At 39.7% G+C, this 72,089-nt stretch overlaps 1 non-coding gene across 1 annotated transcript; it reads right to left on the reverse strand.

Annotated features, from left to right (window-relative positions):
- Positions 1-49,392: 49,392 nt before the first annotated feature.
- On the reverse strand, positions 49,393-49,499 carry LOC136332634 (U6 spliceosomal RNA). The gene has a single exon (XR_010730801.1). It is a non-coding gene; the product is annotated as a U6 spliceosomal RNA (small nuclear RNA).
- Positions 49,500-72,089: the final 22,590 nt, after the last annotated feature.

A 72,089-nucleotide genomic window follows, 5' to 3' on the forward strand; every position in this document is an offset into this window, starting at 1 on the left:
GGATTGCTTTTAATTTTTGACCATTGAGTATGTTGTTGGCCATTGGTTTTTCATAGATAGCCTTCATCATGTTCAGGTATGTTCCCTGTATTCCCACTTGCTGAGAGTTTTGATCATAAATGGGTGCTGGATTTTATCAAATGCTTTTTCTGCATCTACTGATATTATCATGTGATTTTTCTCTTTCCTTTTATTTATGTGATCAATCACATTGATTGTTTTGTAAATATTGTACCAGCCTTGCCTCCCCAGAATAAATTTCATGTGATCATGATGTATGATTTTTTTTATGTATTGCTGGATCCGGTTTGCTAATATTTTGTTCATAATTTTAGCATCTATGTTTATCAGGGATATTGGCGTATAGGTTTCTTTCTTTGTAGTGTCTTTGCCTGGTTTTGGAATGAGTATTATGCTCATCACATAAAAGGAGTTTGGAAGTCATTCCTCCTCTTTAATTTTTTCAAATAGCTTGAGAAAGATAGGAGTTAGTTCTTCTTTGAATATTTGGTAAGAATCACCTGTGAAGCCTTCAGGCCCAGGACTTTTGTGTTTTGGGAGTGTTTTGATAACTCTTTCAATCTTTTTTGGTGTAATTGGTCTGTTCAGGTTTTCTGATTCTTCCAGATTGCTTTTTGAATAATTATATTTTTCAAGGAATTTATCCATTTCATCTAGGTTGTTTCATTTTGGGGCATATAGTTCTTCATAGTATTTTCTTACAACCCATTGTATTTCTGCAGTGTCAATTGTTACTTCTCCACTCTCATTTCTAATTTTATTTATTTGAACCCTCTCTCTCTCTTTTTGGTGAGTCTGTTTAAAGGTTCTTCAATTTTGTTTACCTTTTCAAAGAACCAGCTCTTGGTTTCATTGATCTTCTGTGTTTTTTTTTCCCCTCTATGTCATTTATTTCCATTCTGATCTTTATCATTTCCTTCCTTCTACTTCCTCTGGGCTTTATTTGATGTTCATTTCCTAGTTCTCTTATGTGCAGGGTTAAGTCATTAATTTGAGCTTTTTCTTGCTTCTTAAGGTATGCCTATAATGCTATGAACTTCCCTCTCAGGACTGATTTTGCTGTGTCCCATAAATTTTTAGTTGTTGTATGTTCATTTTCATTTGTTTCCAGGAAGTTTCTGATTTTTTCTTTGTTCTCATTGTTAACCCATTCATTATTTAATAGCATGCTATTTAATCTCCAAGAGTTTGAATGTTTTTTTAGTTTTCCTATTGTAGTTAATTTCTAGTTTCATGCCATTGTGATCAGAGAAAGTGCTTGATATGATTTCAATCTTCTTAAATTTATTAAGACTTGTTTTTTGTCCTAACATGTAGTCTATCCTAGAGAATGTACTGTGAGCACTTGAAAAAATGAATATTCTGTTGCTTTTGGGTGACAGGTTGTGAAGATATCTATTAAATCCAGTTGATCTATTGTGTCATTTAAGGCTGCTGTTTCTTTGTTAATTTTTTTCTTGAGGATCTATCCATTGTTGTTAGTGAGGTATCAAAATCCCCTACTATTATAATATTGCTATTGATCTTGCCCTTTTTGTCCATCAAAATCTGTTTTCTATATTTAGGTGCTCCTATATTAGGGGCATATATATTTATAATAGTTATATCTTCCTGTTGTAATGCTCCTTTTATTATGAAGAGACCTTCTTTATTTCTTATTATAGCCTTTGTTTTAAAGTTTATTTTGTCAGATATTAGTATTGCTACCCCAGCTTTTTTTTTCTTTTTGTCTGTGTAAAATATTTATTTCCATCCTTTTACTCTCAATCTATGTGTATCTTTTATTTTGAGATAAGTCTCTGAAAACAGCATATGTATGGGTCCTGTTTTCTTATCCATGTAACTACCCTATGTCTTTTGAGTGGAGCATTTAATCCATTTACATTTGAGATTATTATTGATATGTAGTTTATGTCCATTTTTTCTTTAAATCTATAGTCCTGTTTTTCTTAATTTTTTTCTTTTGCTCTTTTTAAGCAAGCCCCTTAACATTTCCTGTAGTACTGGTTTGGTTGTAATAAATTCCTTGTATTTTTTTTGGGGGGGGGTCTGGGAAGCTTTTGATTTCTCCTTCCATTTTAAATGATAATCTTGCTGGATAAAAAGTCTTGCTTGTAGGCTCTTGTTTTGCATTACTTGAATATTTCTTGCCATTCTCTTCTTGCCTCTAGTGTTTCTTTTGAGAAGTTAGATGTCATCCTTATGGAAGCTCCTCTATAGGTAATTGACTGCTTTTCTCTTCCAGCTTTTTTTTTTATTTATTCATTTTATAGAGGAGAGGGGGGAACAGAGAGAGAGAGACAGAGAGGAGAGACAGAGAGAGAGAAGTCGGGGAGAAGCTGGAAGCATCAACTCCCATATGTGCCTTGACCAGGCAAGCCCAGGGTTTCGAACCGGCGACCTCAGCATTTCCAGGTCGATGCTTCATCCACTGTGCCACCACAGGTCAGGCCTCTCTTCCAGCTTTTAGTATTCTTTCTTTATCCTTTAATTTTGGAATTTTAATTATAATGTGTCTTGGTGTAGGCCTTTGGGTTCTTCTTTAATGGAACTGTCTGTGCTTCTTGAACTTGTGTGACTTTTTCTTTCATCAATTTAGGAAAGTTTTCAGCTATGATTTCTTCAATCAGGTTCTCTATCCCTTGTTCTTTCTGTTCTCCTTCAGGAACCGCTATGATGCAGATGTTGTTTCTCTTCATGTTGTCACAGAGCTCTCTCAGAATTTCCTCAGACTTTTTGAGCCTCTTTTCTTTTTTCCTGCTCTGCTTCCATGCTTTTGTTTATGTTGTCCTCTAAATCCATGATTTGATTCTATGCTTTATTCAGCCTACTTTTAATTCCTTCTATTGTAGTCTCTATTTCTCATATTGTATTTGTCATTTCTGACTGGTTCTTTTTTTATTATTTCAATGTCTTTTTTGATGCTTGCTATCTCTTTATTTAGGTGCTCATTACATCTTTCCATTGTTGCTCTAAGATCTTTGAGCATTTTAAAAATAATTATTTTAAACTCTGCATTCGGTAATTTGGTTTATGTCCATCTCATTCAATTCTTTTTCTGGGGGTTTCTTTTTTTTATTCATTTGGATTGCATTTCTCTGTCTTCCCATTTTGTCTGTATAGACTCCTTCTTTGGGTGTGTTTTTTGTGTAGCTAGCTGAGTGTAGTGTTGGTATTGTCTGCTTCCAGTTTCCACTTGTGTTGTTTCTAGATGTTCTTGGGTTGGCATAAGCTGTTGTTTTGTAATCCACTGTGGGCTAATTGTCTGCTGTCACTGTTCTTTTTGCTATTTGTGTTGGTGTTTTCTATGTCTTAGCTGGGTCAGGTGTGAGGAGCCCTTCCTTAAGATACCATTCTAAAAAGTGCTATTAGGTCCTGAACTGATGCTCTCCCTATCTGGCCTCTGGATGTACCTTCCCTGGACCTCCATGGCTGAAGCCTGGTGCAGACCATTGGAGGTCACTGCCTATGACTGACTTTTATTAACCTTTTTGGAGCTACAGGCGATCCAGTTCTTGTAGCTACCTCTGCTGGGCCCAGGTGCCATTGTAAATATCAGCTGCACTCCTAGGCTAGCTTTTTATCTACTCTTGACCTGGGGGAAGTTATTTTAAAAGTTCAAGTTCCCCTGAGATCCACTTTCTGCTTCCTCTTATTGCTGGCTACTTGTTGGGCTCAGTACTGTAATTCAGGGATTTGTTGTGGTATTGGATGTGGCTTACCTCTTAGCCTCAGGTGTCATTTTTTTTTATAGTGACAGAGAGAGAGTCAGAGAGAGGGATAGACAGGGACAGACAGACAGGAATGGAGAGAGATGAGAAGCATCAATCATCAGTTTTTCGTTGCGACACCTTAGTTGTTCATTGATTGCTCTCTCACATGTGCCTTGACTGTGGGCCTTCAGCAGACCGAGCAACCCCCTGCTTGAGCCAGAGACCTTGGGTCCAAGCTCATGAGCTTTTTTGCTCAAGCCAGATGAGCCCACGCTCAAGCTGGTGACCTTGGGGTCTTGAACCTGGGTCCTCCACATCCCAATCCAATGCTCTATTCACTGCACCACCACCTGGTCAGGCCAGGTGTCATTTTATACAAACTTTTTTTCCTTCTTTTTCAGCTCTCAGAAGTATGGGGCCACAGGAGCCCAGTGGGTGTGGCCTCTGTGTTCCTGAGATGTAGCCTGACCATCAGCCTGCCGCCACCACTGCTGCCACCTTGGACATTTGGGTTTGCATATGCTCGCCCAGGCTGCCACTGTGCCCTGCTGTTGCTGGCCCACCCACCCTCTGGTGAGTATTCAGCAGTGTGGGGGTCGATGTAGTTCAGACTTCAGCACTCAACACCTGTGCTCCTGATGTGCTGCCTGCTTCTAAGTGCCTCTTTGCTCTGACTGGAGCAGGAGAGCCTCTGGTGGGCTGAGTAATTTCTTACCTTTGCTGGTGTTGCTGCTCCCAGGAAAAACGGTCACTTTAGATTTAGGGAGTGACTCAGCCCAAAGGTTAGGGTGGCTGTCCCTCAAAGTGTCTCTCCCTGTGCCTCTGATATTACACTCTCTTCTGGCAACTCCAGTCCTCTCAGCACTTCCTGCTCCCAGAGTCCTGGGTAAGTGGCTGTGAAGGAGGTTTTCTGCATGGTCGCTTTAAGATGGAGCCTGGGTCTGAGAGTTCTGTCTCTTTCTCACAAATAGTAATCTGGCTTTTTACACAGCTAAATGCTGTCTGGGTGCCTCTTCTAGGCTCTAGGACTCTAGGATGGGGCGCCAGTCCTGGGGCTGAGGACCCACAACTCTCTGGACAACCCACCTCACCAGGAGAGTCTCTCTGGGCCTCTGCTCGCTCCTGGGAGTGGGGAAGCCCTTTCTGCATCTCCACATTTTCTACCAGTCTCAATGTGTTTTCTTTGAGGGTCCTTGGTTATAGAATCCTCTTATTTTAGTCCAAAGTTGGTTTTTCAAGATGATTGTTCTTAAAATTAAGTTCTAATCCACTTTGTTTCTGGGAGGTGGGAGTTGGAATGCCCACCTACTCCATCGCCATCTTGTTGCCCCTTCTGGTTACCTTTCTGATCTTGAAGTCAGCCTTGTCAGATATGGCTACACCTGCTTTTCTTTGGATATTATTTGGTTGGAGAATCATTTTCCAATCTTTCACTTTGAGTCTACCTTTGTCCTTGCAGCTTAGATCTGTTTCTTGAGCATATGGTTGGGTGTTGCTTTTTGATCCAATCTGCTACTCTGTGCCTCTTTATTGGTGAGTTTAGTCCATTTACATTTAGGGTAATTATTGACACTGGAGGATTTTTTATAGCATTTTTATATTTTGTTTCCTGGTAACTCTGTGTCCTGTTTGGTTCTTCTCTTTTGTGTTTCTGTGAGTTTTTGTGTGGTGGTATTCTATACTTCTTTGTCCTATTTCTTCTTTTATTAAGCTGTGTGTTTCACTAGTGGCTTTTTAGTGTGTGGTTACTATATGTTATTAAGAAAAAAATGTTCATATGTATAAGAATTTTTGGTCTTATGAGTGCTGCTGCACTCCATCCTCCTTTGCTACTGAAGATCTTTATCCTCTCCCCTTTTATGTTATTGTTTTTACAGATTATTACTGATTTTATTGTGACCTTGTTGAAGCTTTTACTTGTAGTTTTATTTGCTTTGTGTTTTGTATTTGGTTGAATAATCTCCTTGAGTATTTCCTGCAGTGGGGGTTTTCTGGTGATAAATTCCCTCAGCTTCTGTATGTATGTAAATTTTTTATTCATATTTGAAGGATATCTTTGATGAATATAGTATTCTTAGCTGGTAATTCCTCTCTTCCAGTACTTTAAATTTTGGGTCTACTCTCTTCTGGCTTGTAGAGTTTCTGTTGAGAAATCAAATGATAACCTAATGGGTTTTCCTTTATATGTTATGTTCTTCTTTTCCCTAGTTGCCTGAGGATTCTTTCTTTGACATTGATTTTTGACAATTTCATTACAATATGCCTTGGAATAGGTCTTTTTGGGTTGGGGCAACTTGGCATTCCATTTGCTTTTTTTTTTTTTCCTTAAGCTGGAAACGGGGAGAGACAGTCAGACAGACTCCCGCATGCGCCCGACCAGGATCCATCTGGCACGCCCACCACGGGCGATGCTCTGCCCACCAAGGGGTGATGCTCTGCCCCTCTGGGGCGTTGCTCTGCCGTGACCAGAGCCACTCTAGCGCCTGGGGCAGAGGCCAAGGAGCCATCCCCAGTGCCCGGGCCATCTTTGCTCCAATGGAGCCTTGGCTGCGGGAGGGGAAGAGAGAGACATAGAGGAAGGAGGGGGTGGGGGTGGAGAAGCAAATGGGCGCTTCTCCTGTGTGCCCTGGCCGGGAATCGAACCCGGGTCCCCCTCACGCCAGGCCGACGCTCTACCGCTGAGCCAACCGGCCAGGGCCCCTCCGTTTGCTTTTTGAATTTGAGGTGCTAACTCTTTTCATAAGCTTGGAAATCCTCATCTGTTATTTTTTTGAACAGGCTCTCCATTCCCTTCTTTCCCTCTGTTTCTTGTGATATACCCGTTGTTCTTATATTGTTCTTTCTGATGGAGTCAGACAATTCTTATAGAACTTTCTCAGTTTTTTGTGTATTTTGTGAGTCTTTCACCTATTCTTTCTGTAGCATCTCTTATTGTTTGTCTTCAATGTCACTGATGTTTCCTCTATCTGGCTTGTTCTGTTAGCTAAACTTGCTACCTCAGTCTTCAATCCATGTATTGAGTTCTTCATCTCTGTTTTTAAAGTTTCAATCTCTTTGGTGTAGTGTTTGTTTTGTTCATTAATTTGTTTTCTGAGCTCATTAAGTTACCTATTTGTGTCCTCTCACATCTCATTGAGTATTTTCAGAACTTCAATTTTGAGTTCTCTGTCATTGAACTCCAAGACCTCTGTATGATTGAGATTTTTCTCTAGAGATTTTTCATTTTCTTTCTGAACTACATCTCTGTCTTGTGTAACCATGATATTCGATTTCCTCTTTCTTGATGGCGTTTGAGAGTGGCATTGTTAATATTCCTAAGGAAAGAAAGAAAAAAAATTAAAAATTAAAATAAACAAATACTATAAAAATATAAAAATTAAAAAATTGATAAGTAAAGAAGAGAAACCACAAGAAAAAATCAAAAATAAATAAAATATCAAAAACAAAACACCCACAGAAAATGAAGTTAAAAATATAAAAATTAAATAAAATGAAATTCAAAAGAGGAAAAGAAAAAAAATGAATAAGAAGAAAAAAAGAAAAAATGGGGGAAAAAGCAAAAATAAATATTGGTTTTGAGAGGTTTCTTCCATTAGGTGTTGCTGTATTACTACTTTTAGCTCTGTGAAGTTCCTGGGCTGTCTTATACTCAGATGTTGCTGTAGCAATGATGTAGGTAGGGCCACAGTAGCGTTGGTGGGTGAGGCATGTTGTGAGTGCTTAACAGCTTTGGCCTTATGGCTTCAGCTTTATTTCTTCAGCTTCCTGGCCTTATGGCTCTAGCAATGGCAATCTCAGGCTTCAGGGCACTACTTCCCAGGTCTCACCCTACCTGGGGACTAGACATGGAGCACTTCTGTTCTTCAGGGGAGAGAGTGACTTTGGAGAGCTAGTTGCAGGATTTGTCTCTGCCATACTCAGTACTGTGAGGTGAGGGAGGCAGGATCTTGGAGTCTGAGAGGCTGCACTTTAGTTTTCTGTCTCTGCTGAGGGTGAGCTGCAGGCAGACCACGAGAACACTGGCTGTGACCTTGTGCTATGGCTGCTTTGGTTTATTTCCCCCTCTGCCCCTCTATCTCACTGAAGAAAGAGACCCAGTCACTCTGAGTTTCGATTTCTGCACTGCTCAGACAAAATTCAGAGAGCCTGACCTTCCCTCAACCCCATAGTCCAGCGGAGAAACAAAGCCCAGTCTCTCCAGGTTTGTTCCCTCTCCTCTCCAAAGCCGACTGCAAATGCATTTTATCTTCTGCCCCTTTTTTCATCCCATCGCATCCTTAGTCCATTCAGTACATGGATCTTTCAGACATGCCTGCAAGTCCAGCTGGGGTTTCTTCACTACATTTTAATTGTTTAATTTGTTGAAATTTCAAGAGGAGAGATCAGGAGTATCTCTCACGCTGCTATTACTATGACATCATCCCTTTAGTTCTTTTTAAATTATAAAAAGTTTTACTTTTAATACTTGTAGAATTCATTTATGTGTAAGGTATGATATAGTGATCTAACTTTTTGCTCCCAAATTACACTGTTACACTAATTCTGTTTATTCACTGATCAGGTTTCCCCAAAACTGAAATGCCACTTTTCATATGCTAAATTTCTCTCTGTATTTGGGTTTATTGCATAATTTTACATTGTTGTTTTTTATAAGTGTGCTACTCTAACTCTAAATTATTTAGCTTTATAATGTTTTTTATCTGGAAGTCTCATAAGTAGGGTTATGTCAATGTGGACATACTATTTTCCTTCTAATAATGGCAGCTGCCCCCCCCCCAAATTAATTATAATATTTAAAAAGATACTACTATATTCACATTTTTAATTTGGGAAGAAGACTAAAATGTAGCAATGAAAGGGATTTTAGATTAATATTCCAGTGGACATTACTTTCATTCCCCAACCCCAGCATACACACATAATTGCAAATTCCTTGTCTGGGGGAGACAGGACAGTTTGCCCAGAGGAGTGTAGATGGTACAGGTTAGGGGTTGATGGTAGAATATCTCCCTTTACCTTCAGTCTTCTTCTAAAAGTAATGATGTAAAGAACAGATTTTATAACTCTCCTTTTTAATGATTTAGTACTTTGTTTTATCTCAATTTATACTACACACCTTTTAGAGTGGCCAAAATCTAAAACACTGAGAACACCAAATGCTAGAGAGGATATGGAGCAACAGGATTTGCCATATATTGCTGATGGGAATGCAAAGTGGCACAGCCACTTTGGAAGACACTTTGACAGTTTCTTACCAAAATCTTACCATATGATTCAGCATCATGTTCCTTGGTGCTTACTCAAAGGAGTTGAAACCTTAGGTCTACTCAAAAACCTGCACACAGATATTTATAGCAGCTTTACTCATAATTGCCAAGACTTGGAAGCAACCAAGATGTTCTTCAGTAGGTAATATATCCAGTTAATGGAATAATATTCAACACTAAAAAGAAATGAGTTATCAGGTCATGAAAACACAGGGAGGAAACTTAAATGCATACTAAAAAAAATGCATACTAACAAGTAAAAGAAGGCAATATGAGAAGGTTACACGCTGTATGATTCCAACTATTCAACATTCTAGAAAAGAGAAAACTGTTAAGACAGTAACAAAATCAGTGGTTGTGGGAGAGAGGGATGAATAGGCAGAACACAGAGGATTTTCAGGACAATGAAACTCTTGTGTGTAATGCTGTAATGGTGGGTACATGTTATCATACACTTGTGAAAACCTATAAAATGTACAACATCAAGAGATAACCTTAATGTAAACTACAGATTTTGAGTCATATTGATGTATCAACACAGGTTCATCAGGTGTGACAATGTTTCACTCTGGTGCAGGATGTTGATAGTGAAGGACATTGTATATGATGGAGAAGAAGGGATATGTGAACTCTCTGTTCCTTCTTCTCAATTTTTCTTTGATACTGTGGACCTTAAGCTACGCTAAAAAAATAAAATCCATTAAAGAACTTTTAGAAATGTATTGAGTATTCATTATATATATATTTCAGGTATTTCAGAGATAATTAGGATAAAATGATAGTCCCTATCTTCATGGATCTTGGGAGCATCAACCTAAAAAGATTCCATGATGTCTGACAAAAGAGTCCTAAAAAATTCTCAGAGGAGAAGCAGTAAGAGTTGAAAGGGCTTGAGTGATAATTAGTTATAGATTCAAATTCTGGTTATGCAACTTATAAGCACAATTTGGGGCATATTTTTGAGACTCATTTGCAAGAAGGAAATAAAAATACTTCTCTTGCAATATTATTCTGAGGATTAAATGATAAATGTAAAGAACCTGGGTAAGTGCTTATTAGATAGTGGGTCCTTTCTGCTGCTGTCCTGTGCCATTACACTGGGAGAAGCCAAAGGACCTCCTAGTTCAGAGAGTACCTGCCCATGCTTTATAAATATGTAGCATTCAGACCTCTGCAGAGAGCTTTCCTGGCCTCAGCTGTTCCCGTAGAATCTTCCCAGGTTGCACATGTTCTTTGCAGACTGCTAGACACAGACTAAACATTCATCCTTCGCTTCCATGTATATACCTTTCCTTGGCCTTCTCCTGTTTACTTTTTCTTTTTCCCCTTGGCTGAAACCTTGGCTTTGTAAGAAATTCCCCACATAAAATGCCCTTGTTTTTAAGTAATAAAGGAGATGATTTTGTCAACTGAACATCGTTATGATATTTATACCACAAATAATATTCCTAGCATCTGCTTCTCTGTCCGTTTCTGAAAGCAGAACTGATTAAAAATATGACAGGCTGATACAAACTTGACGCTGTTGGTTAGTTGATGCACAGTTTTGCTTTTGGGGAAAGACACTGGAGATCAGGGCTGGGTGTTCACTTTAGTAGTAGCATGAACAGAGTGAATTATGGAACGCAGACAGGAATTGTGTGCCATACTCTAACACCAGGCTAGACTAGATTCCCCTTCTTTTGCTCCCCCAGTTCCTTATGTGTTTGCTCCTGGACAGAGAGTGTCGGACAGTGACTAGGTCCTGTGGGCTCTGAAATCTGTCATGTTCACAGCCAAGTACCAACATGAAGGTGTTCTAAATCTGTGTAAAATTGCTTATGTGCTCTGTGCATTAGTTAACTCATCTATAAGATGAGCTTAATAATAGCACTCACATCATATAGCTGATGTGAGGTTTGAATGAATGAGTGTATAAAAAGCAGTTTTGCTTGGTACCATTCTAAGTGCTTCTTAAACATTCATTCATTCAGTCCTCACACTAACCATGTGAGGTAAGTGCTATTATGAAAAGTGCTCAAAAATGCTTAATATGTTTTTCTATGTCAAAACAATTATTACATTGCATTGTTAATGTATGTTTACTTGTCTCTTTGCTCCACTAAGCTATGAGGTTTTGTTGGCAAAAAATGTGTTTTGTGCATCATTGATATCACTAGAACCTAGCATTGGGTGTGCACATAGTATGTGTACAATATTTGTTTACAAAATAACAACATGACTAACAAATCAAGTACAACAACATATTAAAAAAATAATACATCATGATCAAGTGGGATTCATCCCAGAATCTCAAGGATGGTTCAACATACGTAAAACGGTTAATGTAATACACCATATCAACAAAACAAAGAACAAAAACCACATGATCTTATCAATAGATGCAGAAAAGGCTTTCGTTAAAATACAACACAATTTTATGTTTAAGACTCTCAACAAAATGGGTATAGAAGGAAAATATCTCAACATGATAAAGGCCATATATGATAAACCATCAGCTAACATCATATTAAATGGCACTAAACTGAAGGCTTTACCCCTTAAATCAGGAACAAGACAGGGTTGTCCACTCTCTCCACTCTTATTTAATGTGGTACTAGAGGTTCTAGCCAGAGCAATCAGACAAGACAAAGAAATAAAAGGCATCCATATCGGAAAAGAAGAAGTAAAGGTATCACTTTTTGCAGATGATATGATCCTATACATCGAAAACCCCAAAGAATCCACAAAAAGACTACTAGAAACAATAAGCCAATACAGTAAGGTTGCAGGATACAAAATTAACATACAGAAGTCCATAGCCTTTCTATATGCCAACAATGAAACAATTGAGAACGAACTCAAAAGAATAATCCCCTTCACGATTGCAACAAAAAAAATAAAATACTTAGGAATAAACATAACAAAGAATGTAAAGGACTTATATAATGAAAACTATAAACCATTGTTAAGGGAAATCGAAAAAGATATAATGAGATGGAAGAATATACCTTGTTCTTGGCTAGGAAGAATAAATATAATCAAGATGGCTATATTACCCAAAGCAATATACAAATTTAATGCAATTCCCATCAAACTTCCAATGACGTTTTTTAAAGAAATAGAGCAAAAAATCATCAGATTTATATGGAACTATAAAAAACCCCGAATAGCCAAAGCAATCCTAAAGAAAAAGAATGAAGCTGGGGACATTACAATACCTGACTTCAAACTCTATTATAGGGCCACGACAATCAAAACAGCATGGTATTGGCAGAAAAATAGACACTCAGACCAATGGAATAGAGTAGAAAGTCCAGAAATAAAACCACATATATATAGTCAAATAATTTTTGATAAAGGGGCCAACAACACACAATGGAGAAAAGAAAGCCTCTTCAATAAATGGTGCTGGGAAAACTGGAAAGCCACATGCAAAAGAATGAAACTGGACTACAGTCTTTCCCCCTGTACAAAAATTAACTCAAAATGGATCAAAGATCTAAACATAAGACCTGAAACAATTAAGTACATAGAAGAAGACATAGGTACTCAACTCATGGACCTGGGTTTTAAAGAGCATTTTATGAATTTGACTCCAATGGCAAGAGAAGTGAAGGCAAAAATTAATGAATGGGACTACATCAGACTAAGAAGTTTTTGCTCAGCAAGAGAAACTGATAGCAAAATAAACAGAAAGCCAACTAAATGGGAAATGATATTTTCAAACAACAGCTCAGATAAGGGCCTAATATCCAAAATATACAAAGAACTCATAAAACTCAACAACAAACAAACAAACAAACAATCCAATAAAAAAATGGGAAGAGGATATGAACAGACACTTCTCCCAGGAAGAAATACAAATGGCCAACAAATATATGAAAAGATGCTCATCTTCTTTAGCTATTAGAGAAATGCAAATCAAAACGGCAATGAGATACCACCTCACACCTGTTCGATTAGCTATTATTAGCAAGACAGGTAATAGCAAATGTTGGAGAGGCTGTGGAGAAAAAGGAACCCTCATCCACTGTTGGTGGGAATGTAAAGTAGTACAACCATTATGGAAGAAAGTATGGTGGTTCCTCAAAAAACTGAAAATAGAACTACCTTATGACCCAGCAATCCCTCTACTGGGTATATACCCCCAAAAACTCAGAAACATTGATACGTAAAGACACATGCAGCCCCATGTTTATTGCAGCATTGTTCACAGTGGCCAGGACATGGAAACAACCAAAAAGCCCGTCAATAGATGACTGGATAAAGAAGATGTGGCACATATACACTATGGAATACTACTCAGCCATAAGAAATGATGACATCGGATCATTTACAGCAAAATGGTGGGATCTTGATAACATGATACGAAGCGAAATAAGTAAAGCAGAAAAAACCAGGAACTGCATTATTCCATACGTAGGTGGGACATAAAAGTGAAACTAAGAGACATTGATAAGAGTGTGGTGGTTACGGGGGGGAGGGGGGAATGGGAGAGGGAAAGGGGGAGGGGGAGGGGCACAAAGAAAACAAGATAGAAGGTGACAGAGGACAATCTGACTTTGGGTGATGGGTATGCAACATAATTGAACGACAAGATAACCTGGACTTGTTATCTTTGAATATATGTATCCTGATTTATTGATGTCACCCCATTAAAAAAATAAAATTAAAATATAAAAAAAAAATAACAACATGGATAGAACTTGAAGGCCTTATGCTAAGTAATATGTCAGACAGCAGAAGACAGATACTGTATGGGATCACTTATGTATAGAATGTAAAAAACAAACAAACTGGTAAAAATAAAGAGTAGAATGGTGGTTACCAGGGACTGAGGTGGGGCAATTCAGATGTTGTTTAAGGGTACAAAGTTGCAATAGTGGATTAATGAGTTCTGGAGACCTAATGTGCAGTATAGTGATTGTTGTCAACAATTCTGCATTATAAACTTCAAAGTTGCTGAGACACTAGATCTTAATTGTTCTCACTATAAAATGAGATAATTATGTGATATGACAGAGGTGTTAGCTAACGCTATGGTGATAAACATATTATAATATATAAATGCATAAATAACTATATTGGATAACTTAACTTTATACAATATTACATATTAACTATACTTTAATTTAAAAACTAAAAAAAGAATGAAAGGATAATGTCACTCTGGTTCACTGATTCATTAATTGTGTGGGGACTGATGTGGTGCGATATAAAGAGGCAGAAGAATGTTTCTATACAGATCGTGCAAAGCGTGCGCGGAGCATACCGAGGGCTACCACTCATAGACGGTATGAAACAGTGGCTCTGAAAAAGACATTCTTAAAAACTATGAAAAAATAATATTTTTTCACAGAGACAATTGCTTATTCTTTTCTTTGTTTTTTTTTAAATTTTTTTCTTTTTTTTTTTTACAGAGACAGAGAGAGTCAGAGAGAGGGATAGATAGGAACAGACAGACAGGAACGCAGAGAGATGAGAAGCATCAATCATCAGTTTTTCCTTGCAACACCTTAGTTGTTCATTGATTGCTTTCTCATATGTGCCTTGACCGTGGGCCTTCAGCATACCGAGTAACCCCTTGTTTGAGCCAGTGACCTTGGGTCCAAGCTGGTGAGCTTTGCTCAAACCAGATGAGCCCGCGCTCAAGCTGGCAACCTTGGGGTCTCAAACCTGGGTCCTCTGCATCCCAGTCTGACACTCTATCTACTGCGCCACTACCTGGTCAGGCCAATTGCTTATTCTCGAGTAATTTTAATGATTAAAATCATTGGAATACTTTAAAATTGGTTTTTTAAAAAAATAAGTTATAGTTTGGATAAGACTAAGAAATGTGCTACTGTGAGTAATTTTTCTTTTCTTCTTATTAAACATTTAAAATTTGAACTAAGACTTAGGGGAAATGCTGGAATCAGGATATATCTAAATGGTCTAACCAAACTCTAATAATGGTACTCTTCCCTGTCTGATTTATTCACTCCCTGTATTCAATGGTGAGATAAGAATTGTTCTTGTGACTTCAGAAGAATGAGAGTAAAATTAGGGAGGATAAATGTCTAATTTACTGTCTGATTTTAAGAAAGACACTTAATCTCTTTGTGCATTGGTTTTGTCCTCAAGGGGCTATGGTGAAGTTCAAATAAAATAATAAATGTTAAAATGTTTAGGGACCTGCAGAAGCTGTTCGAATGTATGGTTTTATCCTCACTGTGTGTGTATGTGTGGAGGGTAATGCCTTGCCTCCTCTTCCATGTTTCTGCTCTTGCCGACAGGGGGAGTCATATCTCAGACCATCTCCCTCCTCTCTGTGTAACTGTGGAAGATTTTCTGATCTGATGGATCTGAAGGCTCGGTCTCTACTTGTGGCTCTGCATTTTCTGCTGCTGTGCAGTCATCACACCCTTGCCTAGTCCAAACCGGCAGGCTGGCTGTTTTCTCTCTCAGCCTCTTGTGAGTATGTCGGGCTGGTTCTGCTTTTCAGCACCTTAGGTATGGTCCATAGTAGGAACCCTTTTTACACTGACCAGCGCCAGCCATGTGCTTCACCCCAGCTTATTGGAAAAACCCTGAATTGGGTAGTCCCTTATCTTGTTTCTTTTCTACAACTTTTCTTTGTTTGCAAGGTTCTTTAGTTGGGAATCATGACAGGGAGGAGGAGTGTTAACATTTAAGAAACAAAGCCTCTACCTTCAGACCACTGAATGTCATTATCCTGGAAGTGTTCTGAGAAACTAAATGCTGTGGAAGTTAAAGACTCAGGTTCTAGAATCAGAAAGACCTGCAATGAATCTGGGCTTAATTACCCTGTTGCCTGGAAATATATCTTAATCTTTCTGGCCAGAGTTTCTTCATGGTGAAAAGGGAAGCACATTTGTACCTACCACATAAGCTTATTGTGCAGATTCTGTGTGATAAGGCCTGCAAAGCACAGACTACAGTGCGTGCCTGCAGGAAGCGGGCAACAAATGCTAAGTTAAGTCTTTACTTAGTTTCCAGTTCTGAGGAATATGAAGCATATGTACAATCATGCAGCATATTTTTACTCAAGAAGATAATTAAATTCAATTAAAGATAGTTTTTTCCCTGAAGCAGGGCATTAAACTAGATGTGAATTTTAATATTAAATTTTTCTTTCCAAAGGGTGGGCCATTGCTATATGTTTAACTATTTTCAATGCGTATGTGTCTGCCATTTCTACTACTTGGGATTTCCTTCCCTTTTCCAACACTCTGACTTCCCAAAAACTTCCAGGAAACCTGCATTCTATTTCCTCTTAATTTCTTCAGCATTGATTTCCAGTATTACACACTTGATTATATACTATCTGACACTGACAATGACAAACATGTTCAGTTGTGAACTTAGTGAGTATATGACTCATGATGCTTATTTCTCTTTTATTATCTGTAGGAAGACAGTTTAGTATATTGAAAAAGCCTGGGATTTAGAAGTAGAAGGTGAGGCTTCTTATACTGAGTTATCAGAAAGAACTAGAATATAGCTACCTGTTCTTGAAAGTATATTAGGGCTTAGTGTCTCTGTACTGCTATGTGTTGCTTTAGACATTAACTTATCTAATTATATAGTCTCTAGTTGGAAAATATGCTTGCTAAGACTTATTGCTAAAATGCAAGAGTTTTATTCTTAAAGTAATCTGTTCTTATTCTATAACTAGAATTTATTTAGTAGAATTCTCATAAAATAAGGAAGCCTAGTTGGGAGTAAAGGGCAAAACTGAAGAAAGCAAGTGGCAATGGATGATCTTTTTATAATTCGTATTCCAAAGCATTTGGAAAGGTCTTTTTGGCTAAAGAATTGTGTTAGAAACAAAAATATGGACATTTATGATTTGGTCCAGTGGTAAAATCTGTGCATATAGACAGAAGACTCAGTAGCAAATAGAGTGAGGGGCTTCCTTAAGTGAAGAACTGCTCTAGAACACTTACAAAAGCAAGTGTTCATTGTTACTGAGATTAAAATCAATTTAGCATTTGCCTTGTTAATAGCCTTCTTTAAAAGTGTATAGCATTTCATGTCTTTTCACACTGGTTGATCGCCTATTGTTTTGTGAAGTTGTGAAGGGTTCCTGAAGTTCTTTGTGTCTGAACTCAACTGGTTCAAAATCAAGACCATGCTTTATTTTCCAAAGTGTTATCTCTGTTTGAGAGTTACAGTACTGAGGTGTGGGAAGGTGGAGATCAGACATGGACGACATTGTTGTGCTGAATTATCCCTTATTCGAAGGTGTTAGGTACTGAGTACAAAGGTTAAACAATAGGAAAACAATGTGATCCCTGCCTCCATAGAATCACCACTTCCAGGTCATTGGTGCACACCGAGGAGGAACAACTAAATTAGAATTTCAGGGTCAGGAAATATTACCAGAATAAATGGCATTTAAGCTGAGCTGCAAAGGGCAAATGAGAGTTAGTCAAGTATAATTTGGGGGTAGAGGGTCCTGGTCAGCATGTACATTATCCAAAGGAGATAGACAGTTATAATACAGGGGTGTATGGAAGTTATTTGTTATGATTAATATCAACTGATAACAAGTGAGAGAAAGGAGCCACACTAGATGAGTATCATCTAGTCATTAGCAGCAGTTAGGGTCTAGAGCAGGGGTCTCAAACTCAACTCAGCATGTGGGCCGCAGAGCAAGATCACAGCCGTTCGGCGGGCCGCACTAGGTCTACAAAAGGCAAATGTTACGCAACACTTTTCTTGAACTTCGTGGATTAGTCTGAGGACCGCACAAAATTGTTCGGCGGGCCACATGCGGCCCGTGGGCCGCAAGTTTGAGACCCCTGGACTCTAGAGGGTCTTGCTAGCAATTATGAGTGTGGGCTTTCTAATGAGGGCAATGGGGAATTACTGAGGGGTGTTTAATAAGGATGGTGACATGAGAAAATGTTTTCTTTAGGATAAACATTTTGACTTCAGTGTGAAGAATGAGAGAAAAATGAAAGACAAGAGGCCATGTAAAAAAAAATAGAGAACTGGATAGAGAAGATGTGGCACATATACACCATGGTATACTATTCAGCCATAGGAAATGATGACATTGGATCACTTGCAGCAAAATGGTGGGATCGTGATAGCATTGTACGGAGTGAAATAGGTGAATCAGAAAAAACCAGGAACTGCAGGATTCCATACCTTGGTGGGACATAAGTACGAGACTAAGAGACATGGACAAGAGTGTGGTGGTTACGGGGGGCAGGGGGAGGGAAGGAGGGAGAGGGTGAAGGGGTGAGGGAGAGGCACAAAGAAAACTAGATTAAGGGTGACAGAGGACAATCTGACTTTGGGTGATGGGTATGCAACAGAATTGAATGACAAGATAACCTAGACATGTTTTCTTTGAATATATGTACCCTGATTTATTGATGTCACCCCATCAAAACAAAAATTTATTTATATAAAAAAAGAGGCCATGAGACCACTTCATTGCAATAAAGTTGTCAAGAGATGGTGATGGCTCAAACAGATATTGTGTTCTTGGGATGGAGAGAGTAGAGGGATTCTACAGATGCTTGAGAGGTTTGATGTTTGTAGCTCTATGGTTTTTGGACATACAGAGTAAGAGAGAAGTGAGACATTCAGGTTTAAGCAATTGAGTGATGTGGGTAAGAAGAAAGGAGCATGTTTTGTGGGAAAGAAAATAAATTCAGTTTTGGACATGGTCTATCAGAGCAAAATGCAAAACAGAAAATAATAACACAGAAGCCCAGGGAAGATGGCTTTTCTAGAAGAAAGGAACGTTCAACAGTGTACATGCTGCCAACACTTCAAATAAAAAAGAAATAGTCACAAAAAGTCTACCAGAGGGATTCACATTTCCATTATGAAAAAAAGAAAGTAGTATTATTAAACTGATTCACTGTGTAAAAGGGTGAGGTTTCCATGGAGAAGTGTTTCTAGTGTGGAGGTTTGGGAGAGAGATGAGCAGCAGAAAATGGATCTGAGAAAAGTAAAACAGCAACAGCAATACTACTTATGGAGTGTGTACTATGCATCTTGTAAAATGCTTTACAGGTATTACTGAATTTCACATGTGCATGGAATTGGCACTTTTATAAGGCCCCTTTAACAGATGAGAAAACTGAGGTTCTGAGAGGTTTACCTGATTTACCCAAGTTACACAGCTAGTAAGTGACAGTTAGGAATGAACACAGGCATATATGCCTAATAATCTTGCCCACAACCACCAGTTATGCTGCTTCCTAGGTATCCTGTGTAAAACACTAAAACACTATGAAGGGTAGAATATAGAAAATAACACACGTCCATGAAGACTTGGGTGTTTGAGAGTTTGGCCATGTGAATTTAATTATTTGAGATCTCTTGATGATTGCCTTCTGCGAGAGGGGTGAGCAAAAGGAGTGAGACATCTCCCCTGTTTTGTCCTACCTCTAGCCTATTAGCTGTCTCCCTCTGGATATCTCATCCTGCTGTAGGGCTCTGGTCCTCACTGAGCTCTGATGGAAGCCTTTATACTCTCTTTGTCCCTTTAGCTATTGCAGGGGGAACTGTTTCTAACTATTGCTGGCCTCTAGGTATCCCACCATTCCTTGTTTATTCCCTTCACTTTGCCCATATCTTTCTAAGTAGTTTCACTAGTCCCCGCATTTGAATAATCTGGAAACAAATGATATCTTTTGGAGTGACCCTGAATGATAAACACAGTAGCCAAGGGAAAATGGGGACATGAAGGACTGAAAGCTTTAACTGTCAGCAGAGTCTCTTTACTCCACCATCATAAATAACACTGATGAGAGTTATAACACTCACTCACAATCGGTACTTTCACACAAGAAGTATCATTTGAATCAAGAAATAATCCAAAATGGCAGGTCCTATTATTTACATTTTAGATGAGCAAACCGAGGTTCAGAAAAGTTAATTTGCCCAAAGTCTCCCAGTTGACAGAGCTGAGCCTTAGAACCAAAGCCTCCTGAGATTAAGACCAGAATTCTGTCTACTGCACCTTGTCTGCTTCCCATTAGTGAGATGACAGGAAGTCTTTTCTATATAAAGCCTCCTGCAGTGGGCAAGCAAAGAACATCTAAATCATGTCAGGAATCCCCAAGGACCCAGTGAGTTTCACACATAGCTAGAGTCACATGAAACAAAACTTCCCTCTACCTCCTGGGAGCTGTCTTACTGTGTGTAGGTTGAAGAATAAAGCATGCCAACTTCATGAACAATATCAGCATAGAATAGGAACTATTAAAAGGTCTCTGGGGGCCTAAAATAACTAAACAGAGGACTGAAAACACCCCACAATGCCAAGAGATCATGCTGATGATTTCATTGAGTGTATTCCATGAATCTGCAGCCCTTTTCCAACATATTGAACATTTTCCATATGAATGTTGCTTATTTCTCATGATCCAGATTAATGAACTAAAGACTGAGATTCAATAAGCATCTTTTGAAATCCTACCCTGTGCCAGATATTCTCACATGCATGATCTCATTTTAATTCCCATAGCAGACTAAAGGTGACACATTTTTGCTCAAGGCCATAAGGCTGGTAAGTGAAAGGATGGAGTAAAACCCAGGCCTCCTGGTGCTTTTCAGAGTACAAGTCCCTCAATTCTACTGCTCTAAGTTAGGAAGCTGTTCCTGAAATTTCTTCCCCTTTCTTTGTCTTTTTTGATATGCCCAGTGGCGGCCCTGGCCTGTTGACTCAGTGGCAAAGCATTGGCCTGACTTGTGGAAGTTTCGGTTTTGATTCCCGGTCAGGGCACACAGCAGAAGCAACCATCTGCTTCTCCAACCATTCCTCTCTCCCTTCTCTCTCTCTATCTGTCTCTTCCCCTCCCACATCCATGGCTTACTTGGAGCAAGTTGGCCCCCCAGCGCTGAGGATGGCTCCATGGCCTTGGCCTCAGGAGCTAAAAATAGCCCAGTTGCCTAGCAACAAAGCAACAGCCTTGGATGGGCAGAGCATCTCCCCATAAGGTGCTTGCTGGGTGGATCTAGGTCGGGGCACATGTAGGAGTCTGTCTCTCTACCTCCTTGCTTCTCACTTAAGGAAAAATAAAATAATAAATATGTCCAGTGGAGATTTCAAGAGAAATCAAGTCTATAGAGCTGAATCTGCTGATTCAGTCTGTGGGTATGTGGAAGGAGCTTGGCAGAGTAAATAGAAATAGGGCTGGTGCCATGGAGTTAATTTTTACCCAAAACTCAAGTCTTCCTTAATCTTCCTCTAGATGATTAGATAAAAAGGAAGAGAACTGAATTTATTTTTGGATTATGAGGAAATAAGAAAGCCTCCCCACTAAAAGTCACCCCTGAGGGGTTGTGATCTGGTTCAGTGCTCCAGCCTGAGCCAAATAACTCCTCCCCGGGAGTCACTCTGACCATGGTGATCAATATGTATATATTAGTCATTATTCCTCTTATTAGTGCTTGTTACCTAAATTATCAGAACAGTGTGCCAGTGAGTTATTGTGACTTACAAGAAATATATATTTGGTCATTTAGGACAGTGGTCCCCAACCTTTTTTGGGCCATGGATTGGTTTAATGTTAGAAAATATTTTCATGGACCAGCCTTTAGGGTGGGACAGATAAATGTATTATGTGACTGAGACAAGCGTCAAGAGTGAGTCTTAGATGGATGTAACGGAGGGAGTCTGGTCATTTTTTAAAAATAAAACATTGTTCAGACTTAAATATAAATAAAACGGAAATAATGTAAGTTATTTATTCTTTCTCTGTGGATCAGTACCAAATGGCTCACACACCAGTACTGGTCCGTGGCCCGGGGGTTGGGGACCACTGATTTAGGAGATCAGTGTATATTTTTTATATATCTTTGGTCTTTGTCCATAGTTCCTGGCTCACAGCTCCCAAAACCTTTGGAGTTTCTTATGATATGAGTAATAAAGATGTCTCTTTTTATGTTAATGAGATGCCTTTCGGACAACTTTTACAGGTGGGGCATGGTTCTCAGGAGAATCAACCAGGTAATTAGAGGATTGGAAGTTTTACCCTCAGACCTCTTGGGAGAGAAGAGGGGCTGGAGCTTGAATCAATAGCCAATGACCAATGATTTTTTAAATTATGCCTATGTATCAAAGCCTCCATTAAAACCCAGATGGAGGGGGTTTGGAGAACTTCCACAATGGTGAACACATGGTGATGTGGGGGAGAGTGGCAGGCTCCATAGGGCATGGAAGCTCTGCATCTTTCTCCACACCTGGCCCTGTGCATCTCTTCCATCTGGCTGCTCCTGGGTTATATTCTTTTCTAATAATAAACTGGTGATCTAGTAGGAAAAAATGCTTCTCTGACTTCTGTAAGCTGCTCTAGCAAATTAATTGAATCCAAGGAAGGGGTTATGGAAACCCCTGATATATAGCCTGTCAGAAGCACAGGTAACAACCTGGGCTTGCAGTTGGCATCTGAAGTGGAGGGCCATCTTGTGCCACTGAGCCCTTTACATGTGGAATCTTATTCTCTCTCCAGGTAGACAGTCAGAATTGAGAAGGAGTGAGTTAAATTCTTGAACACTTTGCTAGTGTCTGAGAATTGCTGGTTGATGTGGGGAAAGCTCCACACACGTGTTGGAATTGGGCCCCGGAACCCAAAATAACCTGTCTCTGAGTTTACATCCTTCTTAATAACTAATGGTCCACCCAGGTAGTTATTCTTGATGGGAGTCTTCCAGCTCTAAGAGTGAAGGTAATATAGCTTGAACTAGGCAGTGGCAGTGTAGATGCAGAGATGGGAACTGCTGAATAAACTCCTAGATGTTTAGTGCAGATCCGAACATGCTTTATCACCTGCTTATAATTATCCTCCAGGCACAGTGAGTTACAGTTGCACCAAATTGCTCAAGCTCCTTGAACACACCACACCTTCATGCATCTGTGAGTTTTTCATGCAATGAACTTTCTTTTTTTAAATTTTTTTATATCATTTGGGGAATACCTGTGTTCATTTTAGGTCCCAATTCAAAATTTTTTTTTTTGTAGTAGCCTTCCCCAATCCCTTCTCCTCATCCCTATCGTTCTAGAACTGAGCACTCCTTATTCTGTGCTCCGTAAGTGATGGCTTCTCACCTTTTTAGTGCAGGGCTTACCATTTTATAGCAAGCCAGCTACGTGCAATCCTGACACTGATAAACTCTCCTCAGGAGAGATGGCCATTCTAAAATAAGCACTCAGTGGAAGTTAATGCCTGACTAAGAAATTGAATTCTCGTTCTGTATATTGGAGATTTTAGGATTTGATCATTTTCGAATCTTCACAAAGCATTCCAGATTGTGGTTACAACACGGTGATTTATATCTTTGCTCTCAGATAGGACCAAATGTTGGCTGGATGCCTAACAATATAGTGGACATAAATTAACAGTGGAGCAATTTACAGTCTGTCATGTCTTATTGCTTAATGAATTTGTCAAAAATCATATTACTCTGAAAATTATGGCAAGCAGGGTCCATGGGGCTTCTGTCTTTAAGAGTGTGATTGTTCCAGCCTCACTCACGCAAGACTGCCTCAATACTTTCTTTTTTAAAAATGTAACCACTAGAATCTCTGAGTACTTCTATTTGTTTATCAAATCTCTGTTGACTTTCACTTTGTTATAGCACTACCAGAGATCACCTTGGCCAGTTTGCAAATCCCCAGCCTCAATCTACCTGCTATCAGAGCCAAATAGGATTTAGGAGTCTCTCCTAAATTCCTGATTCTATGCTAACATGATGTCATCTATTTCTGGCTAATATTCACCCTAGACTTTATTTTTCAGATAAAGCCAAAACTTTGTCCTTTATTATGAGGGCACCAAGCAGAACCTCCTTTTAGCTTTGCTCTAATTTCTCCCCATGTTTCATTCTCTTATTCCCTCTTTTCCCATCCACTTGCTCCCCATACCTCTCCCAACCATTGTCTCCCTCCGTTTCTCAGGATATGAAGTCCCCTTTGAGTGATACTATTCCATAGTGTAAGGAGTCAGATAGACTTGGGGTTCTCTGGCATAACTTTTCTTATTTGTAAAATGGGAATAATAACAGCCAACTCATTGGGCTAATGTAAGAATTAGAATGTTTGACACCCCTTCATCCATCAATCTATCCATTCATCCATTTGTCCATCTGTCTGACTATCCATCTATTCATCCATCCTCCATTCAAAACTTATTAATTTATTTTTTAAAATAAATACCTAAAATGAGTGAGGCCCAATGTTTGGTATTTAGGTTAACATGGTTGAATTCTATGTAGTCAAGGTCCTTGGAGTCTACTGTGAGGATGGACAAATTATAGAATAAGTAAAAATGAATATGGGAAGTTTAGTGATTGAGACATGCTCAAAGAAGATGGCAGCTTTACAGTGACCCTCATAGGGCTCCTGAAGGTGTGTGGAGGGTTGCCAGAGCTCCGGTCTGGTGGGGAGGGCTGCCCTGAGGTTTGAAGCCATAGTTAAAACTCAAAAATGATGATGGCTCTGCTGGTGGGAGCAACAACCCTGGCAATAGTAGTTCTGGTTACGTTATCATCTTTATCTGTTCCTCTTTCTCTCTCTCTGCTTCTCTTTTAGTTCCCTTCTGCTCGTTTCTCTCTGTTTTTTACTTTCTATCCCTGCATTTCTCCTTTTACACCCTGTGTATTTTACAATTCTTTTGGGAGCATGTAACTGTGGATTAACTGATGGATGATTAAAACACAATTGGATCTTTTTATTACATGTTTTTCCTAAGGAAAAATTGCTCCAATGGCACCTGAACATATGGAAGAGCCATGGCTGGGTTGCCAACCAGTAGGGGCTGCCCCATGGAGGTGGCAGATGCCCCCCAGGCAACTCCCTGGCTCATCCTGTGATCTGTCTGGTTGGCCAAATGGATGCAAGCCAGCAACCTAACAGTTAACTGTGATTTTTTTCCCCCCATTTTATTTCAATCTCTTTGTTTCAAGCAACCAAAGAGCTAATGGCTGGCGAATTTATTATGACCCATTGTTTGGCTTGTGGAATAAACCAATTCTTCTCCTTTCTGTGTCCTGACTCCCCCCCTTTGTCTGCAATTTTATTTTATACTTCTTTTTGTACACATTCAACACATGCTGAGGTTATTGAAAAGCACAAATTACACAGAATTCAATTTGCATATCTATTGAGGGTCCAATTCCAGAGTCCTTAGTCAGGCAAAATGCCCATTGACTCTTACCTTCCTCACTGTGCTCCTTCCTGGCACCGAAACCTGCAGGCCGCCCTTCTGCTGCTTTTAGCAGATCTGGCAAATGGCTTCTCTAAAGGTTTAAACAGAGTCACACCATAGAGGACAACAAATTGTGCTTTTGTTAAAATTCTAACAAAGTCACTCTGAGTATTTAAATGGGCAATGTGGAGAAAGAAAGGCCAGATGACAGTAAAGTAGGGTCTATTTGATACTGATATGACTGAAAAAATATAAGTGTTGGAATTACAGAGTTATATATGTATTTCTTTAAAAATGTTAAACATTTTATTTTGAGATATTTAGGTTCACATGCATTTTTAAGAAATAATACAGAGATCTCATATACTCTACATCCAGTTTCTCCCGTCACTGGCTTATGACGCTAAGCAAGTTTTTAAATCAAGCTAAGTTTATTTTCCTCCTCTGTAAAATGGGAGTAATAATAGTACATACCACATTAGAGTGCTTTGAGGACATCTGAAATAACATCTATGAGATATCCTAGCACAGTACTTGTACCCAACCTGACCTGAGAACTAAGTAATGTTAGCCAAATAAATTCTGATTAATGGAGGAATATTAACCTGAAGAAAGTCTCTAGCGATATAGTCAAAGTTCATAAAAAATAGTAGTTTTTTAAAAGTTTGATATAAAAATGTTTTTGTAGAAAAAGTTTTAAAGTAGAATATAAAATAAAACAACTTAATTCTAACAACCAATTAATATTGCTAACATTTTGCTCTATATCCCTCAGAGTTACATTTTCAACAACAAAAAATGAGATCGTACCTCTCATACTCTTTTGCGACCATTATAAAAATGAAGCAGCTATTTTAGGGCTGCACTATATCGTGCAGTAAGAAGTACCACATTTTATTTAGTTGGGGTGCCCAATGTCTTGTTGCTGGGTGTGGGGAAAATAGCTGTTAGACTTGCTTGCTGGTTTCCTGGCTGTAAGTACTTTGTACGATGAGTGCATGAGCATGTGGCAGAAAGCCACGTGTGTGTCTGTATGAAAAGCAATGGGTGCTTTCCCTCCGTGGTGATTCTCCCAGATCACTCTCCCACCACCACAAGGTGTGGTTCCCTGACTTCCTCAGCCGCCACCATGAGCTGCGGTGTTTCTGATCCCTTGCTCCTCACTGTGAAAAGTGGTTTTCCTTTGTTTATTCACTTACCCGTCTCTGCGAGCCTCCGAGACTCCCATAAACGGGTATGGCCTGATGCTTTCCTACTCCACAGTTACTGTCTACTCAAATTTGATGTGAACCTGCCTGGTCTCAACCACCAGCATTACACTGGGCAATCAGTTTATTCTCCTTCACTTCCTCCTTCAATTCTTCTCCCTTTTTATCTCTTCCCGCTTTTTCTATTTATAAAGAGATCTGTATTAAAAACCCCTGTAAACAAATCTCTGCATCCATCTATGATTATTTTCTCAAAGCTCATTTCTAAGAGTCAATACTTATGGCTCAAAGGGTCGGAACATTTTATGGGTTTTGACGCATAGTAAACCACATTGTTATCAATTATTTAGATAAATGACTCTTTAATCAACGTGCCTATCAATGTCATCTGGAGAGCTTTTTAAACCTGTGTGTCCCCAGGCTTGACCTCTGGAGATTTTTATATTTGAAGGATGTGGCACTTTTAAGATGCTCTGAGGGGATTCCCATACGCACCTCTAGTTGGGTACTACTGGATAAGAAGAAGACAGTGGTAAAAAATAAAATAATTTTCCAGTGACATGGGCCTGGAAAGAAGTATGTATTAGTGAATTGAGTGATAATATCAGTCTATTTGCTGGAATAATGGAGGAATGCATTGAGGAAACTTAAGAAACTATATAGAGTACCTTCTGTGAGCCCCACTGTACTGCCACAGCACATAGACTACCTTAATGGTCAAAACAAACTAGTCAGGGATGTGTTCTCCTAGTTTACAGATAAGGAACTTGAAACTCAGGGATTTAACATATTTACCCCAAGGCCATCATTTGCAGAGACAGGTTTTGAATACTAGTTTCTTATCTCCAAAGCTTGTGTTTTTATTTTTTTTAAAGGTATTTCCATAGTGCTTCTTTTTTTTATATAAATAAATTTTTATTAATGTTAATGGGGTGACATCAATAAATCAGGGTACATATATTCAAAGAAAACATGTCCAGGTTATCTTCTCATTCAATTATGTGGCATACCCATCACCCAAAGTCAGATTGTCCTCCATCACCCTCTATCTAGTTTTCTTTGTGCCCCTCCCCATCCCCCTTCCCCTCTCCCTCCTTTCCTCCCTTGCCCCCCACCCCACCCCCAGTAACTACCACACTCTTGTCCATGTCTCTTAGTCTCGTTTTTATGTCCCACCAATATATGGAATCATGTAGTTCTTGGTTTTTTCTCATTTACTTATTTCACTCCATATAATGTTATCAAGATCCCACCATTTTGTTGTAAATGATCCGATGTCATCATTTCTTATGGCTGAGTAGTATTCCATAGTATATATGTGCCACATCTTCTTTATCCAGTCTTCTATTGAAGGACTTTTTGGTTGTTTCCATGTCTTGGCCACTGTGAACAATGCTGCAATGAACATGGGGCTGCATGTGCCTTTACGTATCAATGTTTCTGAGGTTTGGGGGTATATACCCGGTAGAGGGATTGCTGGGTCATAAGGTAGTTCTATTTTCAGTTTTTTGAGGAACCACTATACTTTCTTCCATAATGGTTGTACTACTTTACATTCCCATCAACAGTGAATGAGGGTTCCTTTTTCTCCACAGCCTCTCCAACATTTGCTATTACCTGTCTTATTGATAATAGCTAATCTAACAGGTGTGAGGTGGTATCTCATTGCAGTTTTGATTTGCATTTCTCTAATAACTAATGAAGATGAGCATCTTTTCATATATCTGTTGGCCATTTGTATTTCTTCCTGGGAGAAATGTCTGTTCATGTCCTCTTCCCATTTTTTTTTTTTTTTTGTATTTTTCTGAAGCTGGAAACAGAGAGAGACAGTCAGACAGACTCCCGCATGCGCCTGACCGGGATCCACCCCACTCTGCCCACCAGGGGGCGATGCTCTGCCCCTCTGGGGCATCGCTCTGTTGCAACCAGAGCCACTCTAGCGCCTGGGGCAGAGGCCAAGGAGCCATCCCCAGCGCCCAGGCCATCTTTGCTCCAATGGAGCCTTGGCTGTGGGAGGGGAAGAGAGAGACAGAGAGGAAGGAGAGGGGGAGGGGTGGAGAAGCAGATGGGTGCTTCTCCTGTGTGCCCTGGCCGGGAATTGAACCCAGGACTTCTGCACACCAGGGCCATCCTCTTCCCATTTTTTTTATTGGATTGTTTGTTTGTTTGTTGTTGAGTTTTATGAGTTCTATGTAAATTTTGATGGGAATTGCATCAAATTGATAAATTGCTTTGGGTAATATGGCCATTTTGATTATATTTATTTTTCCTATCCAAGAACAAGGAATATTTTTTCATCTCATTGTATCCTTTTCGATTTCCCTTAACAATGCTTTGTAGTTTTTGTTATATAGGTACTTTACATTCTTTGTTATGTTTATTCCTAGGTATTTTATTTTTTTGTTGCAATCGTGAAGAGGATTTTTTTTTGAGTTTGTTTTCTAATATTTCATTGTTGGCATATAAAAAGGCTATGGACTTTTGTATGTTAATTTTGTATCCTGCAACCTTACTGTATTGGTTTATTGTTTCTAGTAATCTTTTTGTGGAGTCTTTGGGGTTTTCGATGTATAGGATCATATCATCTGCAAAAAGTGATAACTTTACTTCTTTTTTTTCCAATATGAATGCCTTTTATTTCTTCTCTTGTCTGATTGCTCTGGCCAGAACTTCTAGCACCACGTTAAATAAGAGTGGAGAGAGTGGACAACCCTGTCTTGTTCCTGATTTAAGGTGGAAAGTCCTCAGTTTTATGCCATTTAATATGATGTTGGCTGATGGTTTATCATATATGGCCTTTATCATGTTAAGATATTTCCTTCTATACCCATTTTGTTGAGTGTCTTAAACATAAAGTTGTGTTGTATTTTATCGAATGCCTTTTCTGCATCTATTGATAATATCATGTGGTTTTTGTTCTTTGTCTTGTTGAAATGGTGTATTATGTTAACTGTTTTATGTATGTTGAACCATCCTTGAGATTCTGGGATGAATCCCACTTGATCATGATGTATTATTTTTTTAATATGTTGTATTTGATTCGCTAGTATTTTGTTTAGTATTTTAGCATCTGTATTCATTAGAGATATTGGTCTGTAGTTTTCTTATTTTGTGCCATCCTTGCCAGGTTTCGGTATGAGGGTTATGTTAGCCTCATAAAATGTGCTTGGAAGTATTGCTTCTTCAATTTTTTGGAAGACTTTGAGTAGAATAGGAATCAAGTATTCTTTGAATGTTTGATAGAACTCACTAGTATTGTATAATCGTCTGGGCCTGGACTTTTATTTTTGGGGAGGTTTTTAAATAGTTTTTTCTATTTCCTCCCTGCTAATTGGTCTGTTTAGGCTTTCTGCTTCTTCATGACTCAGTCTAGGAAGGTTGTATTGTTCTAGGAATTTATCCATTTCTTCTAGATTGTTGAATTTGGTGGCATATAGTTTTTCATAGTATTCTACAATAATTCTTTGTATATCTATGTGCTGTGGTGATTTCTCCTCTTTCATTTTGGATTTTGTTTATATGAGTCCTTTCTCTTTTTTCCTTGGTGAGTCTTGCCAAGGGTTTGTCAATTTTGTTGATCTTTTCAAAGAACCAGCTCCTTGTTTTATTAATTTTTTCTATAGTTTTTCTGTTCTCTATTTCATTTATTTCTGCTCTGATTTTTTATTTTTTTGTATTTTTCTGAAGCTGGAAACGGGGAGAGACAGTCAGACAGACTCCCGCATGCGCCCAACCAGGATCCACCCGGCACGCCCACTAGGGGCGACGCTCTGCCCACCAGGGGGCAATGCTTTGCCCCTCTGGGGGGTTGCTCTGCCGTGACCAGAGCCATTCTAGCGCCTGGGGCAGAGGCCAAGGAGCCATCCCCAGCGCCCAGGCCATCTTTGCTCCAATGGAGCCTTGGCTGCGGGAGGGGAAGAGAGAGACAGAGAGGAAGGAGGGGGGGGGTGGAGAAGCAAATGGGCGCTTCTCCTATGTGCCCTGGCCGGGAATCGAACCCAGGTCCCCCACACGCCAGGCCGACACTCTACCGCTGAGCCAACCAGCCAGGGCTCTGCTCTGATTTTTATTATCTCCTTTCTTCGGCTGGTTTTGGGTTGTCTTTGTTCTTCTTTTTCTAGTTCCTTAAGGTGGGAAGTTAAGTGGTTCACTTGGGCTCTCTCTTGTTTGTTCATATAGGCCTGAAGCGATATGAACTTTCCTCTTATTACTGCTTTTGCTGCATCCCAGAGATTCTGATATGTCGTATTGTCATTTTTATTTGTCGGTATATATCTTTTGATCTCTGTGCTTATTTCTTCTTTGACCCATTCATTTTTTAAAAGTATGTTGTTTAGTTTCCACGTTTTTCTGTTTTTTTCCCCTCTTTTTTGCAGTTGAATTCTAGTTTCAAGGTTTTATGATCAGAAAATATGCTTGGTACAATTTCAATTTTTCTGAATTTGCTGATGTTATTTTTGTGGCCCAACATATGGTCAATTCTTGAGAATGTTCCATGTACACTAGAGAAAAATATATACTCTGTCGCTTTGGGATGAAGTGACTTGTAGATGTCTATTATATCCAGGTGCTCTAGTGTTTCATTTAAGGCCAATATATCTTTATTGATTCTTTGTTTGGATGACCGATCTAGAGCCGTCAGCAGTATATTGAGGTCTCCAAGTATGATTGTATTTTTGTCAGTTTTTGTTTTTAGGTCAATAAGTAGCTGTCTTATATATTTTGGTGCTCCTTGGTTTGGTGCATATATATTAAAGATTGTTATGTCTTCTTGATTCAGTATCCCCTTAATCATTATGAAATGACCATTTTTGTCTCTGAGTACTTTTTCTGTCTTGTAGTCTGCATTATTAGATATGAGTATTGCTACACCTGCTTTTTTTTGGATGTTATTTGCTTGGAGTATTGTTTTCCAGCCTTTCACTTTTAATTTGTTTTTATCCTTGTTGCTTAGATGTGTTTCTTGTAGACAGCATACAGTTGGATTTTCTTTTTTAATCCATTCTGCTACTCTGTGTCTTTTTATTGGTGAGTTTAGTCCATTTACATTTAGTGTAATTATTCACACTTGTGAGTTCCCTGTTGCCATTTTATAAATTGCTTTCCATTGGTTTTGTATCTTGTTTGATTCTTCTCTTTCATTTTTCTATCATTTGTTTTTATTTGTTTGTATTCCATACTTCTTTCCTCTGTTGCTACCTTTTTTTTTCTTTTCTGAAGTTGGAAATGGGGAGGCAGTCAGACAGACTCCCACATGCGCCCAACCGTGATCCACCCAGCAGATCCCACCAGGGGGCGACACTCTTCCCATCTTGGGGTGTTGCTCTGCCACAATCAGAGCCATTCTAGTGCCTGAGGCAGAGGCCACAGAGCCTTCCTCAATGCCTGGGCAAACTGCTCCAATGGAGCCTTGGCTGTGGGAGGGGAAGAGAGAGGAAGGAGAGGGGGAGGGGTGAAGAAGCAGATGGGTGCTTCTCCTGTGTGCCCTGGCCAGGAATTGAACCCGGGACTTTCGCACGCCAGGCCGATGCTCTACCACTGAGCTAACCGGCCAGGGCTGTTGCTACCTTTCTTAAGTCATGTGCTTCTGTGGTGGTTTTTTCAAGTGTGGTTACCATTAAGTAATCAAAAGGGTATCTACCATATTCATTGTAGTACCCTGTCTTATGAGTGTTTCTGCAATTCCTTGTCCTTTGCTACTGTTAATCTCCATCCTTCCCCTCCCTCCTTTTTTTTTTGCTTTTGTTGTCACAGTTTAAATTTATTTTTATTGTGTTCTTGGTGAAGCTTTTGCTTGTGGTTTTGTTTTGTTTTGTTCTTTGAATCTGGTTGGAAAATCCCCTTTATTATTTCCCTGAGTGGGGGTTTTCTGATGATAAATTTCCTCATCTTTTCTGTATTTGTGAATGTTTTTATTTCTCCTTTGTACTTGAAGGATAGCTTTGATGGGTATAGTATTCTTGGCTGAAAGTTCCTCTCTTTCAGGGCTTTAAATATTGGGGTCCACTCTCTTCTAGCTTGTAGAGTTTCTGCTGAGAAATCTGATGATAATCTAATAGGCCTTCCTTTATATGTTGTATTCTTCTTTTCCCTGGCTGCCTTGAGAATTTTTCTTTGTCGTTGGTTTGTGCCATTTTCATTATGATGTGCCTTGGAGTAGGTTTGTTGTGGTTAAGAAAACTCGGTTTTCTGTTTGCTTCTTGAATTTGAGGCTTTAGTTCTTTCCATAGGCTTGGGAAGTTCTCGTCTATTATTTGTTTAAATATATTCTCCATTCCGTTTTTTCTCTCTTCTCCCTCTGATATATCTATTATTCTTATGTTATTCTTTTTGATGGAGTAAGACAATTCCTGTAGGTCTTTCTCATTTTTTTTAAATTTTTGAGTCTCTTTCTTCTTCTCTCTGTTGTGCCTGAAGTTGCTTATCTTCTATGTCACTACTCCTACCTTCTATCTGGCCTGTTCTATTAGCTAAGCTTGTTACCTCATTTTTCAGTTCATGAATTGTGTTTTTCATCTCTGTTTGATTTGTTTTTATAGTTTCAATTTCCTTGGTAATATATTCTTTCTGTTTGTTGAGTTGTTTTCTGAGCTCCCTAAATTGCCTTTCTGTGTTTTCTTTTATATCTCTGAGTATTTTTAGGATTTCTATCAAAATTCTCTGTCATTTAGCTTCAAGGTTTCCAATATATTAAATTTTTTCTCCATAGATTTTTTCACATCTATCTGTGTTACTTCTCTATCTTTTGTATCCATGATATTTTATTTCATTTTCCTTAATGGCATCTGAGAGTAGTCTTGTTGATAGCAGTAATGAGAATTAATAAAGAATAAAAAGTAAAAAAAAGGAAAAAAATGGAAAAAAAATTGGAAAAACCCCAATAATAATTTATTATCCCCCCCCCTTTTTCTTTCTTTTCTTCCCCTCCTCTCCCCTCCTCCTTAGGAAAATATCGTGATGAACTGTGAATTATATTATGCTAAATGGAACAAAAACTGCCTATAATGGAGGGTCTGAGTTCGGGGGAAGTGTTCAAGGGGAAAAAAGGAAGTAGTGACCCACAAAATGCAAAAAAGGAAAAAATTTGGGTCAACTATAAAATGACTTGCTTGGAAGTGATGGTCGACTAAGAGATATAATGAGAGGGATAAGAGTGAAACAGGAAAAAGGAAAAAAATAACTATTGTATTAAGTGGAGAAAAGACTAAATAGAATGGAGATCCTGGGTTGGGAGGAATGCTAATGAGTTAAAAAGCAAAGTAAAAAGCACCCAAAATGCCTCAAAAAAAAAAAAACAACTTGAGTCCCAAATTAAATAATTTGTTCGTGATTGAGGATTGAATGTGAGGAAAAGTAAAAGGAGAAAAGAAGAAACTAATAGAAAGGGAGAAATAAGAAAAAGGGGAAAAGGAAAGGAAGAAAAAAGAAAAAAAAACAAAAAGAGAGAGAGAGAGTTAAGGGTTTTGGAGTGTAACCTTCATGGAGAGTAAGGAAGAAGAAAAGAAATAAAATGTAACACTTATGGGTAGTGTAGTTCATAAAAGGAAAGAATAAGATGGGCAGAGAATAAAAGGACCAAGGTGGAGGAAATAGAAATAATAATAATAAAGGCAAGAAGATGAAAGAAACAAAAAAATAGTGGAACAAGTTTTAAAGTCTGTAGATTTTTCTTGATTTTGAGAGGTTAACTTCTTCCTTTTTCTTTCCTCTCTCTCTTCCTGGTTGGTGACTCTGTACCCCAGGCTCTGCCCCTGTGGCACACTTATGTAGGGATTTGCAGTTGATGAGACTCTATGGCAATGTCATATATTTGGCTTCAGTCTCGTTAGTAGTCAAGGCTTATAAGCGTTTGCAGGCTCTGACAATGAGAGAGTCCGTTTTCCTGGAGCCTCTCTCCTAGTCTCTCCTTCCTGAATTAGCAGGCTGATGATTCAGCTATGAGGCTGCTGCTGCCTCTGCCTCTGCCTGGGAGTAAGAGGCTCAAAGAGCTGGCAAATCCCCACTCTATTCCCACTCAATGCAGGGCTCTGGGTAAGGCTCTGGCAGTCAGAGCTGCCAGTGTAATCAGGCAGAACTGGGAGCCAATTGCTCTCAAGGTGACTTTCTATGAGCCTCTAGCCCTTTCAGCATGCCTAGCACTCTGTGGGACCACTTTCCCCAGGCTTTCTGCACTTTGTAACCTGTTTTGGCTGGGAAGAAGATGCCCTAGTCACTGCCTGCAGTACAGGAGGTCTTAACATCTGCCAAGTCCCTCTTTTTAGCATATATCCCTGAGTATGAAAGCTCCGCCAATCAGAAGTTGCCCCCACCCCTTTAGCAAGAGGCACTAAAAAATATCACGCCTCTTGTCTTGGATCGCTGAACTGAGAGAGATCTTGTCAATTAGAGCCACTTAGGTCAGTTGGGAGGTGAGCAGACTGTAGGTTAAGCTAATTTCAGCGATTGGATCTGCCGATCTCCTCCAGAAAGGACTGCAAGCTGCCTGCGCTCCCCTCCCCCTGACGCTTGATTGTTAGCTTGAATGGCTGGGTGAGGCGCCCCGCCCGCCTAGAGAAGCTCGGGTGTAGGGCGCTTTGGCGCACTCCCTGCATGCTGCTCGAGGTGCAGGCGGTTGCTGCGGCGCACGGGCGGTTGGGTTGCTTGGGGTGCGCGGGCGTTTGCTTGCGTGGGCTGATTCACCACAGGCACACTCTTTCCTGGGCCTGAATGAATGTCCGTGCTGCAGCGTAGCTTCCTCCACACCCTTAGCTCCCCCTCAACTCTCAGTTCCAAGTGAAAGCAGCCTTTGCTCAGGTTAGTGAGGAAGACAGAGTGTTCCTTTGTCCGTCTTATTTCCTTCAGGGTTGATTATATATTTAGTCAATTTTTCACTTGATCCTACCTTCGCCTTCAGTGTGTGGAACTCCCATACGCTCCAAGGATAGATTTTTCTGTCTCTGGTTGATGAACTTGTTGAAATTTTGGGAAGATTTGTCAGTCGTGCTCCTCACGGCGCCATTTCTCTCAAAGCTTGTGTTTTTAAATACCACAAATTTGCATTAGTGAATTTAAGAGGGATTGATGCAAAATTATGTACTTAGATTCTCAAATCTAAGTGCTCAAAGGACACCAATAGGATATACTTTATCTAAAGCATCTGTGAGAAAGATTTAAAGCAGTGTTCTTGAAGTGCAGTCCCAAAATGACCAACACTAGAATTATTGGGTTGCTGGGCATTATTAAAAATGCAGATTCTTGAGCTCCATCATAGATCTACCATGTTAGGATATATAAGTAGGGATCCTGAAATCTGGATTTGTAAAAAAGTCCCAGGTGATTCTCATGCACACCGATGTTGAGACCCAGTAGTTAAGAGTTTTAGTTAGTCTTGGGTTTAATATATAGGGTGAGCAAAAGTAGGTTTACAGTTGTGAATGTGTGAAGCACAGAGTTTATTCTTGTATTATTAATAACATACCTGCATGTCTTTTTCCATATGAACAACTGTAAACCTACTTTAGCCAATGCTTGCAAATGGACAGGGTAATATTTCTGAAAAGAAAGAATTCTTTATTTGTGGGGGGTAGGTGCCTACAATTTTTGATAGGATGGCTTTTCTGAGACTGTAACTCTTTTTTATTTTTAATTTTTTAATTGATTTTAATTTGTTGTGTTTACATAGTTACAAGTGTACCCCCAAATATATCTCCCTCCCTCCCCCCTTATTCTCCTTGATACCCCCTTACCCCTCCCCCAATGTCTTCCCCCTTCCCTGCATGATTTACTATCCTGTCCTCTATCTCTCTGTGTTATGTGTATATACTTTCACTAATGTCTTTCTTTCCTTTGATCCCCTCTTCTCATCCTCTTTCCATCTTCCTGCTTTCCCTCTGGACTCTGACTCCTTCTCTGCCTCTCTTCCATTCCTCAGTTCACATTGTTCATTGAATTCCTCTCATAAGTGAGGTTATATAATATTTTTCTTTCTCTGCTTGGCTTATTTTGCTTAGCATAATAGACTCCAGGTCCATCCATATTGTCACAAAGGGTAAGATTTACATCCTTTTTATGGCCACATAGTATTCCATTGTGTATATGTACCATTGCTTTTTAATCCATTCGTCTACTGATGGACACTTAGGTTGTTTCCAGATCTTGGCTATTGTAAACAATGCTGCAATAAACATGGGGGTGCATTTCTTCTTTTGAATCAGTGATTTGGTATTCTTAGGATATATTCCTAGAAATGGGATATCTGGGTCAAAAGGCAGTTTGATTTTTAAGTTTTTGAGGAATCTCCATATTGTTTTCCACAGTGGCTCCACCAGTCTGCATTCCCACCAGCAGTGCAGAAGGGCTCCCTTTTGTTTACACCCTCTCCAGCACTTGTTATGTGTTGTTTTGTTAATGAGCACCATTCTGACAGGTGTGAGGTGGTCCCTCTTTGTGGTTTTAATTTGCATTTCTCTAATGATTAATGAGTTGAACACTTTTTCATATGCCCATTGGCCATCTGTATGTCCTCTTTGGCAAAATGTCTATTCAGTTCTTTTGCCCAATTTTTGATTGGATTGTTTACTTTCTTGTTGTTGAGTTTTACAAGTTCTTTGTAGATTTTGGTTATTAACCCCTTATCGGACGTGTTGGCAAATATGTTCTCCCATTGTGTGGGTGTCTTTTTATTTTGTTCATATTGTCTTTAGCAGTGCAAAAGCTTTTTAGTTTGATATAGTCCCATTTGTTCATCCTGTCCTTTATTTTACTTGCCCATGAAGATAAATCGGCAAATATATTGCTGCGAGAGATGTCAGAGAGCTTACTGCCTATGTTTTCTTCTAAGATGCTTCTAGTTTCATGGCTTACATTTAAGTCTTTTATTCATTTTGAGTTTATTTTTGTGAGTGGTGTAAGTTGGTCATCTAGTTTCATTTTTTTTTTTGCATGTATTTGTCCGATTTTCCCAGCACCATTTGTTAAAGAGACTGTCTTTACTACATTGTATGCTCTTGGCTCCTTTGTCAAATACCAATTGTCCATATAGGTGTGGGTTTATTTCTGGGTTCTCTGTTCTGTTCCATTGATCTGTATGCCTGTTCTTATGCCAGTACCAAGCTGTTTTGAGTACAATGGCCTTGTAGTATAACTTGACATCAGGAAGTGTGATACCACTTCCTGATATTCTTCATTTTCAAGATTGCTGAGGTTATTTGTATTCTTTTTTGATTCCGTATAAATTTTTGGAATATTTGTTTTATATCTTTGAAGTATGACATTGGTAATTTAGTAGGAATTGCATTGAATTTATAGATTGCTTTCAGTAGTATAAACATTTTAATTGTATATATTCTTCCTACCATAAACATGGTATGTGCTTCCACTTGCTTGTATCTTTCTTGATTTCTTTTATCAATGTTTTATAGTTTTTTGAGTACAGTATTTAACCTCCTTGGTTAAATTTACTCCTAGGTACTTTATTTATTTGGTTGTAATAGTGAAGGAGATTGTTTTCTTAATTTCTCTCTTTTTTTAATTTTATTTATTTATTTTTTTAATTTTTCTGAAGCTGGAAACGGGGAGAGACAGTCAGACAGACTCCCGCATGCACCTGACCGGGATCCACCCAGCACGCCCACCAGGGGCGATGCTCTGCCCCTCCGGGGCGTTGCTCTGCCGAGACCAGAGTCACTCTAGCGCCTGGGGCAGAGGCCACAGAGCCATCCCCAGCGCCCGGGCCATCTTTGCTCCAATGGAGCCTTGGCTGCGGGAGGGGAAGAGAGAGACAGAGAGGAAGGAGGGGGGGGGGTGGAGAAGCAAATGGACACTTCTCCTATGTGCCCTGGCTGGGAATCGAACCCAGGTCCCCCACACACCAGGCCGACGCTCTACCGCTAAGCCAACCGGCCAGGGCCTAATTTCTCTTTATGATAGTTCATTGTTGCCTGACCTGTGGTGGCGCAGTGGATAAAGCGTTGACCTGGAAATGCTGAGGTTGCCGGTTCGAAACCCTGGGCTTGCCTGGTCAAGGCACATATGGGAGTTGATGCTTCTAGCTCCTCCCCCACTTCTCTCTCTCTGTCTCTCCTCTCTCTCTCTCTCTCCCTCCCTCCCTCTCCTCTCTAAAATGAATAAATAAATAAAAATAAATAAATAAATATGATAGTTCATTGTTGGTATATATAAATGCCACTGATTTCTGAATATTGATTATATATCCTGCCATCTTGCTGAATTCATTTTTCAGTTTCAGTAGTTTTTTGACTGAGACTTTAGGGTTTTCTATGTACAGTATCAAGTAGTCATCAGCAAATAATGAAAGTTTTACTTCTTCTTTTCCAATTTGAATGCCTTCTTGTCTGAATGCTGTGGCTAGGACTTCCAGAACTATGTTGAATAAGAGTGATAAAAGAGGGCACCCCTGCCTTGTTCCTGATCTTAGGGGGATTGCTTTTAATTTTTGACCATTGAGTATGATGTTGACTGAGGGTTTGTCATAGATGGCCTTTATCATGTTGAGGTATGTTCCCTGTATTCCCACTTTGCAGAGAGTTTTGATCCTAAATGGGTGCTGGATTTTATCAAATGCTTTTTTTGTATCTATTGATATTATCATGTGATTTTTCTCCCTTTTGTTTATGTGATGAATCACATTGATTGATTTGTGAATATTGTACCAGCCTTGCCTCCCCAGAATAAATTCCATGTAATAATGATGTATGATTTTTTTCATTATTGCTGTATCTGGTTTGCTAATATGTTGTTGAGAATTTTAGCATCTAAGTTCATCAGGGATATTGGCCTATAGTTTTTTTTCTTTGTAGTTTCTTAGCCTGGTTTTGCAATGAGAGTTATGTTTGCCTCATAAAAGAAGTCTGGAAGTTTTTCTTTCTCTTGAATTTTTAAAAATAGCTTGAGAAGGATAGGAGTTAGTTCTTCTTTGAATATTTGGTAAAATTTGCCTGAAAAGCCAACAGGCCCAGGATTTTTGTTTGTTGGGAGTGTTTTGATAACTCTTTCAATCTCCTTTGGTGTAATCTGTCTGTTTAGGTTTTCTGATTCTTCCAGATTGATTTTTGAATGATTATATCTTTCAAGGAATTTATCTATTCATCTACATTGTCTCATTTTTGGGCATACAGTTCTTCATAGTATTGTCTTACAATCCTTTGGATTTCTGCTGTGTTAGTTGTTACTTCTCCACTCATTTCTAATTTTAATTATTTGAGCTCTCTCTCTTTTTTTCTTGGTGAGTCTGGTTAAATCATCAATTTTGTTTACCTTCTCAAAGAACCAGCTCTTGGTTTCATTGATTTTATGTTTTTTTGCTTCTATGTCCTTTATTTCTGCTCTGATCTTTATTATTTACTTGCTGTTTTTGTTTTTGTTTTTGTTTTTTTTTTTAAGTTATTTTAGGTGCTGGGTCAAGTTGTTAATTTGAGCTTTTTCTTTCTTCTAAAGCTATGCCTGTAATGCTATGAACTTTCTTCTCAGTACTGCATTGCTGTGTCTCATAAATTTTGAGTTGTTGTATGTTCATTTTCATTTGTTTCCAGAAAGTTTTTGATTTCTTCCTTCTTCTCATTGTTAACCCATCCATTATTTAATAGCATGCTATTTAGTCTCCAAGAGTTTGAATGTTTTTCAGTTTTTCTATTGTAATTGATTTCTAGTTTCATGCCATAATAATCAGAGAAGGTGCTTGATATGATTTCAATCTTCTTAAATTTATTAAGACTTGTTTTGTGTCCTAACATATGGTTTATCCTAGAAAATGTACTGTGAGCACTTGAAAAGAATAAATATTCTGCTGCTTTGGGGTGAGGGGTTCTGAAGATATCTATTAAATCCAGTTGATTTAGTGTGTCATTAAAGGCTGCTGTTTCTTTGTTAATTTTTTTTCTTGAGGATCTATCCATTGTTGTTAGTGAGGTATCAAAATCCCCTACTATTATAGTATTGCTGTTGATCTCACCCTTTTTGTCCATCAAAATCTGTTTTATATATTTAGGTGCTACTATTTTAGGGCATATATATTTATAATAGTTATATCTTCCTGTTGTAATGCTCCTTTTATCATTATGTAGAGACTTTCTTTATCTCTTATTATAGCCTTTGTTTTAAAGTTTATTTAGTCAGATATTAGTATTGCTATCCCAGCTTTTTTTTTTCTGTTTGTGTGAAATATTTATTTTCATCCCTTTACTCTCAGTCTTTGTGTATTTTTTGTTTTGAGATGGGTCTCTTGGAAACAGCATATGTATGGGTCCTGTTTTCTTATCCATGCAACTACCCTATGTCTTTTAATTGTAGCATTTAATCCATTTACATTTAAGGTTATCATTGATATGTAGTTGTTTATTGCTATTTTTTAAAAAATCTATAATCTTCTTTTTCTTTTTTTTTTTTATAATTTTATTTTTTTAATGGGGTGACATCAATAAATCAGGATACATATATTCAAAGATAACAAGTCCAGGTTATCTTGTCATTCAATTATGTTGCATACCCACCACCCAAAGTCAGATTGTCCTCTGTCACCTTCAATCTTGTTTTCTTTGTGCCCCTCCCCACCCCCTATCCCTCTCCCATTCCCCCCTCCCCCCCGTAACCACCACACTCTTATCAATGTCTCTTAGTTTCACTATTATGTCCCACCTACTATGGAATAATACAGTTCCTGTTTTTTTCTGATTTACTTATTTCGCTTCGTATCATGTTATCAAGATCCCACCATTTTGCTGTAAATGTTCCGATGTCATCATTTCTTATGGCTGAGTAGTATTCCATAGTGTATATGTGCCACATCTTCTTTATCCAGTCATCTATTGATGGGCTTTTTGGTTGTTTCCATGTCCTGGCCACTGTGAACAATGCTGCAATAAACATGGGGCTGCATGTGTCTTTACATATCAATGTTTCTGAGTTTTGGGGATATATACCCAGTAGAGGGATTGCTGGGTCATAAGGTAGTTCTATTTTCAGTTTTTTGAGGAACCACCATACTTTCTTCCATAATGGTTGTACTACTTTACATTCCCACCAACAGTGTATGAGGGTTCCTTTTTCTCCACAGCCTCTCCAACATTTGCTATTACCTGACTTGCTAATAACAGCTAATCGAACAGGTGTGAGGTGGTATCTCATTGCCGTTTTGATTTGCATTTCTCTAATAGCTAAAGAAGATGAGCATCTTTTCATATATCTGTTGGCCATTTGTATTTCTTCCAGGGAGAAGTATCTATTCATATCCTCTTCCCATTTTTTTATTGGATTGTTTGTTGTTGAGTTTTATGAGTTCTTTGTATATTTTGGATATTAGGCCCTTATCTGAGCTGTTGTTTGAAAATATCATTTCCCATTTAGTTGGCTTTCTTTTTATTTTGTTATCAGTTTCCCTTGCTGAGCAAAAACTTCTTAGTCTGATGTAGTCCCATTCATTAATTTTTGCCTTCACTTCTCTTGCCATTGGAGTCAAATTCATAAAATGCTCTTTAAAACCCAGGTCCATGAGTTGAGTACCTATGTCTTCTTCTATGTACTTAATTGTTTCAGGTCTTATGTTTAGATCTTTGATCCATTTTGAGTTAATTTTTGTACAGGGGGAGAGACTGTAGTCCAGTTTCATTCTTTTGCATGTGGCTTTTCAGTTTTCCCAGCACCATTTATTGAAGAGGCTTTCTTTTCTCCATTGTGTGTTGTTGGCCCCTTTATCAAAAATTATTTGACTATATATATGTGGTTTTATTTCTGGACTTTCTACTCTATTCCATTGGTCTGAGTGTCTATTTTTCTGCCAATACCATGCTGTTTTGATTGTCGTGGCCCTATAATAGAGTTTGAAGTCAGGTATTGTTATGCCCCCAGCTTCATTCTTTTTCTTTAGGATTGCTTTGGCTATTCGGGGTTTTTTATAGTTCCATATACATCTGATGATTTTTTGCTCTATTTCTTTAAAAAATGTCATTGGAAGTTTGATGGGAATTGCATTAAATTTGTATATTGCTTTGGGTAATATAGCCATCTTGATTATATTTATTCTTCCTAGCCAAGAACAAGGTATATTCTTCCATCTCATTATATCTTTTTCGATTTCCCTTAACAATGGTTTATAGTTTTCATTATATAAGTCCTTTACATTCTTTGTTATGTTTATTCCTAAGTATTTTATTTTTTTTGTTGCAATCGTGAAGGGGATTATTCTTTTGAGTTCCTTCTCAGTTGTTTCATTGTTGGCATATAGAAAGGCTATTGACTTCTGTATGTTAATTTTGTATCCTGCGACCTTACTGTATTGGCTTATTGTTTCTAGTAGTCTTTTTGTGGATCCTTTGGGGTTTTCGATGTATAGGATCATATCATCTGCAAAAAGTGATAACTTTACTTCTTCTTTTCCGATATGGATGCCTTTTATTTCTTTGTCTTGTCTGATTGCTCTGGCTAGAACCTCTAGTACCACATTAAATAAGAGTGGAGAGAGTGGACAACCCTGTCTTGTTCCTGATTTAAGGGGGAAAGCCTTCAGTTTAGTGCCATTTAATATGATGTTAGCTGATGGTTTATCATATATGGCCTTTATCATGTTGAGATATTTTCCTTCTGTACCCATTTTGTTGAGAGTCTTAAACATAAAATTGTGTTGTATTTTATCGAAAGCCTTTTCTGCATCTATTGATAAGATCATGTGGTTTTTGTTCTTTGTTTTGTTGATATGGTGTATTACATTAACCGTTTTACGTATGTTGAACCATCCTTGAGATTCTGGGATGAATCCCACTTGATCATGATGTATTATTTTTTTAATATGTTGTTGTATTCGATTTGCTAGTATTTTGTTTAGTATTTTAGCATCTGTATTCATTAGAGATATTGGTCTGTAGTCTTCTTTTTTTGTGCCATCCTTGCCTGGTTTTGGTATGAGGGTTATGTTGGCCTCATAAAATGTGTTTGGAAGTATTGCTTCTTCTTCAATTTTTTGGAAGACTTTGAGTAGAATAGTAACCAAGTCTTCTTTGAATGTTTGATAAAATTCGCTGGTATAGCCGTCAGGGCCTGGACTTTTATTTTTGGGGAGGTTTTTTAATGGTTTTTTCTATTTTTTCTCTACTGATAGGTCTGTTTAGGCTTTCTGCTTCTTCTTGACTCAGTCTAGGAAGGTTGTATTGTTCTAGGAATTTATCCATTTCTTCTAGGTTGTTGAATTTAGTGGCATAAAGTTTTTCATAGTATTCTACAATAATTCTTTGTATATCTACGGTGTCCATGGTGATTTCTCCTCTTTCATTTTGGATTTTGTTTATATGAGTTCTTTCTCTTTTTTCCTTGGTGAGTCTTGCCAAGGGTTTGTCAATTTTGTTGATCTTTTCAAAGAACCAGCTCCTTGTCCTATTAATTTTTTCTATAGTTTTTCTGTTCTCTAATTCATTTATTTCTGCTCTGATTTTTATTATCTCCTTTCTTCGGCTAGTTTTGGGTTGTCTTTGTTCTTCTTTTTCTAGTTCCTTAAGGTAGGAAGTTAAGTGGTTCACTTGGGCTCTCCCTTGTTTGTTCATATATGCCTGAAGCGATATGAACTTCCCTCTTATTACTGCTTTTGCTGCATCCCATAGATTCTGATATGTCGTATTGTCATTTTCATTAGTCTGTATATATCTTTTGATCTCTGCACTTATTTCTTCTTTGACCCATTCATTTTTTAAAAGTATGTTGTTTAGTTTCCACATTTTTGTGGGATTTTTTCCCTCTTTTTTGCAGTTGAATTCTAGTTTCAAGGCTTTATGATCAGAAAATATGCTTGGTACAACTTCAATTTTTCTGAATTTGCTGATGTTGTTTTTGTGGCCCAACATATGGTCAATTCTTAAGAATGTTCCATGTACACTGGAGAAAAATGTATACTCAGTCACTTTGGGATGAAATGTCCTGTAGATGTCTATCATATCCAGGTGCTCTAGTGTTTTGTTTAAGGCCACTATGTCTTTGTTGATTCTCTGTTTGGATGACCGATCTAGAGCCATCAGCGGTGTATTGAGGTCTCCAAGTATGATTGTATTTTTGTCAGTTTTTGTTTTAAGATCAATAAGTAGCTGTCTTATATATTTTGGTGCTCCTTGATTTGGTGCATATATATTAAGAATTGTTATGTCTTCTTGATTCAGTGTCCCCTTAGCCATTATGAAATGGCCATTTTTGTCTCTGAGTACTTTTCCTGTCTTGTAGTCAGCATTATCCGATATGAGTATTGCTACACCTGCTTTTTTTGGATGTTATTTGCTTGGAGTATTGTTTTCCAGCCTTTCACTTTGAATTTGTTTTTATCCTTGTTACTTAGATGAGTTTCCTGTAGGCAGCATACAGTTGGATTTTCTTTTTTAATCCATTCTGCTACTCTGTGCCTTTTTATTGGTGAATTTAATCCGTTTACATTTAGTGTAATTATTGATACTTGTGAGTTCCCTATTGCCATTTTATATCTTGCTTTCTGTTAGTTTTGTGTCTTGTTTGATCCTTCTCTTTGGTTTTTCTATCTTTTGTTTTTATTTGTTTGTATTCCATACATCTTTCCTCTGTTGCTATCTTTTTTTTATCTCATGTGCTTCTGTGGTGGTTTTTTCAATGGTAGTTACCTTTGAGTAATGAAAAGGGTCCCTACCCTGTTCATTGTAGCGAACTATTTTGTGAGTACTTTTGCACTCCATCGTCCTTTGCTACTGTTAATCTCCATCTTCTCCCCCTCTTTCTTTTTGTTGTTGTCACAGTTGAATTTGGTTTTATTGTGTTCTTCTTGGAGCTTTTACTTGTGGCTCTGTTTTTTTTTGTTCTTTGTATCTGATTGGAGAACCCCCTTTAGTAATTCCTGGAGTGGGGGTTTTCTTATGATAAATTTCCTCAACTTTTCTGTATCTGTGAATGTTTTTATTTCTCCTTCATATTTGAAGGATAGCTTTGATGGGTATAGTATTCGTGGCTGAAAGTTCCTCTCTTTCAGGACTTTAAATATTGGGGTCCACTCTCTTCTAGCTTGTAGAGTTTCTGCTGAGAAATCTGATGATAATCTAATGGGCCTTCCTTTATATGTTGTATTCTTCTTTTCCCTGGCTGCCTTGAGAATTTTTTCTTTGCTGTTGGTTTTTTGTCAATTTCATTATGATATGCCTTGGAGTAGGTTTGTTGGGGTTAAGAAAACTTGGAATTCTGTTTGCTTCTTGAACTTGAGGCTTTAGTTCTTTCCACAGGCTTGGGAAGTTCTCATCTATTATTTGTTTGAGTATGTTCTCCATTCCATTTTCTCTCTCTTCTCCCTCTGATATACCTATTATTCTTATGTTATTCTTTTTGATGGAGTCAGATAATTCTTGTAGGGCTCTCTCATTTTTTTTTAATTTTTGAGTCTCTTTCTTCTTCTCTCTGTTGTGCCTCAAGTTGCTTGTCTTCTATTTCACTAATCCTCTCTTCTATCTGACCTGTTCTATTAGCTAAGCTTGTTACTTCGTTTTTCAGCTCGTGAATTGAGTTTTTCATCTCTGTTTGATTTGTTTTTATAGTTTCAATTTCCTTGGACATATATTCTTTGTGTTCATTGAGTTGTTTTCTGATCTCCCTAAATTGCCTTTCTGTGTTTTCTTTTATATCTCGGAGGATTTTTAGGATTTCTGTCTTGAATTCTCTGTCATTTAGCTCCAAGGTTTTCAATATATTAAATTTTTTCTCCATAGATTTTTCCTCATCTAGCTGTGTTACCTCTCTTTCTTTTGTATCCATGATATTCGATTTTCTCTTCCTTAATGGCACCTGAGGGTGGTTTTGTTGATAGTGTTAATGAGATTTAATAAAGAATAAAAAGTTAAAAAAAATAAAAAAATAAAAAAATAAAAAATCGAAGATTTTTTTTTAAAAAAAAATTAATAATGAAATAAAGAAAAATAAAATAAAATAAAAATTAAAAAAAAAAGGAAATTATTCCCCCCCTCCTTTTTTACTCTCCTCTCCTCTCCCTTTTCTTGAGAAAATCTTGTGGTGGACTGTGAATTATAACAAACAATGCCTGTGATGGAGGGCCTGAATTGGGGAAAAGTAATAAAGGGGCAAAAAAAAAAAAAAAAAAAAAAAAAAAAAAGAAAAAAAAAAAGGAAAAAGAAAAAAGAAAAAAAAAGAGCGTATGGACCCACAAAAAGCAAATAAGGCAAAAATTTGGGTCAAGAATAAAATGATTTGCTCTTAGGTGTTGGTTGTCTAAGAGTTATGATGAGAGGAATAAGAGGAAAATGGAAAAATGGGGGGACAAATTAAAAAATTACTATTGTATTTAGTGGAACAAGAACTAGATAATATGGAGAGCCAGGGATGGGAGCACTGCTAGTGAGTTAAAAAAGTGAAGTAAAAACCCCCAAAATGCCACAAACATAGGTTTGAGTCCCAGATAAGATAATTTGTTTGTTATTGAGGTTTGAATGAGAGGAGATGTAAAGGAGAAAGGAAGAAACTAATATAGAGGGAGAAAAGAAAGAGAGAGAGAGAAAAAAAGAGGGAACCACTAAAAGAAGAAAAAAGAAAGGAGAGAGAGAGAGAGAGAGAGTTAAGGGTTTTGGAGTGCAACCCTCATAAAGAGAAAGGAAGAGAAGAGAAAAGATAATGGGAGATATAACACTTATGGGTAGTGTAGTTCAAGGAGAGGAGAGAGTAAGACCGGTAGAGAGTTAATCGGCCAAATTGGAGGAGGAAAATAAAGTCTCAAGAATGAAGATAAGAGAAACAAACGAACAAATATAATAAAATGGGATAGGTTATAAAGTCTGCAGATTATTCTTGATTTTGAGAGGTTATCTTCTTGCTTTTTCTTTTCTCTCCCTCTTCCTGGTCGGTGACTCTGTACCCCGGGTTCTGCCCCTTTGGCACGCTCAGGTAGAGGTTTGCAGTTGATAAGTCTCTATTGCAATGTCATGTATTGTGCTTTAGTCTCGTTGGCAGTCGAAGCTCATTAGCATTTATAGGCTCCGACAGTGAGAGAGTCTGTGTTCCTGGAGCCTTTCTCCTAGTCTTTCCTTCCTCAATTAGTAGCCTGATAATCCAGCTATGGGGTTGCTGCTGCCTCTGCCTGGATAGTAAGAGGCTCAAAGAGCTGGCAACTCCCCACTCTATTCCCACTCAGCACAGGGCTCTGGGTAAGGCTCAGTCAGTCAGAGCTGCTAGCATAATCAGGTGGGCTTTCCACCCACTCAAAGACCTCTGCCTCTGCCACTCTGTCCGGTAACACAAGCAGGCGCCCACTTCCAGGGCACTTGGAGGAATCTCTCACTCACTGTTTGCGACCAGGATATCCGGCCAGCAGTCTCACGCTCTGAGTGAAACCCCCAACCGCAGGGAAAAGTTGCAGCGTTGGAATTGAGTCTCGCTCTGTCCCCGTGCGCGGCTTTTGCAAGGCACTGGGGCGGCTCGAGAGTCCACTTTGGCACACACAAAGGTCCCTGACTCTGCCCCTCTGTGCGATAACACGGGCGCGCTCTGCCGAGGCACTCGGAGGAATTGCTCACTCCTTATCTGCGCGCGCAAACTAGGATATGAGGCCGGCCGCATTTCCCTCTGAGTGAAACACTCTCCAGCACGGAAAATCTCCACCGTTGGAATTAGTTCTCACTCCCTCCCGTGCGTGGCTTTCCCAGGGTGCTGGGGCTGCCCAGAGACTCTGTCCTCGGCCCACAGAAAGGCCTCTGACCCTGCCTCTCCGTGGGGCAACACGGGCACCCACTCTCGGGGCTAGGAAGAAATTCTCGCCCACTAACTGGGCACCGACCAGGAGACCGGGTAAAATGGCCGCTCCGCTTGTCTTTCTTTGTTTGGGTTTGGTGCGAGTGTTAGCTTGTATTGCCCGCGTTGCCACAGGATCAGATTTTCCTCGGCTTGGATCTCTGTGCCACAGCCTGGTTTGGCCGTTTGTGCCGCAGCGGCCTGGATCTATTCACCCCCTTTGCCCGCCTCAGTTTCTATATTCACAGTTACCAGAGAAAGCCACCCTGTTTAGGTTAGTGAGGAAGGTGGAGCATTTCTTACTCCCTATTTCCTTCGGGGTTTGGTTATATATTTAGCCAATTTTTCACTCAATCATACCTTTGGGTGTATTGCGAAGCATCTGGAAGCTCCAAGTATAGGTTTTTCTGTTTCTGGTTGAAGATCTTGTTGAGTTTTGGGGGAGATTTATCAGTATCGCTTCCTACCCCGCCATTACTCTGACGTCATCTCTCTATAATCTTCTTTTTCTTGATTTCTTTTTTTCTTTTGCTCTTTTTACAGCAAGCCCCTTGACATTTCCTGCAGTACTGGTTTGGTTGTAATTAATTACTTGATTTTTTTTTTTTTTTTTGGTCTGGGAAGCTTTTTATTTCTCTTTTCATTTTATATGATATTCTTGCTGGATAAAGAAATCTTGGTTGTAGGCTCTTGTTTTGCAATACTTTAAATATTTCTTGCCATTCCCTTCTGGCCTCAAGTAATTCTATTGAAAAGTCTAATGTCATCCTTATGAGGTCTCCTCTATAGGTAATTGACTTCTTTTCTCTTGTTGCTTTTAGTATCTCTTCTTTATCTCTTAACTTGGTATTTTATTTATGATGTGTCTTGATGTAGACCTCATTGGGTTTCTCTTTACTGGGTCTCTCTGTGCTTCTTGAACCTGTGTGACTTTTTTCTTCATCAGTTTAGGAAAGTTTTCAGCTATAATTTCTTCAAAAAGTTTTTCCATCCTTTATTCTTTCTTTTATTCAGGAACCTCTATGATGCGGACATTATTTCTCTTCATATTGTCACAGAGTTCTCTTATTGTGTTCTCAGACTTTTTGAGGCTCTTTTCTTTTTGCTGCTCTGTTTCTGTGTTTTTATTTATCTTGTCTTCTAATTCACTGATTTTTTTTATAATTTTATTTTTTTAATGGGGTGACATCAATAAATCAGGATACATATAATTAATTCACTGATTTGATCCTCTGCCTCATCTAGCCTGCTGTTGATTCCCTCTAGTGTAGTCTTCATTTCTGATATTGTAATTTCCATTTCTGATAAAAATATGGAACACTTCATGAATTTGCATGTCATCCTTGTGCAGGGGCCATGCTAATCTTCTCTGTATCATTCCAATTTTAGTAGATGTGCTGCCGAAATGAGCACAGATTTTTTTTTCAATTATTGCAGTGATACTGGACAACATTGTTATATAGGTTTTAGGTGCCCAATTCTACAACACATCTCTGTATATCATATTGTGTGTTCATTGCACCCCTCCCCCCCAGTCAAGTCTTCCTCATCACCATTTATTTCCCCTGTTGGGAGAATAGCTGTGTTAGTCTTGGTCACTGTACTTTGCCTGATTAGTGTGTGAGCATGTGGCAGCACCGCATGTGTATAGTCTATGTAAGGCAACGAGTGCTTGTCTTCAGGGTGATGAATGGCGGATTGTAGATCTCTTGTCTGCCAGAGTGAGGGACTGTTTTTGCTGTTTATTCAAGCAGTTTTCCCTTCCTGTTTGCTTGTCTGCCATTTCGAGACTCTATTAAATGGGAATAGTCCAATGCTTTCTGGCTCCACAGTTTCTCTATTGTCTGCCCAAATCCAATGTGAACCTGCCTGGCCTTGCACCAGCATCGAACCTCCCATACCCCTCTCCATCTCCCATCACCCCCCACCATAAATCACCTCACTATTATCCATGTCCATGAGGTTTTTCTTTTGTCTCTTTTTTTTCAGAGACAGAGTGAGAGTCAGAGAGAGGGGCAGATAGGGACAGACAGACAGGAATGGAGAGATGAGAAGCATCAATCATCAGTTTTTCATTGGGGTACTTTAGTTGTTCATTGATTGCTTTCTCATATGTACCTTGACTGCGGGCCTTCAGCAGACTGAGTAACCCCCTGCTTGAGCCAGCAACCTTGGGTCCAAGCTGGTGAGCTTTGCTCAAACCAGATGAGCCACGCTCAAGCTGGTGACCTCAGGGTCTTGAACCTGGTTGCTTCACATCCCAGTCCAATGCTCTATCCACTGCACCACCATCTGGTCAGACTCTTTTGTATTTTTATGCTCAATCCCTCCATCTCCCTCCCCCTATTCCACCACCCAATACATACAACTGTCAGCCTGTTCTCTATCTATGAGTCTGTCTCTATCTTGATTGTTAGTTCATTTTGTTCATTAGATTATACATATGAGTGAAATATTATAGTACTTTTCTTTCTCTGACTGGCTTATTTCACTTAGCATAATGCTCTCCAGTTTCATTCATGCTGTTGTAAAAGGTAAGATTTCCTTTCTTCTATGACCATGTAGTATTCCATTATGTAAATATACTATAGCTTTTTTATTCACTCATCTACTGATGGGAAGACAAAGAAATCTTAATGTGAGCCAAATATACATTGATTAAGGAGCAAACATACCTGCATTGTGAAAGTCACTCTTGAGCAACTTATTTTAAAGATGTTTGAAATTTACAGTGTATACAGAGAAGAGTCACCAGCATGGTGGGTGAAATTGATGAAGGTGAAAGAACTGTGGTCTCTCAGCCTGGAATAGAGAAAACTTGGGTAATAAATAACATTGCTATCATATAGTTATAGTTAAGGGATGATATTTGCAATTTAGTAAAAACCAGTACTCAACTTGTAAGGATACCAGAATTAGACATTAAATTTGAAGAGCAAATTCTAAATTCTTGCTTTTAATGAATATGCTAAATTACTTTTCAATATGTTGACTGAATAAACTAGTCAATAAAAGAGCTTATGGAAATTATTATTTTTTTTTCTTGAATCTAGCTGAGTTCTGCTTCTGGCATGCTATCTATCTTCCTCATAAGAATGAATTATAATGACATTTTATTTAAAGGCAAGTATGCCAGGTCTCTCTCTGCTGATGATGTCAATGTTTTTGAGGATCAAAATGTATTTTTTTTCACATTTCTTTTGTGTGTTGACTGAAATCTAAATATTTATTCAGAACCAGGAATACTCATGTAATTGGTATGTTATGGATCCCAGCCAATCCTGAAGTGCCTTGAATTGGTGGCTTTTTTTCCATGCCTCACCTCCCTCCAGCCCCGTGCACCTTATTAAAGGACCTCCAGCAAATAAACAATGACACCTGTTCTGTATGGCCGTAGTGTTTGACTTAAATCAGGGATTTACACAGATGGCATATACTGCATCAACCCTGCAGGTTGTTAATATTTTGATTATCAACCTAACTTGAGACCAAAGGGCAATTAACTTCATGGAGGATGATCACTGCTTAACATCAGGAAGAAACTCCGAAAAGTTGAAAATGACATGAACTGCTTCTTGCAGTAGCTAATTTCCCATTAGTGCGAATGTCAAGTTTTTCAAATAAGTTCTAACAGATCGCTATAAAGAAGACTTGAATATCAATTGAGAGCATGAAAAAGATTTGTGATTTTTGAACTAGTTAGTGATTTGTTAATAGTGGCAGAACTCTTTCTGAATGGAAATCTTAGGTGGAGGCTTAATCCGTGAAAGAGATAAAAGATGCTAAACTGGGCTTTCTTCTTACCTTCCCCTGCAGACCCGAGCAGTGCAGCTGGAAAGCCTAGGATCGAGGTGCTCATGTTCTGGTTAGCAATGTAGTAGAAGCTTCCATTTCAGAGACATCTGTGAAAGTCTTTCTCTAGCAGAAGGAAGGTCTGTCACTATAACATGGGACTAGTGGCCGCTCCCCTCTACTGTTGGAGGAGGCTGAAGATATTATGTCAGGCTGTACATTGATTATTATATTTCTACCAGAATCTTTGAGGAGCAGCTATTGTAAGCCCCTATTTTACAGTTGAGGAAACTGAGGTTCAGAAAGTGTAAGCATCCTGACCATAACAGTGATTGGCAGATCCACATTAAGGGGATTGTTTACATTAGGTGGTGGTGATAGAAGGGGATTGTATTCTTTTTCTGTGAAAAAGGGAACCATGATTTAGGTCAGATGGAGAGACAGGGAGAGTCTGAGTAGCACAAAAGTTGTCTGGTAAATACCATGGGTCTAGGATGACCTTGTGACACAATTTTTGTCCCATAAGCATTTACGGAGTTCCTGCTCTAAGTCACACTCTACTAATCATTGTAGACACAGCCAATAACATACAATTCCTGCTATTACAGTGTCCTCAGTACTTGCCTAAACAATTTACATTTATACTTTCTTGCCATAGCTTTTGCTTCCTTACCCCCTTCTTTGCTTTCCTCAATTCTTTGCCTAGAAAAACACTGCTGAGATAGAGTTTATAGATATCCTTCCTCCTCTCCCTTATTCTCATTCACCCTTTGCCTTTTTCTTAGTAACAATTTCTTATATATTTACTGTGTGCCAGACTTTGCACTACACACTTTATATAGACCATCTAATTTAGTTTTTATAACAACATTAGGTAATGTTTTATTATCCCATTCAAAAAATAGGTCTGGGACACAAAGTAATTTGTTAAAAATAGCCTGTCATGGTCAGTAAATGTCCGAGCTGGCTTTTAAGCCTGGGTCTTTAGACTTCAAATACATCACACTTAACATGATATAATAGCAGCCTCTATTCAGCATGCGTATATGTTTGCTGTTGACATTGATAATCACTTTGGCAGACATTAAGAATGAAAGGTTAACAGCTTCTGGAAGCCATATTTTAAGAGAGTTAGTGAGCTATATATATATTTGAGAATTATAAGTAAAGGTCATATGTCTTGAAATTATTTATCTTGTAGGCAAAGGAAGAATGGCTACTTATGTGCTTTTATTATTAGAGCCTGTAGAGTTAGATAAATTGAATTTGAGTCTTGACTTTACCATTTAATTGATGAGTGACCTTGGCAATTTTATTTATTTTTGATAATCCTCTTTGGTATAATGGGATATTATGGTGTCAAACATGTGGTGATTATAGGGATTTGAAGCACAGCACAATATATAGTGTGTAGTAAATGCTAATTAAAATTTTTGTTGTTATTATTGTTATGACAAGGATTGAGTCTAATTTTTTTCAGGTACTCTTCGGAATCTCGTAGCAAATGTTGTCATTCATTCTTCATTTTTTTATACTGAATAAATGTAGAAAGGATGAGAATTTGGTGTTGTTCAACAATGTTAGAAGGAAATGTCCTTTCCCTATGCCTTGCCTTATGCATGTTCTTAATCTCTCTTTCTTTTGGAAGTGCTCTATTCCAAGAAATGTGTCAAGAATTTATGAAAAAAAAATAGGTAGAAATACTTGGGGATGCTCTGTTTTCATTTTTTAGGAACAAGCAGGGCCATTCTCCTGTAGTTAATTTCTCTTCTGCTTAGTCACACTGTGAGTGCCACCTGAGCATACCTCCCCTGGCTAACCATGCTGTAACTGAGCCTATATGATCAGGTTTTTGTTTTCCATGCTAGGAGAGCCACTTTGGTTTTCATGCTAACATGCATCCTCCAAATATCAGTACAGGCACTAAAGTTGACCTTTTGACCTTTATCTGCCATTCTTTTGCTTATTCAATGTGTTCATGACTCAGGAGAAGATTGGTGCAATTTATTGTGGGTTCCTTCAAACATCTCCAACAAACACTTCCCAGTTAATTTGGTAATACTTTATTAAACAAGTCAGTGAGACTCCCCATTGCAAGGAGTTGGTAAGTCTAGATCGAGAAGAACTCACAGTAATGTGGGAAAGGCCAGACTCACCTATGGGAAGTTCATGGACCCAGACAACTACATGAGAGGTGTGACCATGCCAGGGAAAGACAGAAAGAGCACTCTCTATGAGCTTCAGCGGGGGGGCCTTCCAGAGACCCAGAGAAACAGTCAGTACTAGCATCAAGAAATGACAGGGTTCTGGAGTCTGAGTGACTTTATTACCTAATGATAGTAATCATTAGGTTGATATGGTGGTGGAGTCTTCAGTTTTGCCATTTATTCACTGATTGAATTTGGGAAATTAAATCTCCCTCTCTGATCTATGATTTTATCGTTCTTAAATTGAGGACATTAATTTTGCCTTTGCCTGACTGCAGTGAGATCTTAATGGGACAATGGATAGAAAGCGTATCACCCAAGGTGTGCTACATAGTGAAAACTCAAAACTGAAGTGCATGTGAATCAAGTGACTTACCCGCAGTGAGTGAGGGTTGTCTGCTTTCTAAAAAATAATGTCACAATTCCTTGAGCTCTGGAAACAAAATATCCTAATTATATGAATACAGATATTATTCAGTAGCTTAGAGTTCAACCTTTACTTTGTAGTTACAAATTTTTCTGAACTCTGGTCTATCTTCAATTATTCATTTTCACTAAATTTTTAATAAATACTGAAATAGCATGACCAAATTACAGTTCTGATGTTTTGTACCAATTATTACATGTAAATTTTTAAATATTAAATAACATGATTATTAAGGACTTAGTAATCAAATCTTGCTAGAAGTTTCATCTGCCTCATTTTTTTTTATAGTTTCTCTATCAAACTCCTATTTCCTGTCAGCAAATCAATTACTTATTATTTTTGTGTCTTTTGGAGTAGTACTAGAAACATGGCTAGTGGTTGAAAAAAAGCTATGTCCTTAGACAACAGTTAGTTCACAACTAGCAGAAGAACAAATATCTCACAGGAAACGAGGGACAGTTTTTGACCTGCGATCAGAACCAGATGTGCAGCTTGAAGAAGATGACCCTGCTGTCTCACATGGGCCACACCAGTGACAGTCCAGGCCACCCACTTAGTGAGCATTGCCATCTCTACACAGGCAACTTCCAAATCTATATAAATCTCCAGCCTAGCAATCTCTTCTCTGCTCTACACTTATTTTTCTAGATCCTTGCTGGGCCTTTTCCACCATGATGTAATAACAGTTGTCTTGATTAGCAGGCTCCTAAAAAAATTGGGTTCTTTTCCCTAAAATCTGCTCTTTTTCTTTCAGGAATTAGATGGCATGACCATCTATCCAGCAGCCAACTAAGCCAGAGTCACGCTTGGTAGCACAGTATTAATGATATTAGTATTAGTGGTTAAGAATGTTCATTAGCTGTGAGACCTTGGGTGAGTGACTTAACCTCTCTCTGTCACATTTAATATATCCATAATATAAGGATGATAGCAGTTCTAACTTCATAGGTTAGGTGTAATGATTAAATAAGTTAATTTCCTAAGTGCTTAGAACAGTGCTTGTCACATAGTAAATGCTATGTAAATGTTTTTTAAATAAATAAATCACATATAGCATTCCCGGAAAGGCTATTAAATTCACACATTGCTCTCCATCTCCATGGAAGCTGCCTTAGTTCTGATTCTAATGCCTCTGGAAGATAGAATAATCTTTTTTTTTCTTACTTTAAAATTTTTATTCTGTTCTATTCTATTCTATTCTATTCTATTCTATTCTATTCTATTCTATCCTATTCTATTGTATTCTAATTGTTTTTAAAGTGAGCGGAAGGGAGATAGAGAGACTCCTGCATACACCCCGACTGGATCCACCTGGCAACCACCATCTGGGGCTGATGCTCGAATCAACTGAGCTATCCTCAGCACTCAGGGCAGATGCTTGAACCAATCGAGCCACTGGCTGTGAGAGGAGAAGAGGGAGAGAAGGGAGAAAGAGAAGGAAAGAGGAGCAGATGGTCATTTCTCCCTGTGCCCTGACGGGGATGGAACCTGGGATGTCCACACACTGAGCCAACTGGCCAGAGCCAATTTGAAAATTTTAATTTTTATTTATTAATTTTAGCCAGAAAGGGGTGTATGGAGGGGAACAAAAACATTGATCCATTTCTGTATGTGCCCTGACCAGGGATCGAACCAGCAATTTCTGTGCTTTGGGCCAATACTCTAACCAACCGAGCTATATGGCCAGGGATAAAATTTTTATTTTTAATTTACTGTGTTGACATAATTTTAAGTGTCCCACTCAGTATAACACCCTCTACACACAGCATTGTGCCACCCCTTCCCCTGGCCTGCTGCTGCTGCTCCCTTGTCTATAACCTGGATTGACTCTTCCTTGTGTTACACAGGCTAACTTGGCTCTGCATAGTCTGGCTTCTGCCTGAATCTCCAGCAAACACTCTCCCTTCTCATCACTCCGTGTGAACTAATTCTGTTCCCCTACGCCCGTCTACATTTGCTCTGCTGCTTGTTGGTGGGAAGCTCCTTTCTGTCTCATTCAACTTCAGATCCAGTTTAAACATTATTCTCTCTCTCTCTGACATATCCCTGACTCTTTCACCAGAAGAATTCCTTCCCTTGTGTTTCCCCTGATTAGATGAGTATCATTGCACAATGATCCTTTGTTGCATTTATTTATTTGCACATCCATCATCCCAACGAAAATGTGAGATTCTGAAGCATGGAGTATTTCTCTCTCTGCCTCTCTATTTCTCTGTCTTTCTCTCACACATATATGTATTTAATTTTAATTAACTTTTTTTTTGTTTTGTTTTAGTTCAGTATCTTCCACAATGTCTGACACAGGGTAGATGCTCAATCAATGAGTATTGAGTGAATGAAAAATAAACCAAATCACACCTTATTGATTATTTAACCCAAACCCTATTGTATATATGAGGACAAACCTCAGAGAAGTTAGTTAACTTGCTCTATCTAGGTTACCCAGCTAGGCAGTATTAGCATCTCTAGATTAAAAGCAACTTTACACAACTTTCCAGCATTTTTCGTTACTACATATCCTCAATTATTAAAATACTTCTGGAACAATGACACAAATTTAAATTCTAGTCTGGGGTAGTTAAGGGCTTCCTATTCTCCTATTATATTCCCATTAAAAATCAGACCCCGTGGCCAGGAAAGTTAGCTGAATCTCCAAATAACTCTGGGATTCTTGGGCAGGAGGATGATTTGCCTAATTCTGCAGGCTCTGTAAGTAACCTTTACTCATTAGTATTTTAATCGGGGTTAGGGTTGGTGCAGACCACTTTTTGAAATTTAAATGTGGGAACTGTTTTAAGAATTATTTTGTCCTTGACATAGTCTGTGGGTGAGTTACTCTGTGGATATACACGCACACGTGTGTGTGTGGGTGTGTGTGCATGTGCAGTGAGCAAGGGGGTGATAAGTTATTGAAGGAGTGATTCAGAGGTGAGAACTTGGTCATGCCCTGAGTTTTGCATTCCAGTTGAAAAGTCATCAGAAAAGGGTAAGGTCAACACTGAATTCTGCCAAGTTTCGCCTTCAGTGCTGCTGAATGAAATGAGGTAATGTACTTTATGAACTGTGAAGAGCTATAGAAATGGGAGACATTTTTAGAATCATTAATTTATGGAAAAGGAAGGCCTTTAGGGATGATGTAGCCCTCTGACTTCCTTATTTCACACAGAGGGGAAGTGACTCACTCAAGGTCACACATAGAAAGTAGTAGAGTTGGGTCTTGCATCTCCTCTAGCCCACAGCTTACCTCTCTCCACAGGCACTTCACAATCTCACCAACCATGGAGGCACCTGCGTGGCCTGGACTCGCCCCTCATCTATGCTTTTGCAAATGCTGTTCTCAGTGCAGAGATGCCTTTTATTTATTTCATGGCTGCCTGAGGTACCTCCTCCTCCTGTGAGATTTGGCCTCATCTGACACCCCTCTAATCTCCCAGTGCTGCATTCCAATGCTTGGACACAATATAAAACACATAGAAGATACAAACCTTCCCTCAAAGAAATTTACAATGAGTTATTTCCATTTAAAAGGGTACCGTCTCCACCCACCGTTGCGACTCCAACTGAAGATATTTTTGGTGGCAGGTGATGAGATTGGGACGCAGAGAAGTTCCTCTCACACACACTCCTTCTTTCTGGTCCTCTGCAGATCATACCTCATAGACCACCAATATTTAAAGCCAGAGATTTATGCAGTTGTTATCTTGGGACCCTGGAACAGCCTGCAATATCTGTCAGAAGGATGTTTATTTTTTCTAAAAGACTGATCAAGTTACAGAGAGGCAGATTTTAATTGAACAACTATAGATGGGTATGCATCTCTGAGGAGGTGGGGGTCTCCATATCCTCTGTGAGGGTGTTCAAACAGAACAGTCAGCGTCACGCAGGGCTGAGCCACATGATCTCTAAGTTTCCCTCTCGCTTTAAAGTTCTTGATTCAAAGGTAGAATTTCTCTCCCACCTGAGGTGTGGCTGTTTTGAGTCCTGATCCCACAAAGTGAAGAAGAAGGTATTTTCTGATGGACCTCCAGAGGTGTATTATTTTAATCAAGATTAGAATGACCAATGAAGTTTCTTGAAAGGTTAGAAAAAACTCATAATAGTATTGTGAGTGTATATGTGTGTGTGTAGGTATGGAGAAAGAAAGCAACAATATAAATATATCATGGAGTGTTTTTCTTCATCATTTTTCCATCCACTGGTAATTCTGTGGAAACCTATTCAACACATACAGTATATTGAGCACATATCCTGTGCCAGTATCTGAGCTGGATGTTTGGGGGCACAGATTATCAGATGATTAAAAGTTAGTCACTGTTCTCAATTTGCTCAGTTTGTGTGGGAAGCGAGGGATAGAAAGGAGAGCCTCCCCACCTCTCACTTGCACCTCAGCTGGTTTAGTTTTTTAATCCGTACCTAACAAAAACATCTTGTCCCCATCTTTAATGATTTCCTAGGTCTACACATTTATTTGGACTTCCTTTGCAGGATTTACAGAATATGCATCTGTCAGGGTCTCAGAAAGAAATAGATGGGATACTCAAAGTGGGTGACCAGAGAAGAATTGAATAAAGAATTCATTTATAAGGTTTGGGCAGGTGGTATGGAAACCACAAGGATAATACAATGTCCTGGGGCTATTAACAACTGCCTGTTTTTAACCTTGTGTATGAAGGGTAACAGGAGGGAGCCATTAACAGAACCTAGAGATATAGAAAATGGCACAGAAAGGGCCACTTTGCAGGCATTGTGACCTTCTGACAAAAATTCAGCAGCTGAGATGACTGCGTAGGAGGGAAGTGGAGCTTACTCTTTCTTCTCTCTGCTCTCCAATGTCCTTCAGTTCTTGACCCTCTGGAAGTCAGGAAGACAACCCTTAGATAAAATCCAAACTGGTCAGTCTTCCAGGGCACTGAGCTGGTGATAAGGGGTTGGGAGTGAATCTTTGAGCACACATTGGAGAGAGAGAGTTTATTATATTAGATAAAGTAATCCTTCAGTGCTGCAGAGGCATACTCGGGGCTCCTCTCTACATATTGCCCACACACATCCCCCCTCAATGCCATCTATGGAACTTGCTGGTGTCAGACACGATGCAAAACACATCATCTACTTTATTTTCTCATTTCAACTTCACAATCATGCTTCAAAGTAGGTGAAGAGATGAAACAACAGTGAAGATAAAATGTGTCTGACTCCAAAGCACATGTGGCATACTGAGTTCTTTTTTTCTTTTTTCTTTTTTTTTTGTATTTCTCTGAAGTGAAAAGTGAGGAGGCAGAGAGACAGACTCCCACATGCACCCGACCAGAATCCATCTGGCATGCCCACCAGGGGGTGATGCTCTGCCCATCTGGGGCATTGCTCCATTGCAACTGGAGCCATTCTAGTGCCTAAAGTGGAGGCCATGGAGCCATCCTCAGTGCCCGGGCCAACTTGCTCCAATAGAGCCTTGGCTGTAGGAGGGGAAGAGAGAGAGAGAAGGAAGAGGGGGAAGGGTGGAGAAGCAGAGGGGCACTTTTCCTGTGTGCCCTGGCCAGGAATTGAATCTGGGACTTTCACATGCTGGGCCAATGCTCTACCACTGAGCCAACTGGCCAGGGCCTCATACTGAGTTCTTGAGCACTGTGAGCACATCTGCTGTGGGCAGGTCCCTGGGGTGGGATCTTCAGGAGATAAGCTCTCTGCTGCCTGGACACCCTGGCAGCCTTCATCTAACTGACCAGCCAAAAGTCTTTACCCCTGACTCAAGTTGGCTTTCCCTTCTAGGAAACTTTGGGGGGTATCCCTCTTTCATGCTCCCTGTGTATGCTGCTCTGGTATCTCATGTGGCACCAATCATATTGAATTTAATCCTTTTAATTATTTTCCCCATGAGACTGTTAGCTCTTTGAGACCAGGACTCATTTCTTTCTCATTCACATGTCTGTACAAATCATAGTCCGCTGTGCACTAGGGCTCCATACGTATTTCTTATCTGAATGATTGAAAAATAAGGGCTTTGTCTATAACTAAAAAAGATCAGGTAGAGGAGAGCTAGGAAGGTAAGGTACAGAATATCCTTTATTTCTCAGTGTTTCAGGAACATCAAGTGCTCAGGAAACCTGGTAGGTTCTGTCACCAGATACAGCAAAGTGATGTCATAAAAATCCCTTTGTTGTCATTCACGAGAACACCATCCCATTGCAGTTAATGGAAATAAATGTACCATTTAGTACTTTAAATCATGAAGCAGCATAACTGCCTTCTATTTGTGGTGACCTTCTGGTACCCTCATTAGTTTCTCTCTGTGGATGTCTGTGCCTGATCTTGTTGATTCAGCATAAGGGGGTGCATCCGAGAGGCCTAGGCGAGGTGTGGAGAGGTGAGGGGAGGAGGAATCTGGAATCTCCTGAGGAGTGGAGAAACTACACTCATGGGCCATCCCATCTTTAGGACTACAAACAGCTGCTATTCCGGGCCTGTGATTGCTCTACCCTCACCCTCCTGTGGATCCACTGGTGGAATTCAAAGAATTTAACAACCGGTGCTCTGCCCTAATGACTTAATGTTTTCAGTATAAAAAAACGATACACTGAAAAGTAGTTTATTATTTCATGCATTTAAAAATTAAACAATAACAGTGAAAGAAGTACAAAAAACTAGATTATGTTCTAAGAGTTTTAAAATATTAAAGAAAAATATTAAATAATACCTGGCAAAAAACAATCAAACTGTTATTTAAGATATTTCCATATTGCTTCTTGATTGGCATCCTCACTTGCAATCTTTTCAGCTATGGATGGAAAGAACATTACTACGGGCACTTAGAATACGCTGTTGCGCAGATGAATGTTAATAAAGAGTAAGGAATGTAAATTTGTGATTTCTACATTGAGTGGCTACCCAGGTACCCACCTTAGAGAGAACCCTGATTACAAGTGCCATTTTAACAACTGGTTTACCAAACTCAATAAAATATTAGGTTTCAGTTCTGCTGACCCGGTGCGAACCGGCTGAATCCCAGCACTGTGTGGGTCCCTCCGTCACAGCTCCTAGCACAGTGCACTGCGGTGCTGCACACCGCTCCCCACTGGCCCGTGAGCATCTGATCTGAGGGCTGGTTTCACACGGCCTTCAGCTTAGGTTCCCAGAACCAGGAATGGTTGTTGGGCATCAGAGGTTCTCAGTAAGTGTCTGCTTATATAAAGGAAAAATGAGCAAGTGAATGAATGACTAAAGAAAGAACTGGGTTCTCTCTAGCATCTACCAGCAATTTGGAGGAATGACTGAAAGCGTGAGAGAGGGAGTTAGGACTCCGTGAAGAAGACAATGATTGGATTTTGGAGGAAAATCCCTAAACAAAGAACATTTTGTTGTCCAGCTGCTCTCCCCTTTCTCTCAGACAGCCCCCTTGCTCTCTGTGTGTTGACTGACATCCATTGCTATAAGGTCCGGCATCATAAGCACCATATCTGTTTGGTTCAATGTGGTCTTCTCACTGCTTTGCACAGTGCTTGGCACAAAGTTGTAGCTCGATGAGTATTTTTTAATAAAGTTAAAAATCTCTCTCTCTGGGCTTTTACTCCTCTTACAGTCGGCATTTCCCACCCTCCCTGCCTCCACCTCCCGTGCTGAATACACGCCCTGCGCTGTCTTGTCCCATGTACCTTCTAAGGTGAAATCGGAAAGGGGCTAAGCTCTCAAGCTGTTAAACTTTCCATTTTACAGACCAGGAAACTGAGGCCTAAAAGAGAAAACAATTCATCTAAAGTCATGTGAAGTCTCAGACTTGACATTAGAAAATGAATCTCTTGTCTCCTTTGTTTGCCATCAGATTATGACCCCAAAGTTCAGTTTTTTGGTTAAGTGGCTTGTACTTTTCTTTAGGAAAGAAGAACAACAACAACTAGGAAACTCTTTTTTCAACAAAAATCTTACCCAGAAGCTCATATTTAAAACAGATAACTTCAGTTAAAGCAGTAGTGGAGACACCCTGAAAACTCAAATAGAAATGGTTCCTGGAGAGCTCAGAAGAGCAAAATTGAAATTGTTAATAATGCCTGACCAGGTGGTATTGTAGTGAAAAGAGTGTTGGCCTGGGTGCAGAGGACCCAGGTTTGAAGCCCCAAGGTTGTGGCTCACCAGCTTGAGCACTGGATCGCTGGCTTCAGCATGGGACCATAGACATGACCCCATGGTCGCTGGCTTAAGCCCAAAGGTTGCTGACTTAAAGTTCAAAGGTTGTTGACCTGAAGCCCAAGGTGACTGGTTTGAGCCCAAGGTCACTGGGTGCATGCCTCCTCCCATCAAGGGACATATGAGAAAGCAATCACTGAACAACTAAGGTGCCGCAACAAATTGATGCTCTTCATCTCTCTCCCTGTCTCCCCTCCTTTCATTCTCTTTCTTTCTCTCTCTCTCTCTCTCTCACTAAAATAAATAAATAAATAAATAAATAAATAGAAATTGTTAATAAGACCAGGTTGTATGCATCTTTATTAAAGGCATTCTGGTGAGGGTGAAGGTAATGATCAGTGGAGACTGGGCTCTTATCCACAGCTTCACATGAGCTTGCAGAGTGGGGGTGGCAGTTACAAGCTGCTATGCCTGGTGGAAGGGATCACCAGGAAGGTGGCAGGGCACGCTGATGTGAACGCACGGGTTTCAGGTTCAAGGCTCTGAGCTGCCAGTTACTGAGAGCAAAGGTGGTTGTTTTTTTTAAACCTTCGATTCAGCCTTGATTTCTTTAAGATATAAATGAAACTCCATAATATCGATGGGAACAAGCTATTTATGTTCTAATGCTGACTAATTCAGGAAATAAAAGGTGTTTTAGTGCCACTTATTTAAAACAATTCAAAGTGCAAATAAGTTTATTGAGTTCTATGGAAAAATTATATTCTTATAACCTACATTACCTCCTTTATTAAGTAGGAGACTTTCAATGAGAAACTTGAAAGGTTTATAAGCCACTAAAATTAAATCTTGGCATACTTGAGAAATAGCAATGCTGAGACAAGTTTGTAATATTCCATCCTGAACTTGTAGAGTAATTTAGCACTCACATTTGTTCACATGCATTATCTCCAGTCATTAATGAGAAAATATTGCCATGTGGATATAATGAATGGGGAGACGTGGAGAGGTAAAGTGCTTTTCTCCAAGTCACCCAGCAAGTGTGCCGCAGAGCTGGAACGCACAGCAGTTCATTCCAGTTAACGCCATGTTTACTAACTTAATTAATGAAGGCAGGCCTAACAGCTGTAGGAAATAAACTTCCAGACTTTAATACTTAACACTATAAAAAGTATTTTTCTTGCAAATCTCAGAGCCCAATGTGTGTGCTTGTAATTAGTGGATTTTTTTCTAAACAGGGATTCAGGAGCCGAGCTTCTTTGGTCTGTGGTTCTGCACTTTTCAACACATCACCCCCAGGCTGCTCGAGGGTCATCTGCCTTCTAATCAGCTGGAACGGGAAAAACACAGGCAGGATTGTATAAGGAATATTTTTATGGAGCAGTTCTCGAAACGACTCTTACCACCTTCCATTGGTCCTAAGGCGATCATATGACCATTGCTGACCAAACTGGGACATGATGACCTGCCACATTAGTGAGCACCTGGAGGATTTAGGCCGGAATCTTCTTCCTCTCTCTGCATCGCACATTGTTTTTGCACATGAATAATGTGTGTTGAGAAGCTTCCTACCATTTGAACCTCCCTCTGCCATTGTTGAAAGGTCTTCTTTCCATTGATGAGATAAAACATAGGATCCTAATTCCTCTCCCTTCTTTTGACAGTATTCCTCCAAACTTGCTCCGGTAGACACAGCTGATAGGAGCACCACTGCAAGCTGAACCAAATGGAATCTTTCGAAGATATCATCTTTGGGATTTTTTGAAGTTGTAACTAAAGAAATCAACATCTCTGGAGGTGTGATCTGAGGCTCAGAAGCTGTTGATGGTCTTGTTTTCCACTTTGCAGCAGAAGCGGTCCACAGTGATCGACGAGGAAACCAGCAGTGCAAAACCAGGGATAGGCAGAACAGAGCCGGGACAAGTCCTTATGGTTCATGTCCCAGATTCCAATTGTCCCAAGGCCCAGCTCCAACCTTATGTTCCTGCGGTTTGGTTCAACACTCCCACCGATGTGAGATAACCCATGTCCTTTCAATCAAGTCTCCCTTTGCCTAAGCTACCCTGAGCTGGGTATATGTCCAAGCAATCACAGAAAATACGTGATCGTGCAGTTTAACAGCCCAGGGTGAGTCAGAGCAGGAGTGTGCTGCCTTCCAGAAGGGCATTCTCACAGTGCTAGGTTGCAGTGGGCTATTCTGCACCCTGCAGGCCTTTCCAGGCCCTGTGGGCAAGGCCTCAGTCCCTCTCATGGCTCTTCCTGATGAGGGTATAATGCTTGAGGATTTTCAGTTCTTTTCTTTGCAGTGGCATGGTAGATGTTCTCTTTCTTGTTCAGTGCCTCACTTAACCTGAATACTTGTATTTTTACATAAATTGAAGGTCTTATCTGGATGTCAGGGGGGCCAATGAGGCCCCTGGTTTGGGTTCACTTGTATCTACACCAGGTGATCTGTGAGGTCCTTTCCCACTCTGAGCCTTGTACAAAGGTTACACATGGACTCACAATAAGAAAATATTTCTGAAGTACCCTTTCTTTTACAAAATGGCTCTCCTATACATTTCTCTTCGAAACCTATTAAAGGATAAATAACTCCATCACACATGAGTTTGGTAGCCTAGCGACTTCTAGAATTTTTGCTTTCTCATTTAGAAAATTAGTGATTAGTGAGGATTTATATTAATGTGTGCAGAATACCTAGCCCAGGGCCAGGAACATGCTAAGTGTTAGTTTCTTCCTTACACTTTCTCATGTTACCTACCTCTATACTTGGGGCTCTGAGTAGGGGCGGAAGCTTAATACAAGAAGGATACAATGGTTTTGGACAAATTCTCTCAGGAAGCACAACATCCCCCAACCCCTCCCCCTTGGCCCTCCTTTCCTCCCTCCCTCCATGACATCTCTGTGTCTTCTCTCCGTCACAGTGTCCTTGATTTCTCCCAGAAGCCCCGTCCCTCCCCTGTGCTCTCCCCGCCTCCCTGCAGCCCAGCCGCTGGCCTGGCTGGCTGTTCTGATGCTATTGATTTTGCTCTATAAAAGATTGCACAATTCATTTTCTTCACTGCGGTCCGGCCCCAGACCTCAGGGTAGGCCCTGCCACGACTGAGCTGATTATGTGCACTGCTTCCCCTGAAGGACTGCAACCACAGTCCCTCTCAGTTCCCAGGCAGGATAAGACAGTGAAGGTGAACAAGATTCATAAACTCTAAAGAGCTAAACAGAGAGCAGTGGACCCTGACGTACTCATCTCCATACTTACAAAGTTGAGCACGGGGCCTGGCACCGAATCAGTGTTAATAATGTTTGTTGAAATAAAATGACTCTTTTCTTAGCTTCACAGCATTCTGGGCACACAGAGAGAATTTCCACTGACTTCTGATTGCTGGCAGCAGTGGTTTGCAACCCTGGCTGCACACTAGAATCGCCCCGGGGAGATAGAAGAAATGCCTATGGCTGGTCCTGACCTGAGCGCAGTTAACTGGGAATCACTGGGAGCGTGGCCTGAGCACTGGCACCTGGTCAGAGTCCGGGTCGCTCGGATCTGCACCCATTGCGGCGTCGTGGGATAAGACTTGCTTTCCTACTCTGGCAGTCAGGGTCCTCCATGTCTCGGCTCTTCCCCGTCTCCATTCTCATCTCCTTCCATTGTGTTCTTTCCACTCAACACTCCAGCTGCACGATGTTCTCACTCTTCCCTGTGGGCGTCACTGTGCCTTTGCCCTGCTGTTTCCCCTCCAAAGACCACCCTTTTCTAGGATCTTCCTGGCAGTCTCCTTCTCATCTTAGCAGACCCAGAGTAAATGCCACCTACTCTGAAATTTCCCCACCCTTTTCCAGACTCTGGTCCTCAGGATTTTCACTGCTGTGTCCTATTTTCTTTTCTCGTTGGGTTTTGCCTGCTGCCTCCAACTTTTGCTGTGCTGCCCTGCACTTCACTGCATTACTGCCACTTTGGTTCCTCCCGCCTGCTGGTCCAACTGGGTTTTTTACTTGGTCTTGTTCTCCAGCTTTGTCCTTGGATGTTGTTTGAGATTTTCTTTGGCTTTAAGCTTTGAAGTTTATGAGCTGGCCCCTTTCTCTATCCTTTCTCTGCTTCCAGACCCCCTGCCTGGGTACAATGACTTAGACCTTATGTCTTTGGAAAAGGCATTTGGATACAAATTGCACTGGGTAGGAATGGCCCATATTTATTGAGTGTTCACTGTGCGCCATGTTCAAGTGCTTCACTGCATTGTCTTATATAATCCTTTATGGATGAGTCACTGGGATTAAGGAATTTAAATAAATTGTCCAAAGTCAATCAGGCAACAAGAGGCAGATCTGGGATTTCCCTGGCCTAACAGTCTCCAAAGTCTGTATGTTTTATGCTTATGTGATACTTTAATTCTTCCTCTGTGTGCATTTGGTTTTTAGCTCTCTTGTTACAGTCTCAAGGCTATATCATTATTTATTGGTTGGTGTGTCTCGTCTACTCCACTAAACTGTGACCTTCTCAAGGTCAAGGATTGAGATATTCAAGTCTATATTCTCAGCACTTAGCAAATTGCCTGGCATGGAACACAGGCTCAATAAATGCTTGTGGGCTGAATAAATAAATGGCCACTCTAGCCTTAAGGGACACTGGTGGGTAAAAGGAGAGAGAAAATTCTAGACTGTAGCCGGAGCAGGAAGCCCCTTCTTCCATGGCCCTGATTAGTGAGATTTCTGCGAGGCAGCGAAGGCAGATGGGTGGAGGAGTAGGGGCAGCCGGCCTGAGGGCGCCTTTCCCTGGTTCCCTTGAAATCCAGCGTCTGTCCTGGCCTGTCACCCAGCAGCAAGAGAACATTTGTTCCCCGAAGGGCCGGCACCGTGCCAGCAGCAGGTGGCGGCCTGTCCGCTGGGAGGGAGGGAAGCAGGAGGCAGGAGCACTGATGTGTGCCTGAGACAAGATGCTGCAAGTCTGCTCCCGGCACGGCGGTGACAGCAGCTGGGACAGGGTGGCGAGTCACCATTCTGTGACTATTAAAAACTAGTTGCTATCTCTTTAATAATGATAAATTAAAATATCATCCTAAATTGTGCTGGTTTCAGACAGCAGAAAGAAAAAAAAATCCAAAGACAAAATATAACCAAAAACACAACAAAAAGAAACCCCTTTATGTTATCCATTGGGTTGTCTATAAAATTGATAGGTTTTTTGGTAATTACAAAAAAGCTTTATGGCTGCTTTTCAAGATGCAGTTTTTTTATTTCATTGCAGAAATGAAAATGAAAAGCAGCAACCTACAATCAACTAACAAAATATATGTTTGAAAAGAAGACGAGAGAGTAGAGGTAACATACTTCTTTCTGCTTTTTTGGTTGCTCGAAGATCTTGTGTTATTACTAAACCAAGCCACCAGTGTCTCTCTTTACAACTGTCTGAATATGTGCATGTCTGAAGTTTGCAGGGCCTTAGTAGAAGCCCGTGAAGTTGACTTCAGTGGCCTTAGGTGCTTTGGCCTTCTGCAGGGCTATTTTTTAAATGAGCAGATAAAGTGGCTTGGAGCCATTCTCCTGTCTACAGTGGGCAGTCCAGTGCCCTCCTGAAGATCTAAGGGGATTTAGACATAGCTCCTTATTACCTCTTATAGCCCCTTGCTGTGAATTTTGGCTTCTTGATCAATCAGCTCAGCTTAGCCTCTTGTGGCTGCCCTCCTGCCTTTCCCACTGTGTCCCCTTCATTGACAGTTTTCTTCTTCATTCTCCAAAGCATCTCTGACAGAAGGCAGCTATATGCTCCAGACTGTCACTAAAAATTTAAGGATGACTATAAGGATTATAGCATAGAACAAGAACCAACCTAAAATGGAAACTGGGTTACTCAATGTCTGAAACTGTCTGGCTCCCTTCCCTCGGGAAAGCCTCACTTGCTGTGTTTATGTTCAGGTCCTGTTTGTAGACACGTTTCATTCTATCTCCAAAATTCCTATTACTTTACATGTAGAGCAAGTTGGCTCTCTTTTTTTCTATAAATTCCTTCCCAGCCAGTACAACACAGGAAGCCTTGCTATGTACAAACTATTTTAAAACAGACTTTTAAAAAATGTTTCTTTTATTGATTTTAGAGAGAGAGAGAGAGAGGAACATTAGTCTGCTACTCAGAGGTGGATTTAACAGCAGGTGCACCGGGCATGTGCCCTTGGCCCCGACTTCGAAAGGCCCCACAAAACCCCAGCTTTACACTTTTTCCTTTTTTTTTTTTTTATTTTTTATTTTTCTGAAGCTGGAAACGGGGAGGCAGTCAGACAGACTCCCGCATGCACCTGACCGGGATCCACCCGGCACGCCCACCAGGGGGCGATGCTCTGCCCCTCCGGGGCGTCACTCTGCCGCAACCAGAGCCACTCTAGTACCTGGGGCAGAGGCCAAGGAGCCATCCCCAGTGCCTGGGCCATCTTTTGCTCCAATGGAGCCTTGGCTGTGAGAGGGGAAGAGAGAGACAGAGAGGAAGGAGAGGGGGAGGGGTGGAGAAGCAGATGGGTGCTTCTCCTGTGTGCCCTGGCCGGGAATCAAACCCAGGACTTCCGCACGCCAGGCTGACGCTCTACCACTGAGCCAACCGGCCAGGGCTTTTACACTTTTTTCTAATGTAAAGGGCCCAATATTTTCTTCTGCGCCTGGGGCCTCAACCAACCTTAATCCACCTCTGCTGCTCTTGTATGTGCCCTGACCAAGGATAGAACCAGCAACCTCTGAGCTTTGAGATGATGCTCTAACCAACTGAAGTATCTGGCCAGGGCATAAAAAGCAAAATAGAGAAAGACCCAAAAATAAGGAGCAGGCAGACAGCTGTTGGGGAAGGAGAATGAGTGAAGGGGTTAGAAGGATTGAACAACAACAAAAAAAGACAAAAAAAGAGAGAGAGAGAGAAAGACTCAAGGACATAGGCAGCAGTGTGGTGATTACCAAAGGTGGGGGGGGGAGGAGGCTGTAGGGGGATAGATGCTGATGGACAGAGATTGACTTGGCGTGGGGGTAAACACACAGTATGGAGTACAGAGATGTGTTGTAGAATTGGGCACCTAAAACCTGTACAATTATGTTAACCAGTGTCACCTCAATAAATTCAATAAAAATTTAAAAATATAAAATGAAAAAAAAAAGAATAAGGTCATCTCTGATCGGGATTACTGTTGTGGACTATTCTTGAATGAGTAACTGTTAGTGTATTTGTGCCTTTATATATTTTTGAGTTTGGTGCGTTGGTTAGCATTACCTCAATTACAATAATTTTTATTTTGGCATGTGGAATTAATAGATGTAAACAGAGAAGCCAGGTAGTTAGGATACAGATTGTGTTATCTGGAATGTTGAGGCTTGCAATATTAGTATTGTCTTCAAGGTGCACACACAAAAATATTCCATGGGTAAGAATAAAATGGTATCCCAGCAATCCAAATTCCCTTGTACCCTTGCAACAAATTCCTCAGACTGAGATTAAAATGGGCTTTTCTCCCTTTGCACTCATAAAAAAATCCTCTCGCCTGACCTGTGGTGGCGCAGTGGATAAAGCGTCGACCTGGAAATGCTGAGGTCACCAGTTCGAAACCCTGGGCTTGCCTGGTCAAGGTACATATGGGAGTTGATGCTTCCAGCTCCTCCCCCTTCTCTCTCTCTGTCTCTCCTCTCTCTCTCTCTTTCTCTCCCTCTCCTCTCTAAAAAAAATAAATAAATAAAAATGAATAAATTAAAAAAAAAATCCTCTCTTCTCCAAGACACCTAACTTTCCTAGTTGCTATAGACTGAATGTTGGTATTCTTTCCATGGTCATGTGTTAAATCCTAACTCTCAATGTGATGGTGTAAGAAAATGGGGTTTTGGGAGGTGATAATGTCATGAGGGTGAAGCCCTCATAATGGGGTTTAATGCTCTTATAAAAGAGGCTCAGAGGAACAATAGCTTCTTCCATTATGTGAAGACACAGAAAAAGGTTCTGACTATGAACCAGGAAATGGTTCACCAACTACAACCATGCTGGTGTATTGATATTGGACTTCCCAAACTCCAGAACTGTGAGAAATAGATTTCTGTTGTTTATAAGCCACCTAGGCTTTAGCTTATTGTTACAGCAGCCTGAACATTCTCAGATACTATACTCTATTCTAAAACGATCCTCTCTTTCTGTGCCTTTGAAAAATCCAACATTTTACCAGGCAGTAATCATTATTGTGAAAACACCTTATATGTATTAAAGCATGAACTAATGATTTGTGTTTTACTTTCATGAGGAGGAGATGCATTTTTAAGGAGAATGGCAAGAATTGTTCGTTGTTAATTGCTGAAATTTCAGCAGTAAATGAAAACAAAGAAATGATTAGTAAGCAGGGACAGGCAGCTTACACTCTCATCATCCTAAAGTATCAGCCATTTTCTCAGATGGCAGAAAAGCCTGAACAAGGGAGTCTGATGTTGATACAAACACAGAGCTGCCCTACTAGCTGTGGACGAAGAAGGCCCCACATGCTGAACCTGACAAGCTCAGGGAAAGCCTGCACGGTGGCCTTACAAACTCAGAGACCTAAAGTGACCACACGAGATGGTCTGAAGTGAAAACTTTCTAAATAAAAGCAGTTCATGGTAGATAGTCATGGGAGGTATTCTTCTCTAACAAAGGTCAGTGCTTGCCTTAGTTGAGCCTGTCTGTTGTCTCTTGCATCTAAAATAATGTACCTGATAACAGGTGGGAAATCTTTTCCAGCCCCTCTCTGGGCAAGTGTCCGACCAGAGCAGGAACCAACAAACCTGTATTATTGTTACTTCTGTATTATCATGTTAATTAAATATGAACTATCTTATTCCTGCCTATGTAAAGGAAGCTTCAGTATATATATTTTCACTTTTTATCAGATCCCAAGAGATTTCCTTGTTTTGCTTTCTCCCACCTCTCTAATCTCTCACAAATCCAATCAAATTCATGTAACCCCCTTAAATCTCTGATCTATAAAATAAAGGGTAAAACCACCATTTTCCAGAGCACTTTTTCATTCCATTGAGACTTTGCTTCTCGGCAATTGTTGACAGTTTGGCTCAAATAAACTTATAAAAAATTCTTACAGGTTTGGAAATTTCTTACACTGACACAGCCCGAGACGTCAATCTCTGAACCACTTTCATTGATGGAAAAGAGTTCTTAACTGAAATAGGTATCAATGTTTCTCCATGACAATGTGCTGCCTCCAGAATCATGAACTGTAGGAGACTCAGGAGAGAGGGTAGGAATCTAGATGTTATGAGGTCAGGAACACTCTAGAAATACTTGTTTGTGGGTTCAAAATGACACAACTATAAGAGATAAGATGATGTAGCCACTGAGAAGAAACCTACTCCACATGAAACCTGACTTTTCAGAAGCATGGAGCCTGGTGATAAAGGCCAGACTTGAGGGACCATAGAATTTGCAATCTCCTTGCCTGAATCCCTCACTCTCTGGTCTAAGAACTA

The sequence above is a fragment of the Saccopteryx bilineata genome, chromosome 3 (genome assembly GCF_036850765.1).
Source record: "Saccopteryx bilineata isolate mSacBil1 chromosome 3, mSacBil1_pri_phased_curated, whole genome shotgun sequence".
Lineage (NCBI taxonomy): Eukaryota > Metazoa > Chordata > Mammalia > Chiroptera > Emballonuridae > Saccopteryx > Saccopteryx bilineata.